This window comes from Cervus canadensis, chromosome 30 (genome assembly GCF_019320065.1).
Source record: "Cervus canadensis isolate Bull #8, Minnesota chromosome 30, ASM1932006v1, whole genome shotgun sequence".
Taxonomy (NCBI): Eukaryota; Metazoa; Chordata; class Mammalia; order Artiodactyla; family Cervidae; genus Cervus; species Cervus canadensis.
In genome coordinates this window covers 9697488-9761349 of record NC_057415.1, presented here as the reverse complement: position 1 = coordinate 9761349, position 63862 = coordinate 9697488, and the positions used below count along the sequence as shown (strand labels likewise).

Sequence of the window (63862 nt, the reverse complement as noted above, 5' to 3'; positions counted from 1 at the left end):
AGAACCAAAGCTGAAAGTCAAAGGTACAGATGGATTCTGGAAGTTACCATAGCAAATTACTATTACAACGTAAGCACTAGGTGTCCAAGGTGGTTGAGGTGCTGATCATATGTGTGAAGAATATGTTCCTGGAAGCAGGAGCAGCAGGAAGGACTGCAGAGATCTAGATGCATGCAGCCGCGGGCATGAGGCTAGAGACACAGAAATATTGCAGGTGTGGCATCCTACTGTTCAGGAAGAGACCAGGGATGTCTGTGGTGGGAAGAGAGAACTGGGAAGCAGAAAGACAAAGAGGCTGCCCTGAGTGGATGGGAGGGACCTCTGTTTTGGATGCCTCGTTTCTCTCACAAGGTGACACTTTTGCATTCTCACCTTCTGACCTACCACAGAGGAGCCAAAAGCTACAGTAAGGACAGGAAGTGCTGCAGCTTCCTCGTGATATGGTGTGGGGGTCTGTGGGGTGCCCCTGCCTCACTGATACCTAAGGAAATCCAGGATGGCTCAATATACATCAAACCAGGAGGTGGAGGCAGGACTCTTCCTCTGTGAGGACCCAGCATGTAGCACAACGTGTCCTGCTAGCAGGATGCAGAAAGGCCAGGACGGGAAGAAGCATGAGTGTCCCTCTGAATGGTGACACTGTGCCCCCAAGGGGAGGAGGCACAAGGCCCAGGCCTGCTGAGCCACATCCAGCATTGTTTCCCGGAAGCCTCCCCAAAGATCAGAGGAGGTCCTGTGGCAGGCACATCCTCTCTGCCTGCTGGGAGCTGAGAAGAGAGCCACAGAGAAGGAAAGGAGAGGGAGGCCCAAATGAAGGGAACTGACTAAGCATCAGTGGGAAGCTGAGGTTAGTGTGCAAACATCCTGGCTGAGGTGGAGCAAGTCCTTCTGATGTATCCTACCTGCCGGATGCCAGCCCTGGCATCTGCTGCTGACCAAGTCCTGCAACAAAGGGCTGGGGGCAGAGAGATGAGCTGGAACCAAGACCTTCAGGATTCTCACTTTCTCAGCAAAATCAAGAGCTGAGAGAAGACAGGTTCAGAGCCTAGGATTCACACAGGATGGTGTAGCAGGATGAAGCCTCACTCATCCCCTCCTATAACCCTAGCATAAGCCCTACCATCCAGCTCCCCCGTGGCTCAAGAGCTAAAATCGGAATGAAAACCCTCACAGCAGAGCACAAACTCCAGAACTGCTGGCAGATGCTAGGAATACAGTGGTGCTTGCTTGGGAACTTTGGAGTTTGCCTCTGCGCTCTGAGGTAGCACACTGTCCTGACATGGAGCCCTTAGCCTGGTCTCTGCAGAGAGCCTTTCAGAATTCTAGAGAGAGGATTTCAGGCAACTGACTTCCTACAGTGAGGGGGATGGCTTCTCCACAGAATCACTTCTCCTATAAAACACAGAGTCTCAGCAAACGGGGACCCTGGCTGCTTCATTTCTGTACCACCTCAACAAACACAGGGTGGGCACAGGAATAAACTCCACTGGAGATGCTGCTTCCTGTGCCATGCGACGGGAGCTGAGTCTCTGCTCTTCCCCAGTCAGCCAAGCCTGTTGCTCCACCTGCTTCAGGGCAGAGGCCTGGGCTGTCGGAGAAGGAAGCACAGAGTCCACTGCAGGGAGAGGAAAGCAGGGAGGACAGCCCAGCGTGCAGGCGGGGACATGAGGAGTGAGAACAGTGCAGGCACGCAAGGTGTGTGTGGGGGGGTGGGGGGCAGAGGACCTGTGCCTAACGGGGCTTGGAGAGGACTGTCCCTTCCCAGGCACAGGCACAGTGGGGCCAGGACCCTACATTCTCGCTCTCATGGGAGCACAGAGAGCAGAGAGGGGGCCTGAGAAGGGGCCAGAAGGCGATCTCTGTTTCCAGAAGGAGGGGTGCCTGCTGCCAACCGCCCCCCTTTCCCGCCCTGTCCCCCTCCTCCACTGGAACATCTCTGGGTCCACAGCCAGGCAGAGAGCATATTGGGGGCTTTCCAGAGTGTATCATTCCCAAGGTCAAGCCCCACACTGAGGCCCCAGGGGCAGGGCTCTGGGCAGGCAGCCGGACACATGGGAATCCAGACAGCGGGAAGGGAAAGGAAACCATCTCTTGCGGTAAACAGTGCTGGCAGCTGGGGTGCATCAGAGGAGAGGGGCAGGGAAAGTGAGAGGCCAGAGCAGAGTCTCACACGCAGTCAAAGACACACAGTTACAGACACAAGAGGACATAATTTCAGTGACGCCACTCAGAAACTAACTCGGAGTAGCCAGAGACATGTTCAGAAAACACACCTCCAGAGACTCATGGACAGCCAGCATCAGACATGCTCCACAGACTCTGGCACCACACACATGGAACAGACACAGCCCCCATCCTGCAAGCCACAAACACAAATGCATTCCAAATCCAGCCTGCAAAGTCTTTCTCCTCCATAAAACCTCTTAGGCCACCTCAGCCCAGGCCTGTTCATCCGCCTCTAAACTCCAATTTGGAATTTCTGTCCCATTGCCCGTCCTTTAATGAGGACAGTCTTGGATCCATGTGCATACCTCTGCCCTCAACAACTTGGCTGTGTGCTTTGAAGAAATGTCACAGTCAGCAAGAGAGTCCCTAGTCCTCTTCAGCAGCCCCATCCTTCACTTACACACCCATTCCCACCCCCAGGAGTGTCCCATTTGCTGCAGGGCCCTGACTCTAAGTCAGTCTCTCTGATGCAGGAGAAAGAGAATCTAAAGGAAGAGTCAACCAAACTGACCTACTCTGTCAAGGTAATACTAGTAGGTTTCACAAAAAAAATCTTTACATTACCTTATGCTTACCACTGTTTACTTGCAATCTGTAACCACCATGTCAGTGCTATTCCATGCATAGTCCAAATGCTAACCCTGACCCTAGGCAGCCACACATAGGGTAATGTCTGCAACTACACTGAGCACACGAACATCACACACTGATGAAGGAAAGGGTCATCTGCAGTCCAGGGACCCCACAGTTCCCTCAGTAACATCTGCACAGTCATCAGGGCACCCAATCCCTGGAGGCCTCAGTACTCGGCTGGGAGCTCGGGAGCACCAGTGTTCCCAGGTCCTTTGACCCTTGTTAGATGTATGAGCTCTCAGGGGCCCAGCTCACCCCAAGCCCTGTTCCGGGACTAGCTCGGCTTCTGGGCTAAAATTCCTGCCATACCCCTCCCGGCTCCCGCCTGCCAAGCTGGGAGCATCTGTTGTCCTGGAACCCCCATCAGGCATAAACAAATGGGCCTGGGGCTGAAGGGGCTGTGGCCTCTTCCCCATGTGGGGGTTTCCAGACTCCGGTGAACCCACACCTAGAACCGCTACCCCAGAGCCTGGCCCATGTGCCTGTCCTAAAGAGGTGGCAGCCTGCCGACACTGGGGCGAGTAGGGGTGGACAGCACATCTCTTCTCTCTCCTCCAGGGTCTCGATCTGGTGACAGAGTGTGTTCACTCTGTGCTCATCAGCAAGTAAAGCTGAAGGGAGTCACATGCACCTCCCTCTCCCTCACTCTCAGGACAGGACCTCTGGTGTAACACACCTCTGTACCTCAGCCACTGCAGAGACTGTCCAATACCACCTAGGCTCCATCAAGAGCTCACCAAGCCCAAATCTTCACCCAACAAACTGGAACACTTAGGTGGCTACTCACATCTCATATGTGCAGCCATCCAAGTCTCTGTTTCCCCTTCCTTAATGTCTACACCCAGGTTGGCTGCAGGACCAAGAGAGGGGTTGGTTCAGGGCTGCAAGCTCCAAGATATGCACATGAGGTGCTTGAGAAATTAACAAAATCAGCTTACCTTCTAGATAAACATGATTGTCAAGTAATGAGCAAAGAGTGAGATATTACTCTATTTTAAAGTTAACTAGTTATCATGTTACCGTTCATGAATGCTGGCAGAAGACACAAGACTCCTGGGTCTGATGTAAAGGATTTTATTACTCATAGCACAGCCATAGCAAGAGCTTTAGCACAGGTTTTTGCATGAGTTTCCCATGCCTACCAAGTACCAAGGGGTTGGCACAGGATATATGGTAGATGCCTGCACATACAGTGGACTGTGTTACGAGAGGAATATCTGTAAGGCAGTAAGGCAAATGTGTGTGGCAATGAAGTTTGGTGATTCACTGCTTTTATAGTAGGAAGAAGCAGGCCTAATCTTTGTCCAGGGGAGATGTTGCTTTATCTGTCAAGGTTGCCTGTTGCAAATTCAGTCCTGAGAAATGGTCTGGGAAACAGGGTTTTGCAGTCTTGGCATACCTAGTAAGAACATTCAGGAATCCTAAAGGCCCAAGGTGGTTTGCCTCTCAACAGTGATTAGCAATGGGTAAAAATAAATGGCTGGTGAAGAAAAAAACCAACCAACTTTCTCTATACCAGAAGTCCCAGGGGAGACACTCCAGTTAAAAAGAAAATCAATTAACAAAGGCTCAACAAAGTATGCTTATTCATTACTTCTTTAACTGACAGGTGCAACTGGGGTTTTCTTGGTCCTTACCAAGGAAGGGAGAAGATACTATCATAGGGACAATGTGAATACTGAAAAAACTGGTAACTTGAAAATGGTTTGGAAAAAACTTCAAGGGGCAGGGGAAGGTGGTGGCAAATAACGGTGGAACCTGAAAGCTGAATAGGTCCATTTGGCAGAATGAAATGGAAAAAATTAGAGCTAATGACAACCTAAACCTTTCTGTGTTAGAAGCAAAGGTCTCTGAAGTGGCTTCTCCTCATGATTCCCACCTGGTGTTCATGCTTTGTGTAATCTCATCCTCCTGAGTATGGGTGGAGATGTGCTTTGATTCTAATCCACAGAACACAGCACAGGTGATGGGATGCCACTGCATGATTATATTACATAAGACAGTCTTCTAGCATACTCACTCTACAGACTACCTCCTGCCTTGATGAAGTGGCCATGCTGGGAAAGCCCATGTGGCAAAGAACTGCAGGTAACCTCTAGGAACTGTGTGTGGCCTTTAGCTGTTGTTGAGAGTGGTCTTCAGCTGAAAGCAAGCAAGAAGCTCGGCTCTCAGTACCACAACTGCAAAGAAATGAATTCTGCTAACAAGCTGAGTGAGCCTGGAAGATTCTTCCCCAGTCAAGCCTCCAGATGAGAACACAGCCCAGACAAGACTGCATTGACTGCAGCCTTGTAAGACCCTAAGCAGGGGACCAAGCTGGACTCTTGACCCACAGAGACTGTTGTTGTTGAGTCACTAAGTCACTTCCAACTCTTTGCAATCCCATGGACTGCAGCATGTCAGGCTCCTCTGTCCTCTACTTCCTCTTGGAGTTGGCTCAGATTCATGTCCATTGAGTCAATGATGATACCTAACCATCTTATCCTCTGAGGCCACAGAGACTATGAGACAATAAATTGTAGGATGTTTTAAACTACATCTGCAGTAATGTGTTACCCAGTAATAGAAAATACACTGCTGTAACCGTGAAAGTAAGAGAAGTATCTGTAAGGCAGTAAGGCATATGTCTGCAGTGTGGAATTTGTGTATAAGTAAGGTACACCCTAATTCACAGTATGAGCCAGGGAAGAAATAGAGGAAAAGGCATCTAGGGAACTCCTCTCCCTCAGCTTATTCTACAAAGACATGTAGCTATGGAGAGCCTGCAGCCCTCCTGATAGGGCTGGAAACATCTCATCCTGCATATTAAATATGTTATCCTTTTGTGCCTTCATTTTAATTCTTGATATGGTACTGGCAGACATTCCTAAAAGGCTCAAAAATATAATTAACAGTGATCTTCAGAACATGTGGAAGGGTACTCCCCAGGGATTCCCAGGTGGTGCTACTGGTAAAGAACCTGCCTGCCAATGCAGGAGATATAATAGACTTGGGTTCGATCCTAGGTTGGGAAGATCCCCTGGAGGAAGGCATGGCATCCTACTCCAATATTCTTGCCTGGAGAATCCCATGGACAGAGGAGCCTGGCGGGCTACAGCCCATAGGGTCGCATAGAGTCGGACATGACTGAAGTGACTTAGCACACCTGCACAGGGGTATTCCCCAAAAAATGAAAACGCAAAAAAAACTTTTGAAAGGTAGGGAAGCAACCCAAATCAAAGGGTTTTACAGAGAGAAAAAGGAGCCCAGATTTTTCAGTTCGAGGAACAATAGAGATAGTTCCCACAGCTTTACATAGAGTAGGTATTCAATAAGTTTTTCTTGAAGAAATGTTGAAAAGATGAGTAAGGAAAGCTAAAAGCTTTTTTTTTTTTTAATATCAGTGTCAGACCCTCTCTCTAGTTCAATGTGGGCTAAAGGGGGATGAGAAGACCAATTCTTCAGAACTCATTTCTAGAAACTATGCAATCACAAGCTCATCATATCCATTGTGTTTCCTCAGAGGTGGAGGCTAAATGGTGAGCCAAGGTTAGCAGGGATGATGTTAGGTAACCAATACAACAGATATGATTTCTCTGCTCATGGGAGAAAGCTACTAAATTTTGAAATTTAGTCAGTTTCCATAACCCATCACATTTTTTTGGGATATTTACCCTAGAGTAGAATTGCTAGGTCATATGGAAGTTTTTTTAATATTTTGAAGAACCATGAAACATTTTCCACAGCAGCTGCACCATTTCACACTTCCACCAGCAATGCAGCAGGATTCAAATTTTTCCATATTCTTGCAGACACATTATATTCCTTTTTTCTCTCAAGAACAGCCTTCTGTGGATGAGAATATCTCATTACAGTTTGACTTTTTTAAAATATCTCATTGCATTTCCCTAATGACTAATGATGATGTTGAGCATCTTTTCATGTGCTAGTTGATCATTTGTATATCTTCTGTTTGAAGAAATGTATATTCATGTCATGTCCTCTCCTCATTCTTGAATTAGGTTGGGTTTTTTGCTCTTGTTGAGATGTAAAAGTTCTGTTTTTAACTGGATATTAACCCCTTATCAGCTGTAGATCTGCAAATATTTTCTCCCATTCCATGGTTGTCTTTTCACTTTCACGATAGCATCCTTTGATAAACAAAAGATTTAAATTTTGATAAACCCCAATTTTTCTATTTTTTCTTTTGTTGTCTGTGCTTTTGATGTCATACTTGAGGAACCATTCCCAAACCCAAGACCATGAAGATTTTCTCCTTCTTTCTCTTGAGTTTTATAGTTCTAGATCTCAGACAAACATACATTCTCGTTGCAGTCTCTGATATTTCTTTCCAAATAAAATCTGAAAAACATATTTCATGATTCGAATCCTTATAACCTTTCTCAAATTGCTTAATCTGTCTCAGTTTAATTATCCCTCAAGGGATAATTTCACAAGGTTATTTTAAAAGTTATAAGTTTAAACATTGCTAGTGTAGTGCCTAGCACACTGGTGCTCAATAAACCTTCATTTCCTTTCTTTTTTCCTTCAAAGTGCTTTCTTTACAGGACCTGCCAGAGTCAGTTATTCTACCTGATTTCACCGTTTTCTTCCTGAGGGTCAAGTCTAGGGTCTCAAATCTCCTTTCTTTGTTTCAGAGGACTCCCTGGTCCTCCCCCACTCCCCTAACCTTGTTCTCTTAGCGTTAATGCCTCCACACTAAGATCCAGCTTGGAGCCAACTGACCTACCACAGAGCATACTCATTCTAATGGGGTACGGGGGAGGAATGGACAAAAGTGCAGCCCCACAGGGCCCCTGCCTCTGGACCATGTTGGAAGGACACAACCTAGGGCACATTAAACCCTGAAGGAGGTCAAGGCCAGAGATCCTTGGGCATAAGGAAAGACTCCTGAATCCCTCCCTCCACTTAGATTCCTTCCAGGCAGTTCTGGGGCAGAACTCAGGTCCTCCCGTATACCAGTCCTCTGTGGGGTCCATCCCCACGGTGCAGCCTCCTGAGGCTCCCTTCTATTCCCGAATGGTCTTCCACTGAAACACCACCAGAGACCAACCCTGCCCTCTCATAGGTCTCGAGCTGGCGTCCTCCACACAGGGCCTCCCCGTGGCAGCAAATGCAGAAAGTGCCCTGGAGTCTCCATTCACAAGGTGTCTTCCATGGGGGCAGCTCCGCTTCTGGCACGCTCCCAGAGGGTAGAAGCAGGGACACTCCAGGTTCATCCACTCACAAAGGGACCGCTCCAGGGCGGCCGCAATACCACACTTCAGAGTCTGCAGAGGGTTGTCCGCTGGCAACAGACCAGTCCCTCATGGTGCTTGCCCGTTCCCCGCCGCCCCCGTCCCCGCTTACCGGGACGGTCAGGCTGCGGGACGCTGGCCCGGGCTGGCGGTCTCCCGCCTGCCGGTGCTGGCCGAGTGCCGCGAGCAGGCGGAACAAGCAGAGAAGCACGTTGAGGCGGAGCAGCAGACAGAGGGGTCCTCAGGGCGCCCGCGCGCCCCGGCCACACCAAGCTCTGGCCGCGCGCCTATGACGCGTACGCACGCGCGCAACGGCCTCCGCGGGCAGGGAAGTGCACGCCCCCGCCCTGCCTCCTGAGGGTCGACGCTGGGCCCTTGGGCGGCAGCTAGCCACCGCACAGGAGAATGAGTCGCCGAGGGTCCGCTGGAGGGCTGTGGCTCGGCCCCGGCTTGGTGGCCCGCTCCTATGAGCTGTGGGTTCCGGTGCCTGTGGGCGCTCCCCGTCAACGCCTCAGCAAGGTTAGTGCCTGCCTGGAGGAGACAGTCTGGGAGGGGCCTCCTCGGGGGCTGCGGCCGCTCCCAGTTCCACCACCTTCCTGGGTAGGTCAGAATGATTCTCCCAGCGGCCTGGGCTGGGGTCGGCCTCTCCTGTCAAGGCCAGCTGCCCACTCGGGCCTCAGGTCACATGGTAGTTCTGTGTTTAGTTTTTTAAGGAACCTCCATACTGTTCTTCACAGTGACTGTATCAATTTACATTTCCACCAAAAGTTTGAGAGGGTTACCTCTTCTGCACACCCTCTCCAGCATTTATTGTTTGTAGATTTTTTGATAATTGCCTTTCTGGCAGTGTGAGGTGATACCTCATTGTTGTTTTGTTTTGCATTTATCTAGTAATTAGTGATGTTGCACATCTTTTCATATATCTCTTGGCCATCTGTATGTCCTGTGTGACTTTGGAGAGATGTCTGTTTAGGTCTTCCACCCATATTTTGATTGGTTTGTTTTTTTGATACTGAGCTCCATGAGCTGTTTATTTTGGAGATTAACCTTTTGTCTGTTGCTTCTTTTTTGACCCACCTCCTAGAATAATGAAAGTAAGAGCAAAAATAAACAATTAGGACCCAAGTACATCATGAGAAACACTGGGCTGGATGAAGCACAAGCTGGAATCAAGATTGCCAGGAGAAATATCAATAACCTCAGATATACAGATGATACTACCCTTATGGTAGAAGGTGAAGAGCCTCTTGATGAATGTGAAAGAGGAGAGTGAAAAAGTTGGCTTAAAGCTCAACATTCAGAAAACTAAGATCATGGCATCCTGTCCCATCACTTCATGGCAAATAGATGGGGAAACAGTGGAAACAGTGTCAGACTTTATTTTGGGGGGGCTCCAAAATCACTGCAGATGGTGATTGCAGCCATGAAATTAAAAGACACTTGCTCCTTGGAAGGAAAGTTACGACCAACCTAGATAGCATATTAGAAAGCAGAGACATTACTTTGCCAACAAAGGTTTGTGTAGTCAAGGCTGTGGTTTTTCCAGTAGTCATGTATGGGTGTGAGAGTTGGACTATAAAGAAAGCTGAGCACGGAAGAATTGATGCTTTTGAACTGTGGTGTTGGAGAAGACTCTTGAGAGTCCCTTGGACTGCAAGGAAATCCAACCCATCCATCCTAAAGGAGATCAGTCCTGGGTGTTCATTGGAGGGACTAATGTTGAAGCTGAAACTCCAATGCTTTGGCCACCTGATGCAAAGAGCTGACTCATTTGAAAAGACCCTGATGCTGGGAAAGATTGAGGGCAGGAGGAGAAGGGGACGACAGAGGATGAGATGGTTGGATGTCATCACCGACACAATGGACATGGGTTTGGGTGGACTCCGGGAGTTAGTGATAGACAGGGAGGCCTGGTGTGCTGTGGTTCATGGGGTCACAAAGAGTCAGACACGACTGAGCAACTGAACTGAACTAAACTTAAAGGATTTTTCACAACAAAGGAAACCAGAAACAAGGCAAAAATAAAGCTCTCAGAATGGGAGAACATATTTGGAATAGTTATTGATTGGCAACCTGAACATACTCCAGGTTCCCCAGGGGCCACTTTTGTAACCTGGTTTATATTTGAAAAATAGATTATGTTTTCAGATGGCTCACTGCTAAGGCATGGGATATGCATGTCCCCTGAGATGCAGTGTGAAGCATACTGAGAGAATGTGATGGGTGAATGAGAAAACAAAGGTTTATTCATGTTGAATCAGAGATCTATTAGAATTCTTATGGCAGGAAGTCTGCAGATAAGTCATTTGAGGAGGATTTTTGGTTGAAGTCAGTAAAGATCAAAGTGAAACAGAAAAGCTATCTCACTCTCAGGACTATAAGTTTATTTTTTGAGGCAAGGTTTGAAATTTTATGATAGGCAGCCAGATCAAACACAGTAGCTAAGGAATCCGCTTTCTTACCATCTAAGATACTGTGATTGCAGCCATGAAATTAAAAGACGCTTACTCCTTGGAAGGAAAGTTATGACCAACCTAGATAGCATATTAAAAAGCAGAGACGTTACTTGAGTAAACTCTGGGAGTTGGTGATGGACAGGGAGGCCTGGCGTGCTGCGATTCATGGGGTCGCAAAGAGACACGACTGAGCAACTAAACTGAACTGACTGAAGATACTGTTACACAGTCCATTCACATTTAATGTTGTTATTGATATGGTTAGATTTATGTCTGCCATTTTGAGTTTGTTTTCTCTATGTTTCATATCTTTTTTGCTCTTTTCCTCCTTACTGCCTTCTTTTGCATTAAGTGAATATATTCTGAAATTGTTTACCTTAGATTAGGACTTGAACGCACGTGGACGGGAATGAAACCCAGCCAAAACCCTGCCTGGGACTCTAATCCACATGGCTGGGACTCAAACCCAGCTAAAACCCATAGTACCTGGTTTCAGGACCTAATGAAGCTCAGGTTCTTGTCTTGAAAAACAGACAAGATGCCTTGATGTCTCACTGCAGAAAGAATTCAGTGAGAGACAAAGTGATAGGTAAGAAGTGGATTTATTTAGAGAGAAACACATTCCACAGACAGAGTGTAGGCCATTACAGAAGGTGAGTGTGGTGACGAAAAGTGGCATGGTTAGTTTTTATGGGCTGGGTAATTTCATATGCTATTTTGGGGAAAGGACGGAGATTTCCAGGAATTGGGCCACTGCCCACTGCTTGGTCTTTAGACAGTGCCTTGGAACTGTCGTGGAGCCTCTGAGTGTGTCCTTTAGCTTGCTGATTGAGGATCAAGGTCTAGTTGAAGTCAACTTGTCTTCCGTCTTGGACCCATTTGATTCTAATAAGTTTATGTTGTATCTATGTCATACTTTCAAAAGTTGTGTGCTGTCCATTTCCCTCCTGTTACAATTCTAGTGTGAAATTTAATGATTTCTTTTGATGATCATACTAAGTAATAAGGTTTTGCGTGCATGTATGCTAAATTGCTTCAGTCCTATCCAAATTTTTGCGACTCTATGAATTGTAGCCCGGCTGGCTCCTCTGTCCATGGGGTTTTTATATACACTTAATTATTTCCTTAAGATAAATTCCTAGAAGTGGTATTAGTGAGTCCAAAAGTTGGCACATTTATAAGCCTTTGATATCCATAGCCACTTCCCCTTCTTAAGGAGTTGTTGCAGTTTATGTTTCTACCAGCAAGGCCTTTATATGTTGTTGACTGATCCTAGGTATCAGTCTCATAGAGTTTAGCTTCATTTACATAGCTGGCTCTTATATAAATACTGGAATTTGAGCTGAAATCTAGCAAGTTAAGGCTGATTTAATGTTCAGAATTGAGGATCAGCTATGGTATTTAGTACCTGTTACTTAATGGAGATTTTCTTGATGAATCTTTATAATGTATAGCTTTTTATCTCACCTCCTACCATATCTTAGCCAATCTCAGAATGAGAATGAGGACACAGACATATTATTGATCTACTTGACTAGCGCCTCAGCCAACCTTAACGTTGGAGAGATACAGCAGTTGCTTTCTTCAAAGCAAGACATTCTGAGTTTGAGCTCTAGATTTAGGCCTAAATTCCTAACACCTTTCTTTCCATAATGTGCAATCAAAATTTTTCTCCTAGTTCTTTGTGATGATGGGATAGTTCTGTACCTTGATAGAAGTGATGGTTATACAGATTGGTATGTGATAAAGTGGCTTAGAACCATACACACACACACACACACACACACATTTTATCAGTGTCAGTTTACTGGTTTTCATATGTTACCATAATTGTGTAAAACATAACCATTGGGAGAAATTGGTGAAGGGTGCAGGGGACCTCTACTATCTTTGCAGTTTCCCATGAGTCTATAAGAATTTCACAATAGAAACTTTAGGAAAAAAATCTTTCTCTAAGAGTTAGCAGAGGAACATTTTTTAATTTATTTTGCATAGATAATGCCTTTACATGGTTCCAAAAGTCTTGTTCTCTCCCTGCCACACCATTTCTATTGCTTCTATTATTTTCTTCTATACCTTTCTAGTATGTAATACTAGCAAATATGGATGTATAGTCTTTCTTTTTCCAACTTCCCCGAACAAAGTGTATATGTTAGTCTAGGTCCTCTGAAAAGCTGTTGACAAGATGGAATTAAATGTAAGAATACTTCCCAGAGTTGTATTTGTTGGGTCAAAGGGGAAAGGTATTTGTAATTTATAATATTTCTAAAATTGTTCTCCATAGGTATTGTAGCATTTTGCACTCCCATCAGTGAAGTAAAAAATTATTGATTTCTCTTCAACTTACCAAAAGTTTGTGCTGTCAAACTTTCGGATTTTATGAATATGGATTTGTGATGTGATTTTAATTTGCATTTATGTTATTTTATTTTAAATAAGTTTGAACACTTTTTCATATTTTTAAGTCATTGATACTTCTTTTTCTATGGATTTTCTTTCCTTTGCTAATATTTCTACTCAATTGATAGGTACTCTTTATGTACAAAGGAGATTAGCCTTTGTCTGTAGTAAGAGTTGCAATTTTTTCAGGTTGTAGTTTGTCTTTTGGCTTTGTTTATGGTGTTAGGTCATTCAGAAGTTATTCTGTGTAGTAGAAGAAATTAATCCTTTATTTTATGATTTCATAGTCTTATTATTCTCTCTCCAATCCATGGCTGATTCATATCAATGTATGGCAAAAGCCACTACAATATTGTAAAGTAATTAGCCTCCAACTAATATAAATAAATGGAAAAAAATAATTATTCCATGTGCTCTTCTAGTATTTTTATGTGTGAGCTTTCTATGAATGATTTTTAAAATTAAATTTTCCATTGATTTGAAGTTTATCAAGTATATGGTTCAAAGGTGTAAATTCACATATTTTTTGAGGTATAGTTGATTTACAATATTATACTAGTTTTAGGTATATAACCTAGTGATTCAAAATTTTTATAGGTTATACTCCATTTAAATTTGTTATAAAATATTGGTTATATTCCCTGTGCTTATCCTTGTAGCTTATTTATTTTATACATAGTAGTTTGTATCTCTTAATTACATACCCCTACCTTGCCCCTCCCTGCTTCCCTCTCCCTATGGTAACCACTCATTTGTTCTCTATAAGTCTGTTTCTATTTTGTCATATACATTTATTTGTCTTATTTTTTAGATTCCGTATATAAGTGATAACATACAGTATTTGTCTTTCTCTGTTTCACTAAGCATAATACCCTATGGGTCCATCCACATTGTTGCAACTGGAAAATTGTCATACTTTTTTTTATAGCTAATGTTCCCTGGTATGTGTATGTACATATATGCATATACATATATAGTCACAGTTTTTTATCCATTCATCTATTGATGGACACTTAGGTTGCTTTTGTATCTTGGCTATTATAAATGATATGGCCATGAACACTGAGGTACATGTATATTTTCGAATTAGTGGTTTTGTTTTCTTTAGATATTTCTTTGGATAATTCCAAAAGTGGAATTACTGAATCATATGGTAGTTCTATTTTTAGTTTTTTGAGGAACCTCCATACTGTTTTCCACAGTGGCTGTACCAATATACATTCCCTCCAACAATGTATGAAAATTCTCTTTTCTCCACATCCTCACCAACATTTATTTGTGGTTTTTTGATGATAACCATTCTGTTAGATGTGAAGTGAACATTTTGGAAAAAATATCTGTTCAGGTCTTCTGCCCATTTTTTAATCAGGTGGTTTGTTTTTTTTGATATTGAGTTGTACGCACTATTTATATATTTTAGATATTAACCCCTTATCAGTTATATCATTTGGAAATATTTTCTCTCGGTAGATTTTCCTTTCATTTCATTGATGGTTTCCTTTGCAAAATGAATGACCTTTTAAAGTTCCTGTCCCTGAGTCCCCAGGACTCACTGAATGGGCAGATGCTTCCCTCTAGTGCTTGTGGGCCCAGTCGTGTATGACTCTCTTCAACCCTGTGGACTGTGGACCCCTGAGCTCCTCTACCCGTGGGATTGTTTCAGGCGAGGATACTGGAGTGGGTTGCCATGCCTCCTCTAGGGAGGGGATCTTCCCAACCCAGGGATTGAACCTGCGTCTCCGGTGTCTCCTGCATCACCAGTGGATTCTTTACCCGCTGAGCCATCAGGGAACATCTCTGGCTGTCATTTACTGATACCTGCTACACTTCTGCATAGTGTAGCAACCTGCTGTGTGTGTGCTGATAATCTTGCTGCCTGACACTACTCTGAGGATTCCTGTCCAACTCCCTAGAAGTCTTAGCTCTTTGACACTAATAAAAATGCTTTTGTATAAAAGCATTGTTTCTGTGTGGCAGCAACTATGCCACTCTCTCCGCAGCACCTGGGACAAAACACAGCATAAGTCCTTTGTAAGGCTTATATTGAGGGACAAAAATCATAGCAGTGGCCTCTGTGAGGATTTTTCTTATGAGGCTATGATATGACCCATGGTACATATTAATCAGTAACCTTGAAGTTTCCTAAAGAAATTCTATTACAGCAATAATTGAGGTGCTGTAGCATTATCGCTAAGAGTCGGACACCACTGAGCGACTTCACTTTCACTTTTCACTTTCACACATTGGAGAAGGAAATGGCAACCCACTCCAGTGTTCTTGCCTGGAGAATCCCAGGAACGGGGGAGCCTGGTGGGCTGCCGTCTCTGGGGTTGCACAGAGTCGGACACGACTGAAGCAGCTTAGCAGCAGCAGCAACATTATCATGGGAGACGGAAATGGCAACCCACTCCAGTATTGTCTGGAAAATCCCATGGACATAGGAGCCTGATGGACTGCAGTCCATGGGGTTGCAAAAGACTCGGACATGACTGAGCAACTAACAGAAAGCATTATCATGGAAGCAGAATCTGACTTTAGTAAGTTTTCTAGAAACAGATGAGTCTGAATCCTTTACAGCTGTGTAGCCCTCCAGCGTTCTCTATAAACCATGAAGCAGGAAGGGTAAATGTGAAGGCCCATGCCCACATCATTTTAAATGAACACACTCATGTGTTCGTTACATGAATGTGCCCCTGTTTAGGAAGGCACTGATCCCATTGCTCTGTCCACACAAGCACCCTCTGTCAGTGGGTACCAAATCAATAAATAAACCTGTACTAAAGACCTACTCTGCGAAAAGGCGTAAGACTGTCTTTGGCTCTGAGTCCTCAGCTCTGAGACAGAGGAGGAAGGACTGTGTAAGGTGCTGTAGAGGAGTTTGCAGCACAGGTTTTAATGGCTTAGTGGGAAGACAGTGACTGTGGGTTATTTGTAAGGTAAACGGTATACGGGTTGGAGCTGGTGCCAGGTTTGCTGAATTTGATGGTTTTTTTCCTGGGGCAAGAGGTCAGGCTAATGGGAGAGTGAGAAATGCTGCAGCAACAAGATGATGGCAGCAGCTTCAGGAAGCAGGAGCTGATTGGGTAGGAAATAAAGTATCCTGTTCACCTTCTCTTCATCCCACTAGGAGAGACCCACCCTCGGATTCTGGGAATAGCCAAACACACATCTGACACTGGACCTCTGCGATTGAAAGCAGTTTTTTAATCACACATATTCACTTCCCAGGGGAGGAGGACTCAAAACACCGTGTAGTGCCACACGGGGCTGCTCCCAGATGCGTGAACAAACGGGCTGCAGAAGGCAGGCTCTGTAGTAACAAGGGGGAGAGGTGACCCTCGGTTCCCGCAAAAGATCTGATTTGTTTGAATAATTCCACGGGCTGTGGGGAGCTGAAGCCCATTAGGTTGACGATGGGTCATGTGCAGCTGGTCCAGCCAATAGGGAAACTAGTGAATACGGGACCTTTCCCTCTGGGTGAGGGGCAAAGCAGCGAGGGTAGAACTCACGGTTAGGCCTTTGAGACCCTTAATGTAAGGCTTAGAATGTCAAGGCAGCACATGAAATTTTAGGCTTTATAATACATGTAGGGAATTAATAAAAACTACTTAGTATATTCCTAAATTATCTTAAATGTAAGGATCTATTTTGGTTTTGCATAGATAATAAGAAGACTTTTTAAAATAACATGTAGTAATAGTTTCTTTGTCTTAAATCATTTTCTAAATGTTCTTACTAAGGCCTGGATCAGGGGACAAAACCTTCATGCTAATAGTGTTTTTGGAAATGGTTTTAATTGAAATATAATTCACATATCATATAATTCACCCAATTAAAGATTAAAATCAGTGATTCTTAGTATATTCACAGAGTTAGGCAACTATCACCACCTTCAATTTAAGAACATTTCATCACCCTAAAAGAAACCCCATATCCTTTAATCATCACCTCTCAACCTTCCCATTCCCCAACCTTAGAAATTCACTTAATCTACTTTCTTTATATATAGATTTGCCTGTTTTGGACATTTAATATAAATAGAATCATACAGTTTGGTCTTTTGAGATGGGCTTCTTTCACTAAGCAGAATGTTTGAAAGTTTCACCCATGTTGTAGCCCATATCGGTATTTCATTTTTTATGACTGAATAACATCCCATATATGGATATATACCACATTCATTTATCCATGTATCAGTTGATGGGCATTTGGGTAGTTTCTGCCTTTTGGCTATTATTAGAAATACTGCTGTGAACACTCATGTACAAGTTTTTGTATGGACATGTTTTCATTTTTCTGGGTATATGCCTAGAGTAGAATATGGGTCATATGACAACTCTATGCTTTACCTTTTGAGGAGCTGCCAGGCTGTTTTCCAAAGTGGCTGCATCATTTTACATTACCACAAGCAGTATACTCTCACCAACTCTAGTTACTATCTATTTTATTATAACCATCATTATGGTCACAAAGTGATATCTCACTGTGGTCTTGATTTGCATTTTCCTACTGACCAGTGATATTGAGCATTTTTTCATATATTTATTAGCTCTTTGTGTATCTTCTTTGGAGAAATGTCTGTCCATGTCTTTTGCCTGTCTTTTGGATTGGATTGTTTGTCATTTTGTTGCTACATTTTATGTATTCTGGATACTAGACTCTTATTAGATACATGATTTGCAAATATTTCTCCCATTATTTGGGTTGTCTTTTCATTATCTTGAAGTGTCCTTTTTTTTTTTTTTTTTCATTATCTTGCAGTGTCCTTTGAGGCACAAAAGTTTTCAGTTCAGATGAAGTCTAGTTTCTCTATTTTTTTTCTTTATTTGCTTATGTTTTCAGTATCATATAGAAAAACAATACTGCCAAATCCAAGATCTAAAGACTTTCTTCTATGTTTTCTTCTAGGAGTTTTATAGTTTTAGCTCTTAAATTTAGGTCTTTGATCCATTTAGACTTAATTTTCATCTGGTATGATAGGGGCCCAAATTCACTCTTTGCAGATATTCTCTTGCCGTTGTACCATTTGTTTAAAAATTCTTTCCCTCACTGAAGTGTTTTGGCAACTCTTGTCAAAACTCAGTTGACCATACATTTGAAAATCATTCATAGATTCATAGACTGTATTCCTAGATACAGTCCATGGGGTCACAAAAGAGTTGAACATGACTCAGTGACTAAACAACAACAAGCTTTAATAGATGCTACCAAACAGTTTACCATAGTGATTGTACCAGTTTACACTCCTGCCAGGTCTGTATGGACATTTCAGTTGCTCCAGAACCTTGTCATCTTTTGGCATTGTCATTCTTCTTAATTGAATACTTTAGGGTAGGCCTATAATAGTATCTCATTGTGGTTTTAATTATTTATATTTCTGTGACTTCTAATGAAATTGAGAAACTTTTCATTTGTTTACTGGCCAGATAGATATCTTTTTCTATGAAGTACCTGTTCAAGTCTCTTGCCCATTCGTCTAGTGGGTTGTCTGCCTCTTTCTATTGATTTAGATATTTTTTTCTTTAGAACTCTGGATGCAACCCAATTTGTAGACTAAATGTCATATATATGTATACAATATCATTGACTATACACATACACACACAATCTTTTACCCTTCTGTGGCTTTCTTTCTACTCTCTTAATGGTATCTTTTGATGAACAAAAGATCTTGATTATAATGTAGTCTGATACATCAGCCTTTCTTTATGGTTAGTGCTTTATGTGTCCCTTTAAACAAAACTTTCCTATCCTTAAGGTCATGAAGATATTCCTCTGTGTTATATTCCAGAAGCTTTCTGATATGTTGTAACTACCCTAAAGCAACAAGATAGGCTTCCACCCAAAATTTGACTCAAATGTCAAGACTGATGATGTCAGAGGCACATGTCAAGAAGTTATGAGAAGTTTTATTGCTTACATAGTTGAGATCTCTGGGGAGAGCAGGGCAGACCCTCAAAAGAAGATCCTGAGCAAGCAAAGAGACTGGCTTGGACTTCTTATTGTAAATTTGGTGTTTGGGGCAGGGTAATTATTCCCATTTATGAGGAAGGGCCTTATGTGAATCTTCCACCAGTACCAAAGGAGAGAAACCAGGCTTTCTTACCAGTTTCACCCAATAGAGGGCACAAGGGGAAGAGAGAGGGCTGAGGCTTTAAAAAGCTATTGGCAGTCAAACATAAAAAATGAGTCAGACTCTTTATTGTGTGGTTTTACTTTCATCATTTAGATATACTGTACATCTGGAGTTGAATCTTCTGCATAGTTTGAGGTAGAGGGTGCTTCCTTTATTTTAACCTAAGGATATCTAAATGACCTAGCTGCGTTTACTTAAAAGGGTCTTCCTTTCTCCACTGATCTGCAGTGCCACATTGTCATAAATCAAACATCTGTATATTTATAGGCCTGTTTCTGTATTCTTTCTTTTGTTGTGTCACTTTGTCTATTCTTGCACCAGTATCACATTTTCTAATTCACTTCAGTTCAGTCACTCATTGTGTCTGACTCCTTGCGACCCCATGATCCGCAGCAGGCCAGGCCTCCCTGTCCATCACCAACTCCCGGAGTTCACCCAGACCCATGTCCATTGAGTTGGTGATGCCATTCAACCATCTCTTCCTCTGTCGTCCCCTTCTCCTCCTGCCCTCAATCTTTCCCAGCATCAGGGTCTTTTCAAATGAGTCAGCTCTTCACATGAGGTGGCCAAAGTATTGGAGTTTCAGCTTCAACATCAGTCCTTCCAATGAAAACCCAGGACTGATCTCCTTTAGGATGGACTGGTTGGATCTCCTTGCAGTCCAAGGGACTCTCAAGAGTCTTCTCCAACACCACAGTTCAAAAACATCAATTCTTCGGCACTCAGTTTTCTTTATAGTCCAACTCTCACATCCATACGTGACCACTGGAAAAACCATAGCCTTGACTAGACAGACCTTTGTTGGCAAAGTAATGTCTCTGCTTTTCAACATGCTGTCTAGGTTGGTCATAACTTTCCTTCCAAGGAGTAAGCGTCTTTTAATTTCATGGCTGCAATCACCATCTGCAGTGATTTTGGAGCCCCCCAAAATAAAGTCTGACACTGTTTCCACTGTTTCCCCATCTATCTGCCATGAGGTGATGGGACCAGATGCCGTGAGTTTTCTGAATGTTGAGCTTTAAGCCAACTTTTTCACTCTCCTCTTTCAATTTCATCAAGAGGCTCTTTAGTTCTTCTTCACTTTCTGCCATAAGGGTGGTGTCATCTGCATATCTGAGGTTATTGATATTTCTCCTGGCAGTCTTGATTCCAGCTTGTTCTTCATCCAGCCCAGTGTTTCTCATGATGTACTCTGCATATAAGTTAAATAAGCAGTGTGACAATATACAGCCTTGACCATTCTGTTGTTCCATGTCCAGTTCTAACTGTTGCTTCCTGACCTGCATACAGGCTTCTCAAGAGGCAGGTCAGGTGGTCTGTTATTCCTATATCTTTCAGAATTTTCCACAGTTTATTGTGATCTACACAGTCAAAGGCTTTGGCATGGTCAATAAAGCAGAAATAGATGTTTTTATGGAACTCTCTTGCTTTTTCAATGATCCATTGGATGTTGGCAATTTGGTCTCTGGTTCCTCTGCCTTTTCTAAAACCAGCTTGAACATCTGAAAGTTCATGGTTCACATATTGCTGAAGCCTGGCTTGGAGAATTTTAAGCATTACTTTACTAGTGTGTGAGATGAGTGCAATTGTGCGGTAGTTTGAGCATTCTTTGGCATTGCCTTTCTTTGGGATTGGAAGACTGACCTTTTCCAGTCCTGTGGCCACTGTTGAGTTTTCCAAATTTGCTGGCATATTGAGTGCAGCACTTTCACAGCATCATCTTTCAGGATTTGAAATAGCTCAACTGGAATTTCATCACCTCCACTAGCTTTATTTGTAGTTACGCTTCCTAAGGCCCACTTGACTTCGCATTCCAGGATGTCTGGCTCTAGGTGAGTGATCACACCATCGTGATTATCTGGCTCAGTCATGAAGATCTTTTTTGTACAGTTCTTCTGTGTATTCTTGCCACCTCTTAATATCTTCTGCTTCTGTTAGGTCCCTATCATTTCTGTCCTTTATTGAGCCCGTCTTTGCATGAAATATTCCCTTGGTATCTCTAATTTTCTTGAAGAGATCTAGGTCTTTCCCATTCTGTTGTTTTCTTCTATTTCTTTGCATTGATCACTGAGGAAGGCTTTCTTATCTCTCCTTGCTATTCTTTGGAACTCTGCATTCAAATGGGAATATCTTTCCTTTTCTCCTTTGCTTTTCGCTTCCCTTCTTTTCACAGTTATTTGTAAGGCCTCCTCAGACAGCTATTTTGCTTTTTTGCATTTCTTTTTCTTGGGGATGGTCTTGATTCCTGTTTCCTGTACAGTGTCATGAACCTCTGTCCATAGTTCATTAAGCACTCTATCAGATCTAGTCCCTTAAATCTATTTCTCACTTCTACTGTATAATCATAAGGGATTTGATTTAGTTCATACCTGAATGGTCTAGTGGTTTTCTCCACTTTCTTCAATTTCTTCTGTTTCAATCTGAATTTGTCAATAAGGAGTTCATGATCTGAGCCACAGTCAGCTCCCAGTCTTGTTTTTGCTGACTGTTTAGAGCTTCTCCATCTTTGGCTGCAAAGAATGTAATCAATCTGATTCGTTGTTGACCATCTGGTGATGTCCAGATTTTCTAATTACTGTATCTTTATAATAAGTCAAGTTTTGATACCTGGTAAATGATTTTTGTTCTTCATGATTGTCTTTGCTGTTCTTGGTTCTTTACGTTTCTATATACATTTTAGACTCAGATTGTCAATTTTCAGACACACATGAAAGATTATCACTGATATTTAGATTGATATTTTCTTGAAATCATAGATCAAGTCAGGAGAAAAATGACATCTTTATAATATTGATAATACATGAAAATGGTATATTCCTTATTTATTTGTTTTCTCTTAATTTCTCTGAATAACATTTTGTAAATTATGCATGAAGCTCTTGCACACCTTTTGTTAGATTTATTCCTTGCTGTTTGATTATTTTTGGTGATCTTGTAAATTGTGTTATTTTTATTTCCCTTAGGAAATAAAATGGAATTTTTTGCTAATGTTGTATAAAATTCTATTGATTTTATATATACTATATATCTATATATGGATGTATCTATATATATACTATATATCTATATATATATATATGATATTTAAGTATAATTCTATCTAGTAACCTTGCTAAATTGACTTAGTTTCAACATATAAATCATCTTTGAATTATAGCTACTTTTTTCCACCTATCCAATCCTTACCCTCTTCCTTCTTTTTCTTGCCTTATTACATGGACTAGAACCTCCAGTATAATATTGAATATAAAGAATGATAGCAAGCATACCTGTCTCACTCCTTATCTCAGGGAAAAGCTTTCAACATTTCTTCTTTATATAGGTTTGCTTAGTAGTAGTCTGTATTAGATTTATTTTATTCCTTGTTTAAGAAAACTTTTTATCTCTTGAATGGATATTCAAATTTTGATAAATTTTATCAAATTCTTTTATATTTATTACTTTTTATTTTATTAATTACTTTTATTAATTAATACAATTAATAAGAATTGTATAACTCTTCTTATTCTATTAGAAAGAATAAGAACGAAATTGTAGTGATTGCTTTTTCAATCCTAAACTTGCCTTGCATTCCTGAAATAAAGCCAACTCAGTCATAGTGTGTTATTGTTTTTATTATTTATTGGATTTGGTTTGGTAATATTTTGTTTAGGCTTGTAAAATCTATGTTCATAAGTGAGATTAGCCTGTAATTTCTCTTCCTCACACTATCCTTGTCAGGCTTTGTTTGGTTTCTTATAGGTGGAAGGTAAGCTAGAGGCACTGGGAATTCCAAATTCAGTTCAGTTCAGTTCAGTCACTCAGTCGTGTCCAACTCTTTGCGACCCCATGGACTACAGCATGCCAGGCCTCCCTGTCCATCACCAACTCCCGGAGTTTGCTCAAACTCATGTCCATTGAGTCAGTGATGCCATCCAACCATCAATTCCAGATTACCATAGTTCAGTCAGGGACATAGAGGATTCAGTCCCTGTGAAGGTTTGTCTGTTTCCAGTTATTGCTATGGGCCTTTCAGGGTCCCAAACAAAAGTCCATAGTGTTTACTGGAGCCCCTCCTATCAGGCCCACACAGATGCACACAGACATTTGTAGTAACTTTATTCATAGTTTAATTCTTCTTTCCTCTATTCTATGAATCCATTAAATTTTCTGCTCAGCTTTTTAGCCTCTTTGCTTTTGTCATTGACTGTAGCCTTGCTGCTGCTGCTGCTTAGTTGCTCAGTCATATCTGACTTTCTGTGGCCCCCTGGACTCTGCCCATGGAATTTTCCATGCAAGAATACTGGCGCGAGTTGCCATTTCCTGCCAGAACTCTTTACTATAACCTGTCCATCTTGGATGGCCCTGCACAGCACAGCTCATAGCTTCAGTGAGTTATGCAAGCCCCTTCACCATGACAAGGCTGTGACCCACGAAGGCGATTACCATATGACCCAGCAATTCTGTTCATAGCAGCATTACTCATAATAGCCAAAAGGCAGAAACAACGCAGATGTCCATCAGCTAAGGAATGGATAAACAAAATGTGGTATATCCATAAAATGAAATGCCTTCAGCTATAAAAATGAAGTACTGATACCTGCTACAACATGAGTGAGCCTTGAAAACACTATGCTAAGTGAGCGAGGCCAGACACAAAAGGCTATATGGTGTATGACTCCATTAAATGTTCAGAATAGGAAATTCCATAGATATAGAAAGCAGATGAGTGTTTGACAGGGACTGGGGAGATGAGTGAATGGGGATCGAGTGCCTAATGAGTATAGAGCTTATTTCTGAAATGATTAAATTTATCTCAATTTCTTTTAATTGGGGTTCTGTTAGATAAGAAATGGGAGAATCACTGGCTGGCAGCCAATTTCCTATTTTTATAAAGAGGAGAAAGCTTATTGGTCTGAAAAAGGCTTTCTCTTTAATTTTTGAAACTTTTTTTTGCTTACTATAGAATTTTAGGTTAACCCTTTTTTCCCCTTCCACTACTTTGAAAGTGTCGCTCCACTGTCTCCCTGCTTATATAGTTTTTTATGAAAAGTCTGCTGTTTGTAATTTCCTCTTCTTTATGTAGTTTTTTTTCTCAAGCTGCCTTCAGGATCTTCCCTTTTTCTTTAGTTCTCAGCAGTTCAAGTAAGATATGTCTAGCTGTATTTTTAGTTGTTTATCCTATTTAATATTCTCTAATCTTCTTGTATTTGTGGTTTTATATCTGTCATTAATTTGAAAATCATTTCTTGGCCATTATTTCTTCAAATATTTCTTCTGTCCCATTTCCTTCCTCTGTCTCCCTCTCCTCTTCTCCCCTCCCCACTTTCTGTCTCTTTTGCTTTCTCTTTCTCTCACTTTTTCTCTCTCTCCTCTCCTCCCTCCCTCCCTCTCTCTCCTCTGATGCCAATTGCACATATATCAGACTCTTTGGTATTGTCCCACAGCTCTAGGATGCTCTGTTCTGTTGGGGGTTTCTTTTTCCACTTTTTTCTTTGCATTTCAATTTGGATAGTTCTACTGAATTATCTTCAGGTTCACCGATTCTTTCCTTCTCTGTGTCAAAACTACTGATGAGCCAGACAAAAGAAATCTTTGTGTTACCGTGTTTTCTGTTTCTAGTATTTCCAATTGATTCTTTAGTCCTAGAGTTCTCATCTCTCTGCTGAAATTGACCCACCTAGTTTTAAAGGCTTTCCACTTTTTCTACTAGGTCCTTTAACTTTATTAATCATAGTTCCTTTAATTTCCTTATCTGATAAATCCAGTATCTGTATCATATCTGAGTCTGGTTCTGTTAATTGCTTTGTCTCTTAATAGTGTGTGATTTTTCTCTTCCTTCTTTGTATGCCTTGTAATAATTTTTGTTGAAAGCTGGACATCTATTGCAAGGCAATGAAGACTGAGGTAAATAGCTTTTATGCCTGGAAATAGGCACACCTTTCCTTCTGCTAGGACTTTAGTGTAAGAGATTGAGTCAGTATACTCAAGAGCTGACTTGCTTTTGGGTTTTGTTTGTGCTATAGATACTGTCAGTGTATTGCAGGCTTCAAATTTACCTAACATTACCTGTGTTTATTGTTGAGGCTGGTTGTCCACAGATTTTATCAATGTCTGCCCCACCCTCAGCTTCACATCTTCCTGATGCTATGTTAGCAGTAGATTGCTATTACCTATTACTTGATGCTTACAAGTCTCCTTGACAGGGAAAGAGAGGTTTTCTCTCTTTTTCTGATTCAGTGTCAGTTTTAGATAAACACTGTACCCACCCCACCACCACCAGGTCTTAGTGTTAAGGCCTTCCTTATGATCCTACCCCACATTCCGCTGGAAAATCTCTAATGATCTGGGTCCCCTATAGGGCAGGGATTTTTTTCCTCTTTCTCCAGCTGCAGCTGGTCTTCACCAATACAAGATTTGCTGTCTAATGACAGGATTTACTGCCCTTCACCAGCAGCTTAAGGCTTTTGTTCTATAGGGAAGACAAGGGAGAAGGATCTGGGTAGGGCTTGATGCCTTTCCCTGCAGTGGCTGTTCTTCCTTTCCTACAGGCCTGTACCACAAGAGAAACTTTCTCAGGACTTGCATGTTGCCCCAATCTTTCATAAGAACACATGGTAAGATCCTTGGAGAAGAGCCTACAAGTGAGTGTGGATTGCCCATGTACTTGTGGCTCCCAGAAGTATTTTTGAATTCTCACACTGGCCTATATTTGGCCTTTAGCAATTCCTTAAAACCTAGAACTGAATTCTTACCAGATTGATGGTGTCCAGGTATGGAGTCAGTCTCAAATAAGCAAGTGCATCTGTGCTATATCTCCTTGGAGGCTCCTGGCTTTCCTAAGATTAAGATTAATTAGATTGCTCTGAAACATCAGCTCTCCAACAAATTCCCAAAAGTTGTGGATTTAAAGATTGTCTTGTGATTTTTTTGGTTGTTGTTGTAATAGTGGAAGCAGTGCTATCTCCAGCTTCCCTCTGTCCTAAGCAGAATCCAAAAGGCCCTGAGAAACTGTTTTGTAGTTAAATCTGTTACATGTATTAGAATGCAATTTGTAACTAATACAAGTACCAACTAGCAACATTACTCAAATATAAATTCTAAATGAAGCAAAGGAGTAAGCATCAAGAAATAAAACTGAGTACCTGAAGAACTGGGGAGAACTTAAACCTTTCTAAGTGTTCTTTTTTTTAAATTAAATTTATTTATTTTAATTGGAGGATAATTACTTAACAATACTGTGATGGTTTCTGCAATACATCAGTATGAATCAGTCATAGGTATACATGTGTCCCATCCCTCCTGAACCCCCCCCACCTCCCTTCCCATAATATCCCTCCAGGTTGTCACAGAGCACTGGCTTTGAGTGCCCTGCTTCTAAGTTTTCTTAAAACACAGAAGCCATAAAACAAAATATTAAGGCTAATAAATTTTACTTCATACAATACAGATTTTCTGCATGGCAAAAAAAAAGATCATCATTAATATCAAATAACAAAAATATTTTCAGAGGGCTTTCCTGGTAACTCAGTAAAGAATCCACTTGCTAATGCAGGAGACATGGGTTTAATCCCTGATCCAGAAAGATCTCATGTGCCACAGGGCAGCTAAGTCCATGTACCATAACTACTGAGCCTGGGAGCCATAGCTGTTGAGCCCACGTACCACAGCTAAGAAGCCCGCATGCCCTAGAGCCTGTGCTCTGCAACAAGAAGCCACCACAATGAGAAGCCTGCACACTGCAACTAGAGAGTAGCCCCTGCTTGCCATAATTAGACAAAACGGTGCAGCAACAAAGACCCAGCACAGCCAAAAATAAATAACTAAATAAAATCTTAAAAAATACATATTTGCAGAGGGCAGAGATCAAAATGGCAGAGCAGAAGGAAATGGAGCTCACCTCCTCCCACAAACACATCAAAAATACAACTACATTTGGAACAAGTCTCACAGAATACCTACTGGACACTGGCTGGAGATCTCATACAACCAAAGCTACAAGAAAGGGCACTACGTTACCAGGTAGGACAACATGGAAAAAAAGGAATTGGCACGAGACCTGCACCCCTGGGAGGGAGCTAAAAAAGGGGGAAGGCTCCCTCACTCTGGGAACCCCTGTCACTGGTGGGAGATCAGTCAGGACAAATAGGGAACTGCAAAGACTGGGGAGAGAGCAGCAGCTGACTTTCTGCAGGTGGAACACAGAGAAAACCACAAAGACAGTCCCAGCCACCTTGCTGCACTCTCCAGCTGGAAACATGCCTTGGTGGTATGCATGGGGCCTAGGTGCTGAAACATGGGCTTCCACAGAGGGCTGGGACTGGCTGTGCAGAGACAGCCCAAAGGGGCTAGAGCATGGTCTGGGCCACAACCAGGGATTTGCACAGAATGGAGCCAGGTCCTCCATAGCAGCCTTATTGTTAACACACATGCAAAGAGAGGGGGAAAGCCCCACCATAGACGCCTCCTCCTCCACGTGTTCACACTGGCTAAGGGCCTGCACCAGGAGCTGTGGGAGCACACAAGCATCAGCAGGCTTCTCGTACGCGAAGTTGGGGTTGAAATCTGAGCCAGTTCCCTGTGACTGTGTGATTTTGGCAGATTTGCACCACTGGTGGCTTTGTAAGTGCAGGGGCTGCAAGACATCCGAGATTACTGGTGCTCCGATGGCTGGAGGGGGGTCCAGCATTAGCAGTGGCAGGCACACACACAAAGAAATGGGGCTGCAGTCTGGGCTGATTCCTATAGCTCACAGGATGGGGACAATGGTGTACAACTACAGTGGATCCAGCAGCTGGATGTAAGTGTATCAGCAGCTTTGTGGGCACAGTACCTGAGGGACATCCAGGCAGATGCCCACAGCTGAGACGAGGCCAAGGACAGTGTACTTTGTGAGCTCACAGAAGTGACAGGCAACACCACAGCTCCTGCAAAGGAATACTTAGTAGCTCCTCTCCCAGCAGGAGCACTCCAGTCCCACCCACCTCACACTGCAGCTTAGAACCAAATCTGGGGGCTTCTATCCCAACCACTGGGGAACAGACTCTGCCCCTGACAGGGATGTGACAACCACAGAGCAAAGAGGAGGCCCTATTCAACATACAGTGCAGCTGTAGTCACTGCAATATTAATCACACCCCCTGTCAAGAGAATAACAGCCAGCACACACTGAGAAAAGCTGTGGAGGGTATCCATACTGTAAACAGCCCTCACATCAAAAACATTAGACTCATGCAGACTACACAGGGGAGGTCCCCACATAAAAACAGCTCTTCAAGACCACAATAGATAACTTTCTCCTAAATTCCTAGATGGCAAAGAATCTGCCCACAATGTCAGATACCTGGGTTTGATCCCTGGGTCAGGAAGATCCCCCAGAGAAGGGAGTGGAAACCCACTCCAGTATTCTTGCCTGGAGAGTCCTATGGACAGAGAAGCCTGGCAGGCTACAGTCCATGAAGTCGCAAAGAGTTGTACATGACTGGGCAACTTAGCACACACAGAGAGGAATATAAGTAAAATGAAGAAGTGGAGGAACCACTCCCAATTAAAAGGTCAGGATCATTCCCAGGAAAGAACAATGTAACATGAGGCTTCCGGTCCATGAGACTGCAAGTTCAAAAAGGAGGTAATAAAAATACTGAAGGAAATAAGAAAGGCTATTGATTAAAAAAGCATATGACTATAACAAGGAATTAGAATTATAAAGAGCAGATCAAAATTAGACTCACCTGCCAAGATGAAAACTAAGCTAACGGCGATAAACAGCAAACCAAATAGTGCAGAAGAATGAATAAGTGATCTGGAACATACAGTAATAGAAATTACCCAATTAGAACAGCAAATACACAAAAAATTTTCAATGAAAGCAGTATATGAGACCTAAGGTATGATATAAAAGCAAGCCAATCTATACATACTAGGGATCCCAGAAGGAGAAAAAAGAGAAAAGGGGATTGAAAATGTATCTGAAGAAATTATGGCTGAAAAATTTCCAAACCTAAAGAAGAAAATGGATGTCCAGGTACAGGAAGCACAGAGGAACCCAAAGAAGATGAGCCCAAATAGACCTACACCAAGATGTATTATAATAAAAATGGCAAAAGTTAAAGAGACAGTTCTAAAGGCAGCAAGAGAAAAGCATATTAAAAGCAAAACATTAATCACAAGGGAACTTACTAGTCTATCAGCTGATTTCTTTACAGAAATGTTGCAGGCCAAAGGGAGTGACAAGATATATTCATAGTCCTGAAAGGTAAAAGCCTACAACCTAGGATATTCTACCCAGCAAGGTTATCATTTAGAACAGAAAGAGAGATAAAGAATTTCTCAGACAAAAATTAAAAGAATACAACAATACTACACATATCCTAAAAGAAATATTAAAAGATCTTCTCTAAATAGAAAATAAAAACCTACAGGAAAAAGAAAATCACAATAAGAAAATGAATCACTTAAAAGAAGATGTGGTACATATATACACTGGAATACTGTTTAGCCATTAAAAAGAACTAGATAATACTATTTGTAGCAACATGGATGGAGCTAGAGATTATCATATTAAGTGAGGTAAGAGAAAGACAAATACAATATGATATCACTCATGTGGGGCCTTCCCTGGTGGTACTAGTGGTAAAGAACCCGCCTGCCAATGCAGGAGACATATGAGATGCAGCTTCTGTCCTTGGGTTGAGAAGGTCCCCTGGAGGAGGGCATGGCAACCCACTCCAGTATTCTTGCTTGGAGAATCCCATGGACAGAGGAACCTGGCAAGCTACAGTCCATAGGTCACACAGAGATACAACTGAAGTGACTTAGCAGGCATGCACCACTCATGTGGAGTCTAATTTTTAATGTTATAAATTAACTTATTTAAAAAAAAGAAACAGACTCACAGATTTCAAAACCAAGCTTATGATTACCAAAAGGGAAACCTGGGGTAGAGGGGAATAAAAAAGAACTTGAGATTAACATATGTACACTGCAATACATAAAATAGATAATCAACAAAGACCCACTGGGAACTCTACTCAATATTCTGTGATAACCCATGTGGAAAAAGAATCTGAAAAAGAATGAATATATGTGTAACTGAATCATTATGCTATATGCCTGAAACTAAAACAACATTGTAAAGCAACTATACTCCAATATAATTAATAAAACAAAAGGTAAATCACTTAAGCCATTACACAGGTTTTTTTTTTTTTTTTTTTTTCCGTTTCAAAATTAACATTTTTATTAAATCAAGTTAAAAAAACATTCACTGTAGAAAAGTCAACAAGGGTTTTAACAAAACCAAAATATACCTTTTTATACAACATATGTATATATTAGCAGCAAACTACTTCTGAGATTTTATGTTTAGTTTTTTAATTTAAAGAAAGCATAAACAATTATATTAGTATGGAATGTCAGCTAATCCACTCTTCAGCTTTTTTCTGTGATTTGGGCCATCTAGTACAAGTTATTTTATGACTTTCATTAATGAATACTAAGAATGAACTCAATTTTGACTAAAATGTAGTGAAACAGAGTGGCTGGTAGGATCCATCTCACTACTATAGTCCCGCATTATCTTTAAGATAACAAATGAGCACCATATAAACATATAATTGTGTAGGTGTGTAAACTCAATTTTTAAGGTGTCAGAGTAGCCAAGTAGACAACTTAGCATTTGACTGTTACTTTAAAAATTTTGGTAACATACAAAATTTTAATCAACTCAGATAAACACATCAACCCCATATTACTTGTCCCTTTTAAAAATCTTAATAGAAATTCTGCATATAACCAGACAAATTGCATGCTTACATGTGTATATACACATACAAAAGTGCATGTATATATACATACACATCTTGAGCTTTGAACAAATTTCTAAATTGAGACGAAGTCAAACCTCTCATTTAAATATATAGAGAGAATGTAATATCACCAACTGCAAGTTTCTAATAAAAGGTTCATCATAGCTAACCAGCAATTCTGTTATTGAAAATTCTGAGGCCAAAGAGCTGTAATTCAGCTTACTGTACTTGAGGCTTACAAATCAGTCAGCCAAACAAACAAGATTTGACATTACCAACTGTTCACCAAAGAAATCAATTTTTCTCTTGATATTTCCTTCTAGCAGCAAAAAGGAAATATCTATACAATGAGCTTTTGCTTTTTAAAGAGTTAAAATTATTAAAGAAATCTCACTAGTCTTCAAAAATACTAAACATTATATAAATACGATTTTCTTATAGTTGAATTCTTTAGCTAGAATCTGTATTTAAAAAAGTTTCCTTTGGATTGTTTCATTTAGCACTTCAAGTCTCCATTTGCAACTCAAATAACTGGCTCAGTTTTGTTAGGTTTATATTAATCACATCATTCAGAATTTGGTACTGTGTTACCTATGTACAATAATGTCAATGGGAGGAACTGCACCAAATTTCAAAAGCAAGGAAAAATTCAAGAATATGTAATGCAAAAAAGATAAGTACAATAGGGATTCTCTTTTCACTATTAATGAAATATAATCCTTTTAATGTTTATAAAGATAATGTCCTAAGTTTTATCTTTTAACTTATCAAAAGAATTAAGTTTTTACATGGCCCACCTTTTTCAATTAAACTAAAACAATAGACTGAATTACTTTTATTAATATACACATCAAGTTATTGAAATGGTGACTTCATGTAGTTTTCTCCTTAAAGATGGCACTTGCAGGTACAAAGATGCAGAGGTTTCTACAGCCTTCAGATGTTTACTTGAAAAGATTCTTCAACAGCAGTTCGATACTGGGTTTCCTCATCTAGCTGAAGATTCACAAATTCTCCATAATCAAACTGATGTCTTTGATTTAGATGACTAACAAAATTTCTAGTAACCTGGCTAGGATCTCCCCAAGGAAGAGACACACAAATAGGACACGTCACAGGAACTATCTGAAATAGGTGATTACTGTTACAATGATCCAGTAAACGCTGTCTGGTAAAATTTGATTCTTGACACAAGGGACACTTAAAGGTAGGATGCCCAGAAGAACTTGTATTCTCTTGGTAAGTTTCTGTGTTATCAGATGCAGATGTTTCACTCCTGTTACTGTTCCCTACTGAATCTTGAGAGATCTGAAAGTTTGGAATGATAGAAGAAACACCATATTCATCTTGATACTTCTTACAAGATTTGTAATGATGTCTCATGCGATAGAATTTAATCTGTTTTGCACAGCATCTGCAGCTACCAGAAAATTTCCTCATGATATTTTCAAGGTCTAAGGCCCGTTCAGGACATGCTCTCTCTCTTCTAGTCACACTTCCACGACAGAGGGGACAATGTATTCCACTTTCTCTCATTGCAGTCAGGAAACACTTTCTACAGAAAACGTGCTGACAGGCCGCAGTCCGCACGGGCGTTTTGAGCACCTCCTGACAGACGGGGCAGTAGAAATCATCTTCGGTGTAGGACGTGGCCGCGGAGAGCTCCTCGGCCATGGTGGGGGACGAAGGATGAAGGCGATGGCGGCGGCAGCGGCCGAGGTGGCGGTGGCGGCCAGGGGCCTGACTCCTACACAGGTTTTTTTAAATAAAAATTTTAAAAAATTGTGAGCGTGATTATAACCATAATGAACAACAAAAGGATAAACATGAAGTTTTAAAAGAAGACATCAAATCATAAAATGTTGGGTGGGGACATAAGGAAATGTAGTTTTGGTTTTGTTTTTTTTTTTTTTAAGAAAATGTAGTTGTTGTTTTTTTTTTTTTTTTTTTTTTTTTTTTTAATGATAATTTGATTTTTAGTCATCACATTTGTTTTCTTTTTTTTTTTTTCCAGTGGGTTTTGTCATACATTGATATGAATCAGCCATAGATTTACACGTATTCCCCATCCCAATCCCCCCTCCCACCTCCCTCTCCACCCGATTCCTCTGGGTCTTCCCAGTGCGCCAGGCCCGAGCACTTGTCTCATGCATCCCACCTGGGCTGGTGATCTGTTTCACCATAGATAGTATACATGCTGTTCTTTTGAAATATCCCACCCTCACATTCTCCCACAGAGTTCAAAAGTCTGTTCTGTATTTCTGAGTCTCTTTTTCTGTTTTGCATATAGGGTTATCGTTACCATCTTTCTAAATTCCATATATATGTGTTAGTATGCTGTAATGTTCTTTATCTTTCTGGCTTACTTCATTCTGTATAAGGGGCTCCAGTTTCATCCATCTCATTAGGACTGGTTCAAATGAATTCTTTTTAACAGCTGAGTAATATTCCATGGTGTATATGTACCACAGCTTCCTTATCCATTCATCTGCTGATGGGCATCTAGGTTGCTTCAATGTCCTGGCTATTATAAACAGTGCTGCGATGAACATTGGGGTGCACGTGTCTCTTTCAGATCTGGTTTCCTCAGTGTGTATGCCCAGAAGTGGGATTGCTGGGTCATATGGCAGTTCTATTTCCAGTTTTTTAAGAAATCTCCACACTGTTTTCCATAGCGGCTGTACTAGTTTGCATTCCCACCAACAGTGTAAGAGGGTTCCCTTTTTCTCACACCCTCTCCAGCATTTTATTGCTTGTAGACTTTTGGATAGCAGCCATCCTGACTGGCGTGTAATGGTACCTCATTGTGGGTTTTGATTTGCATTTCTCTAATAATGAGTGATGTTGAGCACAAACAGATGGAGAAATATACCGTGTTCATGGATTGGAAGAATCAATATTGTCAAAATGGCTATTCTACCCAAAGCAATCTATAGATTCAATGCAATCCCTATCAAGCTACCAACGGTATTTTTCACAGAACTAGAACAAATAATTTCACAATTTGTATGGAAATACAAAAAACCTCGAATAGCCAAAGTAATCTTGAGAAAGAAGAATGGAACTGGAGGAATCAACCTGCCTGACTTCAGACTCTACTACAAAGCCACAGTCATCAAGACAGTATGGTACTGGCACAAAGACAGAAATATAGATCAATGGAACAGAATAGAAAGCCCAGAGATAGATCCACGAACCTATGGACACCTTATCTTTGACAAAGGAGGCAAGGATATACAATGGAAAAAAGACAACCTCTTTAACAAATGGTGCTGGGAAAACTGGTCAACCACTTGTAAAAGAATGAAACTAGAACACTTTCTAACACCATACACAAAAATAAACTCAAAATGGATTAAAGATCTAAATGTAAGACCAGAAACTATAAAACTCCTAGAGGAGAACATAGGCAAAACACTCTCCGACATAAATCACAGCAAGATCCTCTATGACCCACCTCCCAGAATATTGGAAATAAAAGCAAAACTAAACAAATGGGACCTAATGAAACTTAAAAGCTTTTGCACTACAAAGGAAACTATAAGTAAGGTGAAAAGACAGCCCTCAGATTGGGAGAAAATAATAGCAAATGAAGAAACAGACAAAGGATTAATCTCAAAAATATACAAGCAACTCCTGCAGCTCAATTCCAGAAAAATAAATGACCCAATCAAAAAATGGGCCAAAGAACTAAACAGACATTTCTCCAAGGAAGACATACAGATGGCTAACAAACACATGAAAAGATGTAGTTTTTTTTAAGATTGCGTTTGAGCTTATATGACTATCAGTCTAAAGCAAGTAGATATAGTAATGGGTTAACACACTTGAAAAGCAAGGTAATCACAAATCAAAAATGTACAATAAATTCACAAAAACCAAAAAGAGAACACAAGCATAAAATAAAACCATCAAACCCTAAAAGGAAAAAAGAACAAAGAAGAAATGCAAAATCAACTGGAAAACAAGGTTTAAAATGACAATAAACATATGTCTGCCAATAATCACCTTAAATGTCAATGGACTAACTGCTCCAATCAAAAGACATAGAATGGCAAGTTGGATAATAAAAGAAAAGCCTACAATGTGCTGCCCTCAAGAGACCCTCTGTAGGGTGAAGAACACACACAGATTGAAGGTAAGGAGGTGGAAAAAGATACTTCATGTAAATGGAAATGACAGTAAAGTGGGGACAGAAATACTCATATCAGACAAAATAAACTTTAAAACAAAGACCATAAAGAAAAGTACTATATAATGATAAAAAGATCAGTACAAGAAGAGGATATTACACTTGCTAACATATATGCATTCAACATAGGAGCACCTAAATACATAAAACAAACACAGATATAAGGGAGAAATTGACAGGAATTCAATACAATAATAGTAGGAGACTTTTAACACCTCACCAACATCAGTGGACAGATCTTCCAGACAGAAAATCAGTAAGGTAACATATTCTAAATGACACAATAGAACAGTTAGACTTAACTGATATTTTTAGGATATTGAATTTTTAAAAACCTACAGAATACATGGTCTTTTCAATTGCACATGGAATGTTCTCTAGGATAGGCAACAAGCCTTAAGAAATTTAAGATAAATTTAATCATTTCAAGCATCTTTTCTGACCTCAACAGCATGAAACTAGAAATCAACCACAGAAAAAGAAATGAGAAAAAAATGATTACACGGAGCCTAAACAATACCCTATTAAAAACCCAATGGGTCAATGAGGAAATCAAAGAGGAAATTAAAAAATGCTTTGAGACAAATGACAATGAAAATGCAACCATACAATATCTACAGCAAAAGCAGTCCAAAAGAGGGACTATAGAGCAATTCAGAGCAATAGAGACTTTCCTCAAAAAGCAAGAAAATTTGCAAACAACATAACCTACCACCTAAAAGAATTAGAAAAAGAACAATCAAAATCTCAAATTAGCTGTGGCTGCTGCTAAGTCCCTCAGTCATGTCTGACTCTGCGACACACTGGACTACAGCCCACCTGTTAGGACTGTTACCTGGTTACCCTGTCCATGGGATTCTCCAGGCAAGAATATTGGAGTGGGTTGCCATGCCTTCCTCCAGAGTATCTTACCAAACCACAGGTCAAACTTGCGTCTCTTAACATCTCCTGCATTGGCAGGTGGGTTCTTTGCCACTAGAGCTACCTGGGTAGTTTGTGAGATATTCCCTGACCAGGGATTGAACCCATGCCCCTTGCAGTGGAAGCAGAGTCTTAACCACTGGACTGCCAGTGAAGTCCTCTAAAGTAAGCAGAAGGAAGGATTTGAAATAATAAAGATCATGAGAAAGTCAATCTGTAGGCAGGTTGATAGGAAGTCCAGGGTCCCTGAGGAGGAGAGAGGGGTCTGGGGTTCTCAAGGAGGAGGAAAGGACAAAATTTTTTTTTCTCTCTCTACATTCCTTAGTCTAGTCACATAAAACATTTTTTTCCTTAAGCCAGGAACTAATGATTACACAACAAACAGCTCAGTTTAAACTCTGTACTAAGGATTATATAACAACAATGTATCCTGCTTGAGGACAGTTTCTCCTTCTTGAAAAGCCTTCTGACTAATCCTGTTATTTTAGAATGTATCTTATGGGAGTGGGTTTGGTAAAATCTTTCTATTGTTAGTTCTAATCCTGTCATCTTAAAAGGTAAATTTGGGGAGTGGGTCTAGTAAGATCTTTCAACCTTGAGACAGTCTTTTGATTTATTGTAATAACTAACTTAAAAAGTATATAATTCCCTTTGTTAAGACTAGCCAGGGGGGGCACTCTCCGTCCCCCTTCTGATGTCTATGTCAGAAGCTTTCTCTGTCCCTTTTCTTACTTTAATAAAACTCTGCTACACAAAAGCTCATGAGTGATCAAGCCTGGTCTGTGGTCCCGAAGCTAAATCTTTTGAGATCAAGAATCTGACACCGTTCACCATACCCTATCAGAGAGGAAATAAAGTAGAGATTTTAAAAACAATAGGAAAAAAATCAGTAAAATCGAGAGCTGGTTCTTTTTTGCTTTTGAAGGATAATTGCTTTACAGAATTTTTTTGTTTTCTGTCAAACCTCAACACAAATCAACCATGAAAAGTGAAGTTGCTCAGTCGTGTCCAACTCTTGCGACCCCATGTCCTGTAGCCTATCAGGGTCCTCTGTCCATGGGATTTTCCGGGCAAGAATACTGGAGTGGGTTGCCATTTCCTTCTCCAGGGGATCTTCCCAACCCAGGGGCCAAACCCAGGTCTCTGCATTGCAGGCAGATGCTTTACCAACTGAGCCACCAGGGAATGAATCAGCCATAGGTATACATATATCCCCTCCCTTTTAGAACTCCCTCCCATCTCCCTCTCTATCCCACCCCTCTAGGTTGATACCAAGACCCTGTTTGAGTTTCCTTAGCCATACAGCAAATTCCTGTTGGCTATCTATTTTACATATGGTGATATGTTTCCATGTTACTCTTTCCATACATCTCACCCTCTCCTCCCCTCTCCCATGTCCACAAGTCAGTTCTCTACGTCTGTTTCTCCATTGCTGCCCTGTAAGTAAATTCTTCAATATTACTTTTCTAGATTCCATATATATGCGTCAAAATGTGATGTTTATCTTTCTCTTCTAACTTCACTCTGTATAATAGGTTCTAGGTTCATCCACCTCATTAGATTCTTTTTATGGCTGAGTAATATTCCATTGTGTATATGGCTGAGTAATATTCCATTGTGTATATGGCTGAGTAATATTCCATTGTGTGTATGTACCAAAACTTCTTCATCCATTCATCTGGCAGTGAACATCTAGGTTGCTTCTATGTTCTAGCTGTTGTAACTGGTGCTGCAATGAACAATGGGATACATGTGTCTTTTTCAATTTTGGTTTCCTCAGGGTATATGCCTAGGAATGGGATTGCTGGGTCATAGGGTGGTTTTATTCCTAGTTTTTTAAGGAATCTCCATACTGTCTTCCATAGTGGCTGTATCAATTTACATTCCCACCAACAGTGCAAGAGCATTCCCTTTTCTCCACACCCTCTCCAGTATTTATTGTTTGTAGACTTTTTGATGATGGCCATTCTGACCCATGTGAGGTGTTATCTCATTGTAGTTTTGATTTGCATTTCTCTAATAATGAGCGATGTTGAGCATCTTTTCATGTGTTTATTAGCCATCTGTATGTCTTCTTTGGAGAAATGTCTGTTATAGGTCTTTTCCCCACTTTTTGATTGGGTTGTTTGTTTTTCTGGCATTGAGTTGTATGAGCTGCTTGTATATTTTGGAAATTAATCCTTTGTCAATTGTTTCATTTGCTATTATTTTCTCCCATTCTGAGGGTTGTCTTTTCCCCTGCTTATAGTTTCCTTTGCTGTGCAAAAGCTTTCAAGTTTAATCAGGTCCCACTTGTTTACTTTTGTTTTTATTTCCATTACACTAGGAGGTGGGTCATAGAGGATCTTGCTTTATGTCATCGAGTGTTCTGCCTATGTTTTCCTCTAAGAGTTTTATAGTTTCTGATCTTACATCTAGGTCTTTAATCCATTTTGAGTTTCTGTTTGTATATGGTGTTAGGAAGTGTTCTAATTTCATTCTTTTACATGTAACTGTCCAGCTTTCCCAGCACCATTTATTGAAGAGGCTGTCTTTGCCCCATTGTATATTCTTGCCTCCTTTGTCAAAAATAAGGTACCCATAAGTGCATGGGTTTATTTCTGGGCCTTAAGAGCTGGTTTTTTGAAATAAGAAGAAATAAAATGTATCCAGATTGGAAGAGAAAAGGTAAAACTCTCATTATACACAGATGATATGATACTGTATATATAGAAAACCCTAAAGACTCCACACAAAAACTACTAGAACTGATAAATTCAGCAAGGTAGCTGGATACAAGATTGCCATAAAGAAATCTGTTCATTTCTTTACACTAACAGTGAAATATCAGAATGGGAAAATTTTTTAAATATCCTTTTTAAAATTATGTCTGGGAGTTCTGGTGACCTAATGGTTAGGATTACAGGCTTTCACTGCCATGGCCTGGGTTCAATCCTTGGTCAAGGATTCCACAAGCCACCAAATTAATTAATTAAAATAAAATGTCAAAAATATAAAATACTTGACCAAAGAATAAACTTGACCAAGGAGGTGAAAGACTTATATGCTGAGAACTATAAAACATTGATAAAGGAAAATGCAAGTGACTCAAAGAAATAGAAAGCTATCTCATGCTCTTGGATTGGGAGAATTAATATTGTTTAAATGGCCATACTACCCAAACCAATCTACAGATTTAATGTGATCCTTATCAAATTACCCATGACATTTTATACAGAACTAGAACAACTAATCCTAAAACTTCTATGGAACCACAGAAGACCCAGAATTCCAAAGCAATCCTAAGGAAAAAGAACAAAGCTGAAGGCATAACACTGCTAGACTTCAGACAATCTTAAAAAGCTACAGTAATCAGAATAGCATGATGTTGGGCAAAAAACAGACATATGGGTCAATGGAATATAAGAGAGTCCAGAAATAAACCCACACACCTGTGGTCAATTAATCTTTGTCAAAAGAGGCAAGAATATACAACAGAGTAAGGACAGTCTCTTCAGCAGGTAGTACTGAGAAAACTAGATAGCTGTGTGTAAATCAGTGAAGTTACAACACTTCCTCACACCTTACGCAAAAGTAAATTCAAAATCGCTTAGTCATATAAGACATGACACCATAAAACTTCCAGAAGAGAACATAGGCAACATTCTCTGACATAAATTGCAGCATGTTTTCTTAGGTCAGTCTCTCTAGGCAAAAGAAATAAAAGCAAAAGTAAACGGAGATGGATGAAACTGGAGCCCATTATACAGAGTGAAGTAAGCCAGAAAGATAAACACCAATACAGTATACTAACACATATATATGGAATTTTAAAAGATGGTAATGATAACCCTATATGCAGGACAGAAAAAGAGACGCAGATGTATAGAACAGACTTTTGGACTCTGTGGGAGAAGGCGAGGGTGGGATGATCTGAGAGAATAACATTGAAACATGTATATTATCAAGTGTGAAATAGATCGCCAGCCCAGGTTGGATGCAAAGTGCTCAGGGCTGGTGCACTGGAAAGACCCAGAGGGATGGGATGGGGAGGGAGGTGGGAGCGGGGATCAGGATGGGGAACACATGTAAATCCATGGTTGATTCATGTCAATGTATGGCAAAAACCACTACAATATTGTAAAGTAATTAGCCTCCAACTAATAAAAATAAATGGAAAAAAAAGAACTGTACATCAAGAAAAAAAAAATAAAAGCAAAAGTAAACAAATGTGATCTATTCAAACGTAGAAGCTTTTGCACAGCAAAGAAATCATTGTTCAAATGCTAAGTTGTGTCTAACTGTGACCCGATGAACTGCAGCATGTCAGTCTTCCCTGTCCATCACCAACTCCCAGAGCTTGCTTAAACTCATGGCCATTGAGTCAGTGCTGCCATCCAACCATCTCATCTCTGTCACCCCCTTCTCCTCTTGCCCTCAATCTTTCCCAGCATCAAGGTCTTTTCCAATGAGTCAACACTTCACATCAGATGGCCGAAATATTAGAGTTTCAGCTTCAGCATCAGTCCATCCCATGAATATTCAGGGTTGAGTTCCTTTAGAATTAACTGGTTTGATCTCCTTGCTGTCCAAGGGACTCTCAAGAGTCTTCTCCAACACCACAGTTCAACATCATCAATTCTTCAGTGCTCAGCCTTTATGGTCCAACTCTCACATCCATACATGACTACTGAAAAAAAAACAAAGATTTGACTATACACACCTTTGTCGGCAAACTGATGTCTGCTTTTTAATACACTGTCTAGGTTTGTCATAGCTTTTCTTCCAAGGAGCAAGTGTCTTTCAATTTCATGACTGCAGTCACCATCTGCAGTGATTTTGGAGCCCACGAAAAAAAGATCTGTCACTGTTTCCACTTTTTCCCTATCTGTTTACCATGAAGTGATGGGACCAGATGCCATGATCTTCATTTTTTGAATGTTGAGTTTTAAGACAGCTTTTCACTCTCCTCTTTCACCTTCATCAAGAGACTCATTAGTTCCTCTTTGCTTTCTGCCATTAAAGTGGTATGGTCTGCATATCTGAGGTTGATATTTCTCCCAACAATCTTGATGCCAGCTTGTGAGCCTTCCAATCCAGCATTTCACGTGATATACTCTACATATAAGTTAAATAAACAAGGTGACAATATACAGCCTTGACGTTCTCCTTTCTCGATTTTGAACCAGTCCATTGGTCCATGTCCGGTTCTAACTGTTGCTTCTTGTCCTGCATGTAGGTTTCTCAGGAAACAGGTAAGGTGGTCTGGTATTCCCATTTCTTTAAGAAATTCCCACAGTTTGTTGTGATCCACACAAAGGCTTTAGCATAGTCAGTGAAGCAGATTTTAGAATTTTAGAATTCCCTTTTTCTTTGCTTCAGAAGATGCTGGCAATTTGATTGCTGGTTCCTCTGCCTTTTCTAAATCCAGCTTGTACTGGAAATTCTCAGTTCACATATTGGTGAAGCCACTCTTGAAGGATTTTGAGCATAATCTTGCTAGCATGTGCAATTGTGTGGGAGTTTGAACATTTCTTGGCATTGCCTTTCTTTGGGATTGGAATGAAAACTGACCTTTTCCAGTCCTGTGGCCACTGCTGAGTTTTCCAAATTTGCTGGCATATTGAGTGCAGCACTTTAACAGCATCATCTTTTAGGATATTAAATAGCTCAGCTGGAATTCCATCACCTCCACTACCTTTGTTCATAGAAATGCTTCCTAATGCCCACCTGACTTCACACTCCAGGATGTCTGGCTCTAGGTGAGAGTGATCACACCATTGTGGTTATCCAGGTCATTAAGACCTTTTTTGTACAGTTCTGTGTATTCTTGCCACCTCTTCTTAATATCTTCTGCTTCTGTTAGGTCCTTGCCATTTCTGTCCTTTATTGAACCCATCTTTGAAGAAGGCAATGGCACCCCACTCCAGTACTCTTGCCTGGAAAATCCCATGGACAAAGGAGCCTGGTAGGCTGCAGTCCATGAGGTCGCTAAGAGTCCGACACGACTGACTGACTTCACTTTCACTTTTCACTTTCATGCGCTGGAGAAGGAAATGGCAACCCACTCCAGTGTTCTTGCCTGGAGAATCCCAGGGACGGGGGAGCCTGGTGGGCTGCTGTCTATGGGGTCGCACAGAGTCGGACACAACTGAAGTGATTTAGCAGCAGTAGCAGTTGCTTGAAATGTTCCCTTGGTATCTCCAGTTTTCTTGAAGAGATCTCTAGTCTTTCCCATCTGTTGTTTTCCTGTTTCTTTGCATTGTTCACTTAAGAAGTCTTCCTTATCTCTCTTTGCTATTCTCTGAGACTCTGCATTCACTAGGGCATATCTTTCCCATTCTCCTTTGCGCCTTTTGCTTCTCTTCTTTTCTTAGCTATTTGTAAGGCCTCCTCAGACAACCACTTTGCCTTCTTGCATTTCTTTTTCTTGGGGATGATTTTGGTCTCCACTTCCTGAAAGGTTGCTGTTGTGAGCTGTGAATTACACTGGTTTCATGACCTCTGGAGGAGAGGATTTCAGTCCGAGGCCAGAGACGACACTTGATCACTTAGAGCTTTTGTGTAGCAGAGTTCTATTAAAGTATAAAAGAGATAGAGAAAGCTTCTGAAACAGACATCAGAAGAGGGCAGAAAGAATGCCCCCTTGCAAGTTTTTGAGAGTTAAGTTCAGTCTCTCAGTCATGTCTGACCCTTTCCTACCCCATGGACTGCAGCATGCCAGGCCTCCCTGTCTATCACCAACTCCCAGAGTTTATTCAAACTCATGTCTATTGAGTCGGTGATGCCATCCAACCATCTCATCCTCTGTTGTCCCTTTCTCTTCCCGCCTTCAATCTTTCCCAGCATCAGGGTCTTTTCCAATGGTTTTATGTCTGTTCAGTCAGTTCAGTTCAGTCGCTCAGTCGTGTATGACTCTTTGCGGCCCCGTGAATCGCACGCAGCACGTCAGGCCTCCCTGTCCATCACTAACTCCCAGACCTTACTCAAACCCATGTCCATTGAGTCGGTGATGCCATCCAACCATCTCATCCTCTGTCATCCCCTTCTCCTCCTGCCCCCAACCCCTCCCAGCATCAGGGTTTTTTCCAGTGAGTCAACTCTTCACATGAGGTGGCCAAAGTACTGGAGTTTCAGCTTCAGCATCAGTCCTTCCAATGAACACCCAGGACTGATCTCCTTTAGGATGGACTGGTTGGATCTCCTTGCAGTCCAAGGGACTGTCAAGAGTCTTCTCCAACACCGCAGTTCAAAAGCATCAATTTTTACGCACTCAGCTTTCTTCACAGTCCAACTCTCACATCCATACATGACCACTGAAAGACCCATAGCCTTGACCAGATAGACCTTTGTTGGCAAAGTAATGTCTCTGCTTTTTAATATGCTATCTAGGTTGGTCATAACTTTCCTTCCAAGGAGTAAGCATCTTTTAATTTCATGGCAAGCTCTTAATCAGACATAAGAAACACCTCAAGGCTAAGGGATTTTGACCGGGCCCCTCTCCCACAATATGTGTTTTTGAGATAGAATGGCACAAGGCGTGTCATCCCCAGCCACAAAACAATTGACATGAATACTGATTTGTTGAACCATTATCAACCCAATGTTTAAGAAAAGGAAAAAATGGTTAGTCTTAGGCCAGAATCAATTTGAAGAAGGGCAGACTACAAAGCAAATAGTTTCATTAACATATCTTAAGAAAAACATTTCCATAAGAAAAACCACGTAGGTTAACTCAAGATTTGAGAAGAGTTAATTTCAGGCAGAACCAGGAGTTGTCAGCACAGAATTAAAATAAACCTCTTAATTTTGTGTAGAGAAAGGAAAAAAATGTCTGCCATTTGCAGTTTATTTCCTCCTGCCTCTTAGGGGTCTCTGGCCTTCCTGTTAACCCCCTCACTCCTGTACAGTGTTACAAACTTCCATCCATCATTCTCCAGGCACTCTTGTCTACCACATCTAATCCCTGGAATCTTTTCCTCACCTCCACTGTATAATCATAAGGGATTTGATTTAGGTCATACCTGAATGGCCTAGTGGTTTTCCCTACTTTCTTTAGTTTAAGCCTGAATTTTGCAATATGGAGCTGATGATCTGAGCCACAGTCAGCTCCAGGTCTTGTTTCTGCTGAGTATATAGAGTTTCTCCACCTGAGGCTGCAAAGAATATAATCAATGTGATTTCAGTATTCACCATCTGGTGTTGTCCATGTGTAGGGTCGTCTCTTGTGTTGTTGGAAGAGGGTGTTTGCTATGACCAGTGTGTTCTCTTGGCAAAACTGTTAGCCTTTGCCCTGCTTCATTTTGTACTCCACAACCAAACATGCCTGTTACTCCAGGTATCTCTTGACTTCCTACTTTTGCATTCCAGTCCCCTATGATGAAAAGGACATCTTTGTTTGGTGTTAGTTCTAGAAGGTCTTGTAGGTCTTCATAGAACCATTCCACTTCTGCTTCTTTGGCATTAGTGATTGGGGCATAGATTTGGATTACTGTAATACTGAATGGTTTGCCTTGGAAATGAACAGAGATCATTCTCTTGTTTTTGAGATTGTACCCAAGTACTGCATTTTGGACTGCTGTAGACTATGAAGGCTACTCCATTTCTTCTAAGGGATTCTTGCCCACAGCAGTAGACTTAATGGTCATCTGAATTAAATTCACCCATTCTCACCCATTTTAGTTCATTGATTCCTAAAATGTCGATATTCACTCTTGCCATCTCCTGTTTGACCACATCCAACTTACCTTGATTGATGAACCTAACATTCCAGGTTCCTATGCAATATTGTTCTTTACAGCATTGGACTTTACCTTCACCACCAGACACATCCACAACTGAATGATGTTTCTGCTTTAGCCCAGCCTCTTCATTCTTTCTGGAGCTGTTTCTCTGCTCTTCCCCCATAGCATATTGGACACCTACTGACCTGGGGGGCTTATCTTCCTGTGTCATATCTTTTTGCCTTTTGTTGTGTTCATGGGGTTCTTGAGGCAAGAATACTGCAATGGTTTGCTATTCCCTTCTCAGGTGGACTACGTTTTGTCAGGCCCTGACTAGCAGGGACATGCCCTTCAGCCACTCCACATAGCTGGATGGTATGCCTGGTGCCCCGGTTGTCCCGCTGATGGTCCTCATTGAGCATGTGAACCTTCACCTGCTGCCAGGTGTTGGTCAGCATGCTGCCTGGGGGCCAGGGCAAAGGCCCTGCTGCAGTCAGAGGAGTTTGGGATTAGCAGATACAAGTTTGGGGTAAGCAACAAGGTCCTACTGTATAGCACAGGGAATTATATTCAATATCTTATAATAAACTATAATAGAAAATAATCTGAAATATATATATGCAAAATTGAATCACTTCGCTGTATGTCGAAGCTAATACAACATTGTAAATCAACTATACTTCAATTTAAAAACTATTTGCAAAATATACACAAGATATTTTCATATTATTAAATAAAACAAGATATAAACCATGTCTATGATATGCTTTCATTTGTGAAAAAATATCACTTTATTTATACTTCCTATCCCAAATCAATTCCTAAATCAATTCTGAAAGACACACAGGGAAGGAAAAGGGGAGAGAAAGATGAGAAAGAGACATACTACATACCTTCTTCTGCCTTTGTAATTTTGTATGCCTACTTTTAAAAAACAATTTTAAGTTACTGAAATAAAATAAATGCTTCCATCAAGAGAACTCATTCCTGCTCCTCCAGTATTTCCCTGCAAGCCCAATCCAGTCCACCCACATGCACCTCTGCTAGAGGTAGACTGCATTTCTTACGGCCAAATGAACTCCATGGCCCATCCCTCAGTATTCTGCATCTGTTGGTAAGTTTCTCCTACCTAGAACACACTCCTTTCACCCACAGCCTGCATGTAAACATTCAACTCCAGTTTCACTCTACCCAGGAGCCTTCTCTGTCTATGCATCCTGATCCTCACTGTGTTTTTTCCCCTTAGGAATGGGATGTTTGTGACCTGGGCCTTACAGATGAATAAATGATTCCATTTGTTTTCCATTGCTGGTTCTTACTTTATGTGGATTAGTCTTATCTTAGAAACCAGTGAGGTGGTTTTGGGTTGCTGGCTCTAAAAGCAACATGACTGAAAATATCTTTGTACCCTTGACACTGTCCAGCTTAGGACTGAGCACAGATTGATCACTCACCATGCCAGATGGATAGAGAACTGGACACTGGAGGAAGGACCAAGTGGTATCTTCAGAGATATTAAGGCCAAGAATTTTTTGGCTGTGAGACCACTTACCAGGGAAAGATTTTCTCAAGGAAATTCAGAAATTTTGAGATATTGGAGTCAGATCATAGTATCCACAGACAGCCAAGCAGGTAACATAATGTCTAAATCTAATAGTCAAAGTGGAGGAATGATGGGTCTTGGGAGTGATTGGAAAACACCCATCATGCCTAAAAGTTACCAAATGAGCCACTGTGCTTAACTACTGAAGCCCATGAGCCCTAGAGCCAGCAATCCAAAACTACTGAGCCAGCATGCTGCAACTACCGAAGCCCATACACCTAGAGCCTGTGGTCCACAACTGGAGATTAGCCCCCACTCTCCACAACTAGAGAAAGCCCAGGAGCAGCAAGGAAGACCCACAGCAGCCATAAATAAAGTTCTCCATTCCCAAGCCATAACCAGTCTCTGCCATCCCTACGCTAATGTATGCTCCTCACATACATTTTCAGTACAGGTGGAGTTTATAGAGGTTCCTCTGTCCCAGCCACTCTTCCTCAAAAGGTACCTAATGTTCCTAAACACTCAGTTTTCAGTGGACGGCTGACAAAACAGCCATCACAAAGGAAGAGCAGAGCTGTCAGGCTGGTGGAGGCTCTGGAAAGTGAAGACAAAGTGGAAGCAAAGACACTGCCTGCAAGCGACACCTTCAGTCCTTACAACAAGATACCCTCATTTACAGACTGAATCACCACGTGAGCTTCTCTAGACAGCTTTGTCTTTTGACATCACACCTGCCGTGTGAAACAGGCAGGCTTTGTGATGTAGTCTGATGGCTGGTTCCGTCATCTGTGAGGTGGAGACCACAGGCATGGCATGGAGAGTCATTAGGCACCAGGACCCCGAGTGCCTACATACAGGAATGGTTGGTCTCCTCATGCTAATGAGGTTTTAGACCATGCTGATCCCGACTTCTGTTCTGTGGGATTTAGGGTATCTCTTATATATCTATGGCTCCATCTTCATTATTATCCTAACTATCTGGCAAGTGAAAGAGAGTTACTGTGGATTAACGGAACATAAAAGGAGCTGCTGCCCGGTAGGGAAACACTATGACCATGGCTGCACTAGTTAAGTCTTAGATAAGACACATTCAGTTCCTCTTTATAGTACTTCTGTTTCTCAGAGCCTAGAAATAATGCCCTGCTAGCCCACCCCTTCTGTATACTCTAGTTGAAAAATTAAGAATTTCTACCTGACTTGGGTTGAGTGCTAGATAAAATGGAATCTACCTCACTGGATTTCTTCTGACCTCTCAAAATGGGGGATTTTTCTGATTGGTGGACTTAGTAAGCAGAAGTCCTTGGCTGAGAATCACCAACCATTTAATCAGTTCCATTATTCCTCCTGTATTCCTAAGCCCCCTGACAAGCTTGTCCTGAGAAAGGGGACAGGAGGTATAGAATATGGAAAGCACTGAAGTAAGTGTGAAATAAATTTTAAAAATTAAATGTCCAGGTGAAAAGCTGGAGTACAGAACGAACATATAGAAGAGTGTATAAAATACAGACAGATACACAGACAGAGACTGGGAAATGTATATTTCCTTTGTTTCATTTTGGATGTGAAAAAAAAAAATGGTGTCCCAGCTTCACACTCTTAATTCTTTTTCTTTAAGAGCCACCGAAAAGTCAGACAAGGGGCTAGAGATGAAGCGTCAAGAGGTAAAGTCTCGGTCTCTGCTCTGACTCCCCTCCACTGCGGGCAAAGAACCCTGTCCCTTGATGGGCCCTGGTGCCAGGAGCCAGGTACTCTAACCACTGAACACTTCCATTGTCTAAGCTGACAAATTCTCCCAGGAAAAAATAGGGGGGATGGGAAATCAGAGTCTGGGAATGTTCTAAAGTCCACCTCACCCCCAGGAATGAAAAGAGAGGAAACACAGGAGAAGGCCTTAACTGTGTCACTTACTAGTTTTATGACCCTCTGGAAGTCTCTGCATCTCTGTCTTGTTCCTATGGAACAGTATCTGATGATCCTGCCTCACTCACAGCACAGTTGTGAAGATCAAATGAGAGCAAGCCCAGAAGAGCACATCATACTAGTTAAGTCACACACAGACATGCTTTACAGCACTCACTGTTGGAGTTTGCAATCTCCTCTCATTCAAAGGCTTCCTATAGGATGTCCCTGAACCCTCTCCTGCTCCATGTAACACTGTCTCCTGGTTTCTCAGCTAGGAGACTTTCCCAGGAAGAAGCTGAGAAGCCGTGGGAGCTGCTTTCTGTCATGAGAAGGTGATCTCTTGCTCTTTGCAGTCTCCCAATTAAGCCTGGTCTGTGACCATTTGTCTGCTTGACCTGTGACAAGGTTGGAGAGAAGGAGAATGGCTGGGAGGGAGCCAGACACATTGGAGCCTGGAGCACTGGTTTGGAGAGTTGCCAGGGCAAGGGGCGCTCAGCTAATTGAGAAGAGAGTGTCCTAGTTCTCTGTGCCAGGCTCAAGTGGCCCTGGAATTCAGGAGTTCACTAGTAGATGCACTAGTTCATAAAAGACTCTACATGATTTTGCACTCAAGCCACAAGACAAGTTATACAGTCAGGAGAATAGATAATTAAGTGCGTAATTAATTCATCATTTTCGTATTCTCTTTATAGCTACACCCATTCAAGGGCAGACCCCTGGACCCTGCTGACATTACCTCCTCTGGTTCTGTCTTCAGGGAGGTCAGTTCCTGGGACAGCCCTCAGACAGGAGCTTGTCATATTAATTCTTTCTTCTCTAGATCTCTAGAGAAAGGGGACGGACTCTCAAGAGATGTTGTGTACACTCTTTAATCCCCAGAACAGAGTTCCCGAAAGGATCTCCTTTTTCATAGTTTGGAAATACTGAATACCAGGCCACAGCCTCGGCCCCTAAAGAGAATGACTCCAGGTTCTACATGGTGATGTTCCTGTGCTGTGCCATCAGCTAAACATTGCATCCCCTGTCTGCCTGGTTCCTTCTCCTAGCTCAGATTCTCAACACAGGTCACAAAGGACTCACCTACCACCCGCTCTCTCAAGGCCCTGTGCTCCCATCAGTTGTCTGAGACCTCATCCAATAAGCCCCAGGCCCTCAGCCCAGCCCACCATAACTTGCCAAATGTCATTTCCCTAGGGGAAAAAAATAGATGAGTAAACAGGCAGCAGAGGCAAGCCTCTGAGCCTATAGGAGTAGGGGAAGGCAGCCCAGACTCAGGCCAAAGAGGCAGCTGTCACTCCATCAGTAACAGACGGTTGCCATGTTTCCCTCCCCAGCCAGGGCTGGCTTCCTCAAGAGGGGAGTGTGCGGCAGCTCCTGTGTGAAGATCCCTGCTGCCAAACCTGCAACGGCATGGCTCTGGAGATTCAGCAGGTGCTGGCAGATGAGAACACCCCGGTCTCCCCGACTTCAGGGGGGCCAGCACAGGGCTCCTCTTGCCTAGAGGTTTTGTCCAAGCCTAGAGTGTCTTTCCAGGAAAGTATGGAGCATCGTTCCCCACACTCCAAAGGCCCTTCACTTCCACCTGCAAACCTCACAGTGTCACAGAAATCCTTGGCACCGTCAGTGGCCCAGTCAGCTGGTACAGCTGGCATCTGTGACTGCTGGGCTGAACACCTCAAGCTAGGGCAGGGATTCCAAATGCCAGAGGTGCCCAGGAGCCCAGAGACTATGCTTTCTTCAAGATTTGAGGAGCCAAGAGTTTCAGTGAACCTGCAGGAGATAATCCAGAGCCACCCCAACCTTGTCTATGGGAACCAAGGCCAGCAGCCCTTGAATTCCCAGGTCTCTCTGCTGACCCTGAATCGAGAAATCACAGCTTTAACACATCCTATGGCCTTAAACATGGTCACTGTCCTCCCTGCCCACCTGCCGTTCCTTAGTCCTGAAGTCCTGAGGCTTCTTGAGGTACATGTAAGAAGACTGATGCATTTCCAGAGGTGGGGGCTCCCCAGACGTGTGGAAGAGTCCCTGAGGCAGCTTATGCCAAACCCACCACTATTTTGCCACCCGGTACATAATCAGCCAGTTTCTTTCATCCAGAATGATATTTCTCCATTCTCTGTTGAGAAATTCGGGACCATTTCATACCAGAACTGGGGCTCATGTATAGCTGGCCAACCCACCCAGGCCTTCTGGGTTTCTGAGTGGTCCATAATGGACCCAGAACAAAGACACTACTACCAGCAAATCCCAAACCATACAACTTTAGCCTCACCCTATGTAGCTCTTAAAGAATTAAGTGACCTTTATCTAATGCCTGGGCAACAGGCTAGTGATTTAGGGGGCCCTGTGCAGCCGAAATACAGCCAGCTATTCTGTGGCCTCCCTTCTCTGCACAGTGAATCCCTGGTTGACACCTTCTTGGGTTATCAAGGCCTCTCCATGAATGGGAGCATGTCCAAGCACCCCTTGAAGGATCCTTTTTTCTTCAAGGAGCACTCCTGCTTCCCTCTGATGCCTAAAACTCTGCCCCAGTCAGCTCTACCCTCTTCTCCATCTTCCCCAAATTGGACAGCTCCACCTGAGCAACAAACTCAGATCAGTAGCCCCTTGCTGACTCTGGACGAATGTGAAGCCTTGGAGTGGCACCTGCTGCAGAGGCAGCTCCAGCTTCAGTGGGACTTCCCAGATGTTTTCCAGAGAGATCAGTACACTGAGAGCCCCATGCAGTGTAAGCCCACTGACCAAGCCCAATCTTCTGAGACTGTAAAAACTTCCTGGCCAGGTCAGCCTGTCTCCACCATCACAAAGGAACTATTCTTCCCAGAGCATGCCAGGAGGCTGCGGGAATTCCACCTCCAGAGACAGTTGGTTCGTGATCACTGGAGCCTGCCCTGGAAGATCCAGCAGTCCATCCAGTTGCTCCTGCCCCCCGCTGGCCAGCAGACTCTGTCCTGGAGCAGCATAGCCCTGGACAATGTGAATGTCCCCCAACCTACAGCTCTAGAGTGCACTGGGGTTGGCAACCCACTCCCAGCCATTAAGGACCCAGGGTCAGTCCCTATGCCACAAGTGATTGACCAGGCCAAGGCAATCCTGCAGAGCCACGTTGACTCCAAATGCGAGGAGATTCACCAGGGCAAGGTTCCTGTCTACATACGTGGCTCTTGTGAGTTCAGAATTCCTGGGGGCCTGCAAGTGGCTCCCGTCACCTGCATCCCAGAAAGCAAGCCCCTGGAACTACAGGCAGCAGATGACCTGGACAAACGACAGGAAGTTACACCCTGGATGCCAGCGGCCCTTGACCAGCAGCAACAAGCCTCATCAGATGCTCTCATTAAACATCCTAAGTTGCCCTGGGCCCTGTCTCAGGGATCCATTGAGAAACTGAAGACAACTTTACAGCACAAGTATCTGGCCTTCTTGTCAGGGCTGCCTGCTCTTTATTATGTGGCTCTCTCCAGAGCTATGGCTCCAGCAATCACCTCCCCAGCTATGAAGACAGAGATGGTGCCTGGACCTGTCCAATTCCCAACAGAACTTCTGACTCAGGTGCCCTCACCTGAAGAGCAGGGTCTGAGTCCTGGGCCAGGCTTTCAAGATGGCAATGAGGCTTGTGCAGACACTGCAGGTGAATTCCAGGCTGAAGTGCAGATGGAAGGAATAATCAAGATAGTGCCTCGAGAAAGCCAGACAGGGCCTGCGAGGCCCTACTCACTCAGGGAACCCATCTTGACTAAACTAAATTTCCATCTGAGAAAGAAGATCCTAGAGATACAACTGGGAATTCCCCTAAAGGCAAGGGAGTCCAGAGAACAAACTGTAGCAATGCCAAAGAACGTGTGCACACAGGAGTCCCCTGGGAATCTAGACAACCAAGGAAAACTACCACTCCAGGATCTCCCCGTTCCACCAGATACGCCACATTCCCCAGATCCAGAATGGCTCCACCTCACGGAAGAGCTAGCCACGGAGTTAAAGACAGTGCATCAGAAACAGAAGCAACGTCATTTCAGCGCAGCACACCGTGGTTCTGTCCACTGGGCCGCCCAGACCTCACAGTCCAGTGGGGACACAACAGAGGGCAAGGCCCGGGCACTCTGTGTTCAGCTAGAAGCCAGTGTGGATGGCCCCAGCCTGGAGGAGCCCTGGGGCTCTGAGCCCCACAGGCCTGACAAGAGCAAGGGCTCAGCCCACATTCCCACACTGGCAGAAAGAAGAAAGAAGCCAGGCAAACCCAAACCAGTTGGGGACCGCGGAGAAGGGGATGCAAGCTTCACACTCTCCTCCACAAGAGAAAAAAGCCACCCAACTGAAGCGCAGAGGCCAGAAGGGCTGCTCCTGAAGAGGACACCCCACAGCTCCTGTTGCCAGAGACATCATTTTCATCGTGATGCTCCGTGCCAGCACAGTCCTCAGCATCAACCTCAGCTTAAACTCCCAGAGCTACCTCCTGGAGTCCCTGAGGGGAAAGACTCTGAGAATGACCAGCGAGCCAGTCAAGCCAAGCTCAACGTCATCCTCAAACCAGCAAGAGTTCCTGAGAATGCCCAGCCTGTGGTGCTCGAGGGGTCACAGGGCCAGCCTTTCTTGGGCCAACTCACTCCAGGTAACCCATTGTGGGGCCACACTTTACATGGTCAGGTGTTGCAGGGGCCAGTGATGCCAGGCTATACTCACCAGAGGCCCAGTCTTCCAGATTCTGGCTTTAGAAATAAGATGAAATCTTTTTGGCACTGTATTAACCTCAAAACAAAAGGCAAAGGGCATAAGGAATCCATGCCCTCCACCTCTGAGAAAATGGCTAACACAAGAAAAGTAAATGTAGCCAAGAGCCTGGCTCCAGCCAAAAGTCCCAAGGAGAGAACTAAAACAGAGAAGACAAGAGGGGACCTGAAGGCCCAATTTCCACCCCCTGAGAAGCAGATGGGCCTGGCCCTCATGGACATACCCCGGTCCCCGGACAGCAAGCTCCGGCACCGCTCCCACTCGGATCGACTCCACTCAGCCTCTGTTCTGAGCACCCCCCACCACTGCCCTCGGCACTGCCCTCGAGTGGTTTGTGCCACCCACCCAGGGAACCCACCCTGACCTTCAGCTGTCACCTCAGACAAAAACTCTGGCCTGCTCAAGAAGACCCAGCACAATCAAAAGACTTCATAGTCTACCCAATGTCTGCATCCCTTGAAGAGGATGCTACTGTAATTTTCATTAATGTACAGGTGGGCAGAATACTGCCCAAAATACACTCTATATCTCTAAGCAGAGAGTTGTGTGTCTGCTCTTTTCTCCACTGTGGTGTGTTCAGGAAAGGCACTTGGGAAGTAAATGTTCTTCCTATCTAGAAAAGGAGCTATAACTCACACTTAAGCTGGGTCAGCATTCCGCACAACAACCCCCTCACTGGACTGTGGAGAAAGGAACTTAAGCAGAGAAGGAAGGCCTTTGTCTAAGGTACACTGAAAGTAAAGGTCAGGCTTGACTTCTATCCTGGCATCCTTGGGCACAGAGGACCATTGCGGGCCTGAGGATAGTACTGTCAAGAAGGAGTAGCCAGGAATCCCACAAGCAAAATTCATTGATGATTTCTATATATGCCCACAATCTGGAGGGAAGTGCCAGTGTTCCAACTTTGAGGAGGTGCTTTGGTTTATTATCAACAGCATATAGCTAATATAACTAATGTCAGAAGCAAATGGTAGACTCTCCCCTCTCTGCCACCAGGTGGTTATTGGTTAGATCTTTCTGGAGAACACACCTGGGAGGCTATTGGAGCTCTCTCGCATGTATCCCACTCCCACTGCCTATCAACTGCATGGAGTGAATGACACCTGGGGAGGCATAGAAATCATTACATTAGTATGACATGTAATGAAACAGAATCCTGCCACAGAATTACTGAAGTATTCTTCTTAGGAGGACCCCAGAAGGGTCACAATAAAAATAACCTTGATTATGCTATACACTAACAGTGCTATGTGTCAGTTATATCTTAAAACTGGAAGGGAATTCCCTGGTGGTCCAGTGGTTAGGACTCAGCAGGGGGCATGGGTTTGATCCCTGGTCAGGGAGCTAAGATCCCACAAGCTGCACCACATAGCTAAAGTAAAAATGGGAAGAAAAATACTTGAAGAAAAAAAAAACCTTGAGAAGTATCTTATATTCAATTAAAATATTTGCTTACTTACTATATGCAAGGTACTATCACAAACATGCAAGGTACTGTCACAATCACAGCAAAGACATAGGACATACACAATGGAGTTCATGATTTCATGGGGCAGAGTCTCACCTGCCCAAATTGTCTAATCAACATAAATACCTGAATGTCCAATATTCACCTCAAACTAAACAACAGTGAACTCCTGAGTCCCTGCCCCAACCATCATCTAATTACATATACAAAACATGCTCCAATCACAGTATTCACATCAGTTAATAGCAATTCCATCTTTCCAGTTGTTCTGGATAAAAACAGTGGTGTCATCCTTGACATTTTTTCCTGGTCATTCACATCCAAACCATCCTCTTGGCTACACCTTAAGAAATGAATTCAGAACATGACCGTGTCTCTCTCTGATGCTATGATTACTGCAATAGTAACATGACTAATCTCCCAGCTTCCGCCTGAGATCATACTTCCAACATTTTTTTCTCAACACAGAAGCTTGCAAAAGCCTCTTAACCTCCTCCATCAGAGGGCAGACAGAAGAAGCAAGAACCACAATCCCACAGAGGCTACTCAGCCATAAAAGGAACGCATTTGAATCTGTTCTAATGAGGTGGACGAAACTAGAGCCCATTATATAGAGTGAAGTAAGTCAGAAAGAGAAATATAAATATCATATACGGACACATATATATGGAATCTGAAGAGATGGTGCTGATGAATTTACAGAAATTTATAATATCATGTGTAAAAGAGATAGCCAGTGGGGATTTGCTATATGATTCAGGGAACTCAAACAGGGGCTCTGTGACAGGCTGAAGGGAGGAGTGGAGAGGGAGGTGAGAGGGAGGTCTGGGAGGCAGGGGACATGGTGTGCCTATGGCTGATTCTTGATGTATGACAGAAAACCACAAAATTCTATAAAGCAATAATCCTTCAATTTAAAAAAAAAAAAAGAACAGCAATCTCACAGAGGCTAGAACAAAAACCACATTACAGAAAGTTAATCAGGATGAAAAAGCAGAAAGTTATGTCCCAGATGAAGGAACAAGATAAAACCCCAGAAAGACACATGACAACTAAATGAAGTGGAGATAGGCAACCTTCCAGAAAAAGAATTTAGAATAATGATAGCAAAGATGATTCAGGACCTCGGGAAAACAATGGAGAAGGTGCAAGAAATGTTTACCAAAGACCTAGAAGAACTAAAGAACAAACAAACAGAGATGAGTAATACACTAGAAGGAATCAATAGCAGAATAACTGGGGCAGAAGAATGGGTAAATGACCTGGAGGACAGAATGGTGGAAATCACTGCCACAGAACAGAATGAAAGAATGGAAAAAGAATGAAAAAAATGAAGACAGCTTAAGAGGCCTCTGGGACATTAAACACCCCAACATTTTCATTACAAGGGTCCCAGAAGGAGAAGAGAGATAGAAAGGACCTGAGAAAGTATTTGAAGAAATCATAGCTGGAAACTTCCCTAACATGGAAAAAGAAATAGTCAATCAGGTCCAGGAATCACAGAGAGTCTCAGGCAAGATAAACCCAAGGAGGAACACACCGAGACACATAGTAATCAAACTGACAAAAATTAAAAACAAAGATAAAATATTGAAAGCAACAAGGGGAAAACTACAAATAACATACAAGGGAATTCCCATCAGGTTATCAACTGATTTCTCAACAGAAACTCTACAAAGCCAGAAGGGAATGGTATGATATATTTAAAGTGATGAAAGGGAAGAACCTACAACCAAGAATACTCTACCTAGCAAGACTCTCATTCAGATTTGATGGAGAAATCAAAAGCTTTCCAGACAAGCAAAAGTTAAGAGAATTCAGCACCACCAAAACAGTTGTACAACAAATGCTAAAAAAACTTCTCTAGGCAGAAAACATAAAAGACCTACAGAAAACAAACCCAAAACAATTAAGAAAATGGTAATAGTATCATACATATCGATAATTACCTTAAATATAAATGGATTAATGCACCAACCAAAAGATATAGACTGGCTGGGCAGATGAAAACATGTGCATGTATGCACTTCCACTCACCACATCACTCTGCTTGACTCCCCAGATTATACGTAATTATTTTATATTGTTAAGTTAATCATGTTCCCATTATGGCTTGCAATTGTAATTATCTTTTACTTTTTATCTGGCTATTGATTGTGAAAACTGATAAACATCTTTTACTATTGTGATTATGTAAGTATTATTCACATAATACCATTGTATCATGACTAGTCAACAGAAAAATAATAGAATTCTGTATCGCCAAAGCTACCATTTAATAGAAAAACCTATAATCACTTTTTAAAATCCAGGTGCATATTATTTTTTTCTCCAAAGCTCCAGATATGTTTCTAATGATCAGTTCAGTTCAGTTCACTCAGTCATGTCCAACTCTTTGCGACCCCATGAACTGCAGCACACCAGGCCTCCCTGTCCATCACCAACTCCCAGAGTTCACCCAAACTCATGTCCATTGAGTCGGTGATGCCATCCAATCATCTCATCCACTGTCATCCCCTTCTCCTCCTGCCCTCAATCTTTCCCAGCATCAGGGTCTTTTCAAATGAGTCAACTCTTCGCATCAGGTGGCCAAAGTATTGGAGTTTCAGCTTCAGCATCAGTCCTTCCAATGAATATTCAGGACTGATCTCCTTTAGGATGGACTGGTTGGATCTCCTTGCAGTCCAAGGGACTCTCAAGAGTCTTCTCCAACACCACAGTTCAAAAGCATCAATTCTTCTGCACTCAGCTTTCTTTATAGCCCAACTCTCACATCCATACATGACTACTGGAAAAACCATAGCCTTGACTAGACAGACCTTTGTCGACAAAAATGTCTCAGCTTTTTAATATGTTACTAGGTTGATCATAACTTTCTTTCCAAGGAGTAAGCATCTTTTAATTTCATGGCTGCAATCACCATCTGCAGTGATTTTGGAGCCCCCAAAAATAAAGTCAGCCAATTTCCACTCTTTCCCCATCTATTTCCCATGAAGTGATAGGACCGGATGTCATGATCTTCGTTTTCTGAATGTTGAGCTTTAAGCCAACTTTTTCACTCTCCTCTTTCACTTTCATCAAGAGGCTCTTTAGTTCTTCTTCACTTTCTGCCATAAGGGTGGTGTCATCTGCATATCTGAGGTTACTGATATTGATCACCGATGTTTAAAAACAAATAAAAAAAATTGAGGTGAAAAGTAGGAACGAATGAGCAAAGACTGAGAAGTAATAGCCAGTGAGGTAGAAGGAAAACCAAGAGAGTACTAGAAGCCAAGAGAGATAAGTATTTCAAGGGAAAGTGGTCAACTGCATGAATGTTGCCAATCTGCCAAGTAAGATGAGGACTCACAGTTGATCATTAGATTTAATAATAACAGAGATCATTTGTGGCCTTGAGAAGAATAAACTAAGGTGAGAGACTGAAGTAAAGGCATAATGAGTGGATTTGAGAGAGAGCAATTGGTGATAACAAGTGTAGTCAACTGCTTTAGAGAGGTTTGTTCCACAGAGCTGCAAAAAAATGAGGAAATAGCATCAAGAGGGTTTTTTTAAAGTAGGAGATATATTCAATAGCATGTTGGATGTTGATGGAAAAGATCCAGTCAAGAGAAATAACTTAATGATGCAGGAGAGAAAGGGGGAGTTGCTGGAGCAATGTCATTGTGCAGAAGTAATAGAACAGAAGTGAGTCCCCGGGTTGAAGGGTTGACCTTGGCTTAAATCACAGACAGCTTGCTGGTGGTAAGTACAGAGAAAGTGACAGTAATGGGTGACTTTGTGTATCATGAGAACAGTTTCCCTACAATTAAGAAAACAGGGCAAATACCTAAAGAGGTGAATGACGAACTGGGAGGGACTGATAAAGACAGCCAAAACTCTGGAAGTTACCATGGCAGGTGGTTTCTTTTAGGGCCTAAGAAGTCAGTAGCAGAATGTGAGCCCAGGTGGGCAAACATGTGGTTGGTGACCACATGTGTGAAGTAAATGTTCTTGGAATATAGAGGGAGAAAGCTCCAGATGCACAGAGCATAAAGAAGTTGGGGCTTGAGACTGAGAAAAAGGGCAGGTGTGGCATCCTAGTGTCCAGGAAGAGACCAGGGATGTCTGTGGTGGGAAGAGAGAACTGGGAAGCAGAAAGACAAAGAGGCTGCCCTGAGTGGATGGGAGGGACCTCTGTTTTGGATGCCTCATTTCTCTCACAAGGTGACACTTTTGCATTCTCACCTTCTGACCCACCACAGAGGAGCCAAAAGCTGCAGTAAGGACAGGAAGTGCTGCAGCTTCCTCGTGATATGGTGTGGGGGTCTGTGGGGTGCCCCTGCCTCACTGATACCTAAGGAAATCCAGGATGGTTCAACATACATCAAACCAGGAGGTGGAGGCAGGACTCTTCCTCTGTGAGGACCCAGCATGTAGCACAACGTGTCCTGCTAGCAGGATGCAGAAAGGCCAGGACGGGAAGAAGCATGAGTGTCCCTCTGAATGGTGACACTGTGCCCCCAAGGGGAGGAGGCACAAGGCCCAGGCCTGCTGAGCCACATCCAGCATTGTTTCCCGGAAGCCTCCCCAAAGATCAGAGGAGGTCCTGTGGCAGGCACATCCTCCCAGCTTGCTGGGAGTTGAGAAGAGAGCCACAGAGGAGAGGAGAGGGAGGTCAAGTGGAAGCTGAGGTTAGTGTGCACACATCCTAGCTTCAGTGAAATGGGCCCCTCCTGTGGTCCGCCACAGGCTACTGGCCCTAGAAAAGCATGAATTCATAGTGCTGACCAAGTCCTGCAACAAAGGGCTGGGGGCAGAGAGATGAGCTGGAACCAAGACCTTCAGGATTCTCAATTTCTCAGCAAAACCAAGAGCTGAGAGAAGACAGGCTCAGAGCCTAGCATTCATGCAGGATGGTATAGTGGGATGAAGCCTCACTCATCCCATCCTATAACCCTAGCACAAGCCCCACCACCCTTGGCTCAAGAGTTAAAATCAGAAAACCCTCACGGCAGAGCACAAACTCCAGAACTGCTAGCAGATGCTAGGAATACAGTGGTGCTTGCTTGGGAACTTCGGAGTTTTCCTCTGTGCTCTGAGGTACCACACTGTCCTGACATGGAGCCCTTAGCCTGGTCTCTGCAGAGAGCCTTTCAGAATTCTAGAGAAAGGAAAACAGCTGATCTTTCAATAGAAACTCTTCAGGCCAGAAGGGAATGGCAGGATATACTTAAAGTGATGAAAGAGAAAAATCTACAGCCCAGATTACTGTACCCAGCAAGGATCTCATTCAGATATGAAGGAGAAATCAAAAGCTTTACAAGCAAAAGCTGAGAGAATTCAGCACCACCAAACCAGCTCCCCAACAAATGTTAAAGGATCTTCTCTAGACAGGAAACACAGAAAGGGTGTGTAAACTTGAACCCAAAACAACAAAGTAAATGGCAACAGGATCATACTTATCCATAATTACCTTAAATGTAAATGGGTTGAATGCCCCAACCAAAAGACAAAGACTGGCTGAATGGATACAAAAACAAGACCCCTATATATGTTGTATACAAGAGACCCACCTCAAAACAAGGGACACATACGGACTGAAAGTGAAGGGCTGGAAAAAGATATTCCATGCAAATAGAGACCAAAAGAAAGCAGGAGTAGCAATACTTAAATCAGATAAAATAGACTTTAAAATAAAGGCTGTGAAAAGAGACAAAGAAGGACACTACATAATGATCAAAGGATCATCCAAGAAGAAGAGATAACAATTATAAATATATATGCACCCAACATAGGAGCGCCGCAATATGTAAGGCAAATGCTAACAAGTATGAAAGGGGACATTAACAATAACACGATAATAGTGGGAGACTTTAATACCCCACTCACACCTATGGATAGATCAACTAAACAGAAAATTAACAAGGAAACACAAACTTTCAATGATACAATAGACCAGTTAGACCTAATTGATATCTATAGGACATTTCACCCCAAAACAATGAATTTCATCTTTTTCTCAAGTGCACACGAAACAATCTCCAGGATAGATCACATCCTGGGCCATAAATCTAGCCTTGGTAAATTCAAAAAAATTGAAATCATTCCAAGCATCTTTTCTGACCACAATGCAGTAAGATTTGATGTCAATTACAGGAGAAAAACTATGAAAAATTCCAACATATGTAGGCTGAACAACATGCTGCTGAGTAATCAACAAATCACAGAAGAAATAAAAAAAGAAATCAAAATATGCATAGATGAATGAAAATAAAAACACAACAACCCAAAACCTATGGGACACTGTAAAAGCAGTGCTAAGGGGAAAGTTCATAGCATTACAGGCTTACCTCAAGAAACAAGAAGAAAGTCAAGTAAATAACCTAGCTGTACACCTAACGCAACTAGAAAAGGAAGAAATGAAGAACTCCAGGGTTAGTAGAAGGAAAGAAATCTTAAAAGTTAGGGCAGAAATAAATGCAAAAGAAACAAAAGAGACCATAGCAAAAATCAACAAAGCCAAAAGCTGGTTCTTTGAGAAGATAAATAAAACTGACAAACCATTAGCCAGACTCATCAAGAAACAAAGGGAGAATAATCAAATCAACAAAATTAGAAACGAAAATGGAGAGATCATAACAAACAACACAGAAATACAAAGGATCATAAAAGACTACTATCAGCAACTATATGCCAGTAAAATTGACAACTTGGAAGAAATGGACAAATTCTTAGAAAAGTACAACCTTCCAAAACTGAACCAGGAAGAAATAGAAAATCTTAACAGACCCATGACAAGCACGGAAATTGACACTGTAATCAGAAATCTTCCAGCAAACAAAAGCCCAGGACCAGACGGCTTCACAGCTGAATTCTACCAAAAATTTAGAGAAGAGCTAACACCTATCTTACTCAAACTCTTCCAGAAAATTGCAGAAGAAGGTAAACTTCCAAACTCATTCTATGAGGCCACCATCACCCTGATACCAAAACCAGACAAAGATGCCACAAAAAAAGAAAACTACAGGCCAATATCACTGATGAACATAGATACAAAAATCTTTAACAAAATTCTAGCAAACAGAATCCAACAACGTATTAAAAAGATCATACATCATGACCAAGTGGGATTTATCCCAGGGATGCAAGGATTCTTCAATGTCTGCAAATCAATCAACATAATACACCACATGAACAAATTGAAAGATAAAAATCATATGATTATCTCAATATATGCAGAGAAAGCCTTTGACAAAATTCAACATCCATTTATGACAAAAGCCCTCCAGAAAGCAGGAATAGAAGGAACATACCTCAACATAATAAAAGCTATATATGACAAACCTACAGCAAACATTATGCTCAATGGTGAAAAATTGAAAGCATTTCCCCTAAAGTCAAGAATAAGACAGGGGTGCCCACTCTCACCACTACTATTCAACATAGTTTTGGAAGTTTTGGCCACAGCAATCAGAGCAGATAAAGAAAAGGAATCCAGATTGGAAAAGAAGAAAAACTCTCATTGATTGCAGATTACATGATCCTCTACATAGAAAACCCTATAGACAAAGATAAAGACCATTACAGTATACTAACATATATATATGGAATTTAGAAAGATGGTAATGATAACCCTATATGCAAAACAGAAAAAGAGACACAGAGGTACAGAACAGACTTTTGGACTCTGTGGGAAAAGGCGAGGGTGGGATGTTTCGAGAGAACAGCATCGAAACATGTATATTATCTAGGGTGAAACAGATCACCAGCCCAGGTTGGATGCATGAGACAAGTGCTCGGGCCTGGTGTACTGGGAAGACCCAGAGGGAACGGGTAGAGAGGGAGGTGGAAGGGGGGATCAGGATGGGAAATACATGTAAATCCATGGCTAACTCATGTCAATGTATGACAAAAACCACTACAATATTGTAAAGTAATTAGCCTCCAACTAATAAAAATAAATGGAAAAAAAAGAAAACCCTAAAGACTCCACCAGAAAATTACTAGAGCTAATCAATGAATATAGTAAAGTTGCAAGATATGAAATTAACACACAGAAATCCCTTGCATTCCTATATGCTAACAATGAGAAAACAGAAGGAGAAATTAAGGAAACAAGCCCATTCACCATTGCAAAGAAAAGAATAAAATACTTAGGATTATATCTACCTAAAGAAACAAAAGACCTATATATAGAAAACTATAAAACACTGATGAAAGAAATCAAAGAGGACACAAATAGATGGAGAAATATACCATGTTCATGTATTGGAAGAATCATGAGTATACTCATGAGTATACTATCCAAAGCAATCTATAGATTCAATGCAATCCCTATCAAGCTACCAGTGGTATTTTTCACAGAACTAGAACAAATAATTTCACAGTTTGTATGGAAATACAAAAAAATCTCAAATAGCCAAAGCAATCTTGAGAAAGAAGAATGGAACTGGAGGAATCAACCTGCCTGACTTCAGGCTCTACTACAAAGCTACAGTCATCAAGACAGTATGGCACTGGCACAAAGACAGAAATATAGATCAATGGAACAAAATAGAAAGCCCAGAGATAAATCCACGCACCTATGGACACCTTATCTTTGACAAAGGAGGCAAGGATATACAAGGCAGAAAAGACAACTTCTTTAACAAGTGGTGCTGGGAAAACTGGTCAACCACTTGTAAAAGAATGAAACTAGAACACTTTCTAACACCATATACAAAAATAAACTCAAAATGGATTAAAGATCTAAATGTAAGACCAGAAAATATAAAACTCCTAGAAGAGAACATAGGCAAAACACTCTCCAACATAAGTCACAGCAGGATCCTCTATGACCCATCTCCCAGAGTATTGGAAATAAAAGCAACAATAAATAAATGGGACGTAATTAAATGTAAAAGCTTTTGCACAACAAAGGAAACTATAAGCAAGGTGAAAAGACAGCCTTCCAAATGGGAGAAAATAATAGCAAATGAAGCAACTGACAAAGAATTAACCTGAAAAATATACAAGCAACTCCTGCAGCTCAATTCCAGAAAAATAAATGACCCAATCAAAAAATGGGCCAAAGAACAAAACAGGCATTTCTCCAAAGAAGACAAACAGATGGCTAACAAACATGAAAAGATGCTCAGCATCACTCATTATCAGAGAAATGCAAATCAAAACTACAATGCGGTACCATTTCACACCAGTCAGAATGGCTGCTATCAAAAAGTCTACAAGCAATAAATCCTGGAGAGGGTGTGGAGAAAAGGGAACCCTCTTATACTGTTGGTGGGAATGCAAACTAGTACAGCCACTGTGGAGAACAGTGTGGAGATTCCTTAACAAACTGGAAATAGAACTGCCATATGACCCAGCAATCCCACTGCTGGGCATACACACTGAGGAAACCAGAATTGAAAGAGACACATGTACCACAATGTTCATCGCAGCACTGTTTATAATAGCCAGGACATGGAAGCAACCTAGATGCCCATCAGCAGACGAATGGATAAGAAAGCTCTAGTACATATACACAATGGAATATTACTCAGCCATTGAAAAG

General features: G+C 42.0%; 2 protein-coding genes across 4 annotated transcripts; one reads left to right on the top strand and one right to left on the bottom strand.

The window, feature by feature from the left end:
* The first annotated feature begins 8246 nt into the window (after positions 1 to 8246).
* On the top strand, positions 8247 to 53375 carry LOC122431941 (protein FAM205A-like). 3 transcript variants are annotated; one of them, XM_043453599.1, is made up of 4 exons: positions 47103 to 47268; positions 47848 to 47893; positions 48406 to 48466; positions 49469 to 53375. In XM_043453599.1, the coding sequence occupies exons 1-4, from the start codon at positions 47128 to 47130 to the stop codon at positions 53223 to 53225; spliced, it is 4005 nt and encodes a 1334-aa protein (XP_043309534.1). In that variant the 5' UTR covers positions 47103 to 47127; the 3' UTR covers positions 53226 to 53375. The 3 variants fall into 3 exon arrangements, 1 of the variants encoding a protein (XP_043309534.1); XR_006266671.1 differs by lacking the exons at positions 47103 to 47268; positions 47848 to 47893; positions 48406 to 48466; positions 49469 to 53375 and adding exons at positions 8247 to 8615; positions 9181 to 9237; XR_006266672.1 differs by lacking the exons at positions 47103 to 47268; positions 47848 to 47893; positions 48406 to 48466; positions 49469 to 53375 and adding exons at positions 8565 to 8696; positions 9181 to 9223.
* LOC122431942 (E3 ubiquitin-protein ligase RNF138) lies at positions 31697 to 32626 on the bottom strand. The gene has a single exon (XM_043453600.1). It carries the CDS (start codon positions 32546 to 32548, stop codon positions 31811 to 31813), a length of 738 nt encoding a protein of 245 aa, XP_043309535.1. The 5' UTR covers positions 32549 to 32626; the 3' UTR covers positions 31697 to 31810.
* Positions 53376 to 63862: the final 10487 nt, after the last annotated feature.

Bases quoted from the DNA above. Each gene is read 5' to 3' on its own strand.
- LOC122431942 (XM_043453600.1), bottom strand. From the start codon at position 32,548: ATGGCCGAGGAGCTCTCCGCGGCCACGTCCTACACCGAAGATGATTTC.
- LOC122431941 (XM_043453599.1), top strand. From the start codon at position 47,128: ATGCTGATCCCGACTTCTGTTCTGTGGGATTTAGGGTATCTCTTATAT. The intron at 47,269-47,847 runs GTAGGGAAACAC...TTTTTCTTTAAG, and splicing joins ATAAAAGGAGCTGCTGCCCG to AGCCACCGAAAAGTCAGACA. The intron at 48,467-49,468 runs GTGATCTCTTGC...TTCCCTCCCCAG, and splicing joins CTGCTTTCTGTCATGAGAAG to CCAGGGCTGGCTTCCTCAAG.